Source organism: Eschscholzia californica, unplaced genomic scaffold (genome assembly GCF_041429995.1).
Source record: "Eschscholzia californica isolate CP2 unplaced genomic scaffold, dmEscCali1.0.p SCAF_6, whole genome shotgun sequence".
Classification (NCBI taxonomy): Eukaryota; Viridiplantae; Streptophyta; class Magnoliopsida; order Ranunculales; family Papaveraceae; genus Eschscholzia; species Eschscholzia californica.
In genome coordinates, this window is record NW_028238483.1 from 2059538 (window position 1) to 2131626 (window position 72089).

A 72089-nucleotide genomic window follows, 5' to 3' on the forward strand; every position below is an offset into this window, starting at 1 on the left:
GGAGTATTTATTAATAAAGACTCTCAAGAAAGACACTCTAAAATTAGAGTGTCTCTCTAAGACTCTATAAGTGTCACTTTAAAATTCTAACCAATGCAGACCCTAACTTTTTAACTACTTTTTATCTATTCAATTGAAGAGTGACATGTGCATTAAGTAGATGTATTTTAGAGATCTCCATTGAAGGCAAAAAAGTTTATAGTATCTCTACATTGACACTTAGGAAAGAGAATCTTCGTTGACAATTGACAACCAGATTTTTATAGTGTTTGTTTGAGTGCCCTATTGAAGGAAAAAGGAGGAGTGCATGTTTTGAGAGGGGAACCATTAACCATTTTCTAGAATACTGTGGGGCGCCTATAAGAGTTATTGTTTATGTGGACCTTTTGCTCATTGAAATGTTTTGAACTTATGTCTAGGCAGTTAGCTTCTAATCCGTGAGATTCAGACTGGAAGAATCGCGTCTGTCTTTGATCTTCGGTTATAGATCCAAGTACGGTCAACCTAACCATTTCTATTTTTCTAGAGAGAGAAAAGAGAGAGAGAGAGAGCTTTAATGGAGATCCAGATGAACAACCATGTTTCAGGTTCACCCTCATCATCCTCATCAGATCCAAACTCTTATCAAAACCCTAACCCTAATCAGATGCAGTCATGGTGGGAAGCCATTTCTAAAGCCAGATTAAGAATTCAACTTCTCTCATCAATCCTTCCTTCTACTCCTTCAATCTCTTCTTTAGCAGATTCTGATCGTCCAGCTCGATCTCTTCTTGAATCATCTGAAGCTTATATTTCTCTTTCTGATTCTCTCTCTCATCCTCATTCTGGTTCTGGTGATGATCCTTTATGTCAATGGCTTTACGAAACTTTCCAATCTTCCGATCCAGATCTACGTCTTGTTGTTCTTTCTTTCATTCCTCTTCTCTCTGGTCTTTATCTTTCTAGAATCATCTCTTTTGCTTCTGATAATCCTTCTCCTTCTCTTTCTGGTTTTGAAGCTGTTCTTCTTTCTATTTACGCTTCAGAAACAAAATCTAGGGCTGGAAAACCTATTCTCATCACTATTCCTGATCTTTCTCAACCATCTCTTTATCATTCTCCTCGAAACAAGTCAACAACAACAAATCGTGGTTCACTTCAACAATCTCAACCTTCTGTTGGTGTTTTATCTTCTCCACTTGAACCACAAGTTGCTGTCAAATCAACAAAACGTGCTTGTATTGTTGCTATTGCTCTTGATTGTTACTATAAACAGATATCACAGATGCCAAGTTGGTCTAAGCTTGAATTATGTCAATTTGCTTCTGATTGGGCTGGTAAGAATTGTCCTTGCAGGTATGAATTTGATGGAAATGAAAATGGGAATGAATATTTTTGTGGAAGTAGAAATGGGAGTATTAGGGATTCTGAAGAAGAGAATGAAATTGATGAAACTCTTGTACAAATCAGTAAATTAGGAATTGAGGAGAATGGTAATGAAAATATGGGTTCAAAAGGAGTGAGAATTCCACTTCCATGGGAACTTCTTCAACCAGTTTTAAGAATTTTAGGGCATTGTCTTTTAGCTCCATTGAATTCTCAAGAAGTTAGGGATTCTGCTTCAGTTGCAATTAGATGTTTATATGCTAGGGCATCACATGATATAATTCCACAAGCTATATTAGCAACTAGGAGTTTGATTCAGCTTGATAAAAGAGCAAGATTGGCAGCTAAAGAAGCTGTAATGGCAACTGCTGCATCAAATGCTAACACTCCCAGTAAAGCTAAGAAACCAGAGATTCTTTTAATGTCAAAGTGATTTTGGGTTGGTGGAAAAAGCTTGCTGTTTCTTGTGTTTTATCATCTCATCCTCAAAAAAAGAGTATGTAAGTTTTGCTTCTTGAATCTTGATTTCTATTTGGAACTAGGGTTTGCTTGTATTTTAGTTTGCATTTCAAGATATATGTAGAGTTTAGTGTTTTTGGATATAACTCGTATAGGATATCGTCTTCATATGTGCCTTTGATTGCTTCGTACTGTTTGATTATCTTCATTGTTCATTCTACATTTCATCTTTGTTTTATTTCTCTACTGTATCTTATTCAAAACTTTATTAGAAGAAAACAACACAATTGGAACTACGAGGCCTTACCTGCCCCCAAGAGACGAGACTTACCGTCACACTTACAAAAAGTCCGCCCCCCCTCCTCCCACAACCAATGTGTGACTAGACACCAACACTAGGGTCTTTGGAGATCTTGTTTACAATGTGAACTATGAAAAGAAATCTCCAAATTTATAGAACCTGATCATTTAAACTAGTAATTTTGTTGGTATGTAGTTGATATCATATCGGGATAATATATTCTTGATTTATCGTTTATCACCCCTTTGCTTATATGCCCATTTATTTTTTATATTGTCATATATTAATGATGTACTGTGTGTATGTGTGTGTGCGCGCCTCCTAGATGACATGCATCCTAATTCAGTATTTGATATAGGCTTAGTTCTGTTAATATAATCAAGGGTTTAGTATCCATTATGACCATTAGCAATTTCTTATTGTTCAATCTTCATAGGTTTGAAGTTCCTCCTTTAGGTTACCTTCATAGTCTCAACCAGTTTGCCGTGGGAATAAACAATCTCCCTTACACATGTAGAGTAAGCAGAAGAATTTTTTACCTTGCAAGTCCTCCATAATTTGAGTCCTTAGAACAATGATAAAAAACTTCTCCCCCACTCACATTTAATCCTGCCTGACATACATAGTAGGTTAGTTTTCGATCTAAAGCCCAAATCTGATCAGTGGGGAGGGGAGTTTAGTCACGCTCAGGAAGGTTTAAGTTCTCGAGTAGGCGTAGCGTGGAGCGAGCCAGTAGCAAGTTCAGATGAAGCCGTTCAGTTATACTGTTTTTTGCTCTGTTGCTCTCTCTCTCTTCTTTTCCCTTCTTTTTATCTGAAAACACTGACGGGTAAAACAAATATGACAAATTAAGAGATCCAATTAAAGTCGCATCAGGGTACTTGGTTGACTCCGAACCGGTTCAATTGGCAAATTACTAAACCCTTACTGAGTAGTTTTGAACTGGAATTGGTGTGGTTTACTGAGCCGATTCCTCGGTAACCTGTAAGTTTGGCAACCCAGACCTGAATTCTACAAGAGTTGCCATCCATGATCCATCTGAAACTAGCTAGTAGTTGGGACCAACCAGTCTACACGAGTAACTCGTGAATTTGGTAGAAAGATTCTGGGATCGAGATTGGGGTAGCTGGAGCTGATCCAGTCCCCAACTACTTGTATCTGAACATCATCTGTGGGATGGACAATTTTGTGAAGCATTTTGTAGAGACTTAGCATTTCATTACTCTATGTTGTTAGATCATTGGTGCCAAATCCATGAATGATGAGGACCAACCAACTGGTTATATGTCAGTCAAGATTAACAGGCTTAGTGAGAATGGGGAAATAATGGAACAGACGAGGGTAAGAATAGTTATTTGTTTCTATGTCTTGTTCATGTGTCCGGGTTTCTGTTGTTTTGTTGAGGACTTGATGTTCAATCGTTCTGCTATTCCCTTTTCAAGCTTGTAGCTCAAAAATATATTGGCATTAATGCATTTACAAGTAAAAAACACTCAGTGGTGGCTCTCGTCATACGCTCCTCTTGGTTTAGCACAGACCTTTATGTTGTGTTATATCTTGAAGGTCTCACACTCCCAGTCTCAGTGTCAGTCAGTCCAGGTTTCGTATTTTTAGTTTATTTTTTGTCATCTTATTTCCAGATTATGGAACAGCTAAAGTTTAGGCAGGTCATGTCTCAGTTAGCTTCGGTAGGTCATCAAATTGAAAGATCCTCTGATAACAAACTTTACCATAGCACGCTCTACCGGACTATTAACCATGGACCAAGAACCATTTCTTTTTGTTGCAAGAAGAACCACTTGAGAAAATGTCACAATTTAGGGTTTGAATTTGCTTTGGGGGTCCTTATGAAATTTTAATCCACTGTTAATTTTGAAAATGGGACAAATAAAAAGTGACTATCATAAAGTCTCCAAAATGAAGATAGTTTGTTTTCATGTCACATTGGACATCCTTTTCATGGACTTGTAGTTGAAAGCATATTTATTGGGTTTGCTTTTCTGTTTTTGGAACTCATTTTTGCTTTTCTGTTTTTGGAACTCATTTTTGCTTTCTTCCTCAATCACGGCCTAATTGAAGTGAGTAGACACTAGTACTGATGATAAGGGTAACAATGGGCTAAACTAATATTCAAAATTGATCGAAAAATAAAAATATTTTATAATAATTAACCGGGTCAAAATATTTATAAGAATTAGAATATCTTTTGTGTATAATATTTATTTTTTTCTTTCCACTTCAAGCATATGTACACTTTTTCATTAGATGTCGGGGAACGACAAAACTGATTAGAAATGATTTTTGAGTATCTTTCCAATAAAATCCACTTTCGACAACTTTATCTGAAAATAAATCCAAAAGAACGGCGTTGTATTTTCTTCGTTCTTTTGCAAACTAGTTTGCAAGTCTTGCAAACTCTAGTTTTTTTGTAACCTCCGTTTGCAGATCTTGTAACTTTGGTTTGCAGATTTTGTAAATTTGTTTGCTATTTTGCAATTCAATGCAATCCTGATTGTAAATTTTGCCACCCAAATTGCATTTGCAGAATAACATAGATGAACAAATGATGAAAACGAAGATCCACAAAAAAAAATTACTCTGACATGGTTAATAGGCTTTTAATTTTATCAAACAATTTAGCTTAAATACAATTGACATCTCCAGCCGCCTCTTCAGTTTTTCTATCTTCTTCATTTTTTCCCTTTTAATTATAGATTAGAAGATACTTTATCTCTTCCTAAACCCCACCACCAATACCTTCCGCCACCCGACAATCATCACCACAACTGTGAACAATCAACTCACAATCACCTACTAAAAACACTAGTCATGGAAGAAACTAACAATGAGGAAGGTACATTAATGGAGTAACTTGGTGGTCAAGAAACTTCATTAATGGAAGAGTTTGATATAGATGAACTCAACTACAACTCTTCATTGGACTCATATAACAACATTCTAAGTGAAAACATAACTTTAGAGGTAAGATAAACTAATTTGTGGTGATTATTCCAAAAAAAAACTTTGATTTTTAGGTCAACATTTTTTCCTAACTCTTATGAACGACCCGAATTTTCAGTGAAATAATGCTTATAACGATGAGCATTTCCGATGACGTTTTTATCAAAATATTTCGGTGAAAAACAACAACTATAAAAAAAATATGACAACAAAAAAAAGATGCATTTTCAGCAGGAACCACCGAATTTAAATCGAAATTTTTTGGCCAGGACCAACAAAAAATAAGGCAACAAAATCTCATCTTCTTCTATGACAAGATTTCTTTGAAAACTACCTAAAGAGCTAAAGAGAAATCTACTTTCATGAGTATATATGATTCAAGATAAATCTATAACAAGATTTCTTTGAAAACTACCTAAAGAAGTCTTGAAACCCTAACACATCAAGATAAAAGTTGAAAAAATGGTTTTAAGAATTTTTGGAGGGAAGAGATTAAGGGTTTTAGATGGAGGGAAGGACTTATCTGTAAAATAGGGGTCTAATTCTAAATACATAATAAGTTGTGATAAAGTCTCTGTAATAACAAAAGTTTATCTACAAATAACCACCTCTCTAAATAGCTCTTACTAGCTCTGTAAATAGCAGAGGCCCATGTGATATATATATATATATATATATATATAGAGAGAGAGAGAGAGAGTGATACAAAGAGTAACGACTGAGAGAGAAAAAGTAAGATAGAAAGAGAATTATGGGTCCGTCTAATACATAGCAAAATGAGGTTGGGAAAGTCACTTTATCGAGAAAGTTGAATTTTCATTGTTTGATAAGACCAAATAAGTGTGAAAGCCGTTTTACCATGGGAAAAAAAAGTGAGAAAAAACCCTTAAATATTTTACCACAAAAAGGTGGTAAAACCCTTTTCCCACTCTCACTCTAAATATGTTCTCTCTCCTCCATTATCTCCCTTTCGTAAAGGGAACATAGTAATTACAAATCCAACATTTTCTCTCTAGGAAAACCCTCATTCTCTCTACCTTACATCTTAATTTTAGCTTTCAAGAAATCAAGGAAATGCGTCGGAAATCTTTTGATCCATGATCAAATCGTTGGTTTATTTCTCTGTCTTGCCCTTAACCTATTTGCCCTAATGCTTGTGCAGCAATTCAAAAAAACGGTGATAATAAACCAAAAAAGCTTATGCTTGGTCAGGAATTTAATCGATTAAATTCTCCCACTTAACTCCGGAGGAAACCCTTGATCGATAAATCTTGATGATGTTATTAATTGGGTCACTGAAGTTGGAAAGCTAGATATCTCTCTAGGATGTTTTGTAGCCTTAAAACTGAAGAAGAATAAAGCCTAAAACTGTCGTGATGAATTTCGATCTCCATTCACTCTCTTCCTCTCTATAGAGTTGCTCTCTCTCTCTCTATCGATTTGCTATTTCTCTCTCTATTGAACAACTCTTTCTCTCTTTACAGGCCCATGGGTAGAGAAGATGAGATGAAGACAAAAACTATAAAGGCACCACCTGAAAGCCAACTTATAGTAACATTTTCTGAAGGCATCCATATTTTCTTATATTCCTATCAAACACTTATATTCTAATTTCACATGAGAAAAACTTTACTTTCTTTCCCATCAGAAAAAGTTGGTGTTCCCATCCAAATGTTTTCCCACGTATCAAGCGGACCCTATATTTCGTTTTTACCGCGAGAGAAATTTTTACTCTGGTATTAGGAGGGTCACAAATTCCCCATATTATGGAAAAAATTGAGAAATGTAGGTGACGTGACGGCAAAACTTTTTTCCCTATATTTGCTACCAAACGCTTGAAAAACTTTTTAAGTAAATTTTTTCACTTTCTCCGGGAAAAACACTTATCAAACACAACCTTAGATATAGCTCTTTGCATCAGTCTCCTCCACTTCAAAGAAACCCGCCTCGAGTTTACTAAACGATTTAAATTTATCTTGGCTGCTACTCCCTTGATATTGCATTTTCCAAAAATATGCATAGGAACCACCAAATATTCATATTTGAATAAACATTGAATTATATCATCATTTTTTCGTCTACACCTACGATGTGGTTTAATCTTTATTTTCTCCCCAAAAATAAATCTGTTGATTGAAGACCACAAGCTTTACTGAATTGTCTGATGAAATTACTAACCTTTCCATTAGAAATACTTTTGAATTCACAAAACACTAAAAATGGATCTTCATATGAAGAACAAACAGCTAGAATGAAATCCGACTGAAAAAGTTTCTCATCATCATTCGATTCAACTTTGTTAACAACTTCTTCAAGATTGGCAAGCCCCTCATCTTGAGATCTGGTAATATGAAGCTCCTTCTTGATCTTAGAATGTCAGATTTATTTCTTGGATAATTGGCTTATCATCACATTCCATGGGGATTTCTATGTCTAAAATAGTATCACTAATTTCATCAACAACTAAATACAAACCACAATTAGATATTACCTCAAAATTTGCAGTAATACTAGTTGTGTTTTCTACCTATTTATTAACAACTTGATTATAGATGAATCTCTTAACATGATCCCTGTTAATAGTTGATTGACCAGGGTTTGTATTGACATACTAATGGTATTTAAACATCTCCACGGGTTGCTCTACTCGTTGATCCATCTTCTTAAGTGGTAAAATTATCGCATCGTTTCTCCCAGTCACCATGATAGTATTTCATCATATTGATTGATAACAAAACTGATAAAGGAAAAAATAATGTGAATGGTTATTTTTTTAAACCAACTTTAGATGCATCTTTGGCAAATCCATCGATGTGTTCTAAAGTGATGTTCGCGTAGATGATATCGAATCAAATGGAATCCTCACTCTTCATGCCAATTGGCACAGGGGAAAACTCCGCAAAGATTTAGATCTGTGTCTAAAACTTATAAAACTCAGAAAAAGCTTTCAGATTTTCGCCTTAGACTTATAGTATTCAAATCTCACAAGAGTAAAAGAAATACTTAATTTTATTGATGAAAACTTGATGAATTAAACAACAGGATCCCCTTTATATAGTAATACGATTTCCAAAACCTAATCAAACTAGAATTAACAACTTCTAAATAAATAAAATACTAAAATCTAAAACTTAGAAGGTTTATGCTAAAAATAATAATTCTCTACTAACCTAAAACATAGTACTAAAATAACTAGATTTAAAGATATCTAAGATTCTTGAATTATTTTTTGAACATCTCTTCGCATCACTTCATCAAAATTTTCACTTCGATAGAGCAAAGGAAGAGAGAGAGAGAAAAAAAAGCCTAATGAGACAAAAAAAATTATCAATCAGTGGTGGTTCTGCCCAACGACTGGTTGTACAAGATTAAAAGGGGGATAGGAATAAGGTAAAGTGGGGAGAGAGAAAAAACCAAATAATTAAAGTACTTTTTTTTGTTGAAACAATTAATTAAAGTACTTTAGGAAAGTGAAATGTTGACATTTTTGTCAATGTATTAAAAACACAAATAGATGGTCATCTGGCTATTTAGCACAAATCAGGGGATCTGGCGCGAAGATAGTCACGAGCGAGTAGGCTAAACAAGAAATAACATTAAAAGTAAATTGAAGAAAAGGAAAATCACATTATGCACGTATAAAATATGAATGCAATACATAAAAGTAAAAAAAGTAAAGAGATGGAAACATGATTTTAGAGATAGACGTAAACTAAAAATATATAATGTTGTATTTAGTTAAAAAAAAATGAAAGAGAAACAAAATAAGCATATTGCCCGATTCGAGTTGATATCACGTCCCATTATATTACAAAAAGTAACACCAAAAAAGAATAAGGATCTGTGGGAGATAAATCAAAATAAAATAAAACAAACTAATGAATTTAAAGTCCAAACTTAATAAAAAAAAAGGTAATAAGTTCATTTTCTTTGAATTTTAAATTTTGGTCGGGTGAAAAATGCAAAAATACATCGCTAATGTATTTATTATTTACAAGAGGTGTAGATATGTGTAGGAATATGTTTGTTTAACGCACAAATCAAGTTGCATAAAAATTTGGGTTCATGGGTTTTAGGCTCAAAATAATATTCAAAAAGGGATTAGGGTCTAATCTTCGCAAAAAAAAGGGTTTTTAGTCCTTTTCCATTTTGGACCCTAACACCTATTTTAGATAAACAATTTCCATCCAGATCCCAAAGTAATTCCCGTCTAATTTCGTGGCACCCGCACGCCAAATCCAAACAACACCTTATAAACGGTGATTCAGGCTATGAAAAAGGAAAAATCTTTTTACTTTCTCTCTCAAACTTTCAAAAACCAGAAACAAAATATCTCTTTCTCTCTCTTCGAAAATCGATCGATCGAAACTCTAAAAACTCTACAAATCAGTTAGTGTTCAAGATTTTCAAAGTTATTTTGGGTTTTTTTTTCGATTTTTTGGGTTTAGGATTTATGTTCTTCAACCAATTTTGTGTTTTTTGTAAACAAAAACGTGTTATGTATAATGGAATTTTTGTAGGGTTTTCAAATTTAGTTTTTTTTTGTTCTTATTTTTGATATGTTGTTTGTAAGAATGAAAGTTTATAAAGAACAAATGGGTTTCTGATTTGCATACAGTGTATCTAATACTGAAATACTGGTAATTTATATAAAATTTCGAATAATCTATATAACAAAACACAAAAGTTGTGACTAGGATAAGCTGACTAGGACAAAAAAGGAAGAAAATTGCCAACTAGATTGGAAAATGACAACTTGTCCGTATAATCTACCCTAAATTAATTAGGAACCGTCAATGAAATCTATGGTCCTTATTCCTTAAAACCCTTCGTCTTCCTCTATGGGCGGTTTTGCGCCCCTTCCTTTCCTCACCGACGATTTTAAGTCCTGAATTGCACTTTAGCTTTTTTATCTTCTCCATTAAAAGGAATTCTTCTAAATATAACAAAACACAAAAGTTGTGACTAGGATAAGCTGACTAGGACAAAAAAAGAAGAAAATTGCCAACTAGATTGGAAAATGACAACTTGTCCGTATAATCTACCCTAAATTAATTAGGAACCGTCAATGAAATCTATGGTCCTTATTCCTTAAAACCCTTCGTCTTCCTCTATGGGCGGTTTTGCGCCCCTTCCTTTCCTCACCGACGATTTTAAGTCCTGAATTGCACTTTAGCTTTTTTATCTTCTCCATTAAAAGGAATTCTTCTAAATACAAGAGGAATTTTGTCGATGCAGTAGTAAATCAACATTCCTTTCTCTCTCTATTGGGAGAAAATTTGGTCATGATGTTCCATGTTCCTCTTTGCCTAATGAACCATATTCTTCTTTTCATTTCTATTATTTTCTCTCCCTATTTAAGACGGCAGCAATTTGGAAAACAAGGTACCATCTTCTAATTTCTCTCAAAATGTAATCAAATTATCATAAAATCAAGTTTCTAAAATTCTTAATTTATTGTTTTATAACTTTTATAATCATACTCATTTGTGCATCAACTTTTTTTTGGGCAGTGGTATTGATTTAGGGTTTAAATTACTAATTTTGTGATTGAAATTGGTTGGTAAAAGGGGTTTTAGACTTTTAGTTTGTAATGAACACATTTTTGTTTTAAAAAACTGGATTGAGTCAATCAATTGAACTTGTTGCAGGAAATGGGTTATATGATTCTCTGGGGCCTTACATATTCTACTTCATTTTCAATGTTTTCGTTTGCTAGAAAAATCATCAAGTTATCATACTTGTACTAAAACTCCATGGAAGATTTTGTTTATGTTGTGCTCGGAAAACTGCAAAATATTACATCTTCATGTATGTATTCTTATTGTTCAGTGTTCTTCTTTTTGCGAGTTTTTTTTTTTTGTCACCAAATCTCCAGTGGAGTAGAGAAATGTATATCGTATTGTCTTGGTATAATTCATTCAGATTTTTAAGTTTATTAATTAAACATTTTCAGGGCGCGTCAAAGTACATTTGTTAGTAAAACCGGTATTGGTATTGAGCTGCTCCCGCTGCCAAGTCTCCAGGTTTTTCTTATATACATTTTCAGGTTATTGTTAATTTATTAATCAATGGAGATGGAAACACTCTTATAAGAGACAATAAGAATCAATATTCCATCGAAACAATGTTCTGCCATACTCTTTTATAAGAGACAATAAGAACCAAAATCCTTGTGTCGCTTTACTGTATAATTCTAGAATTGGTGATGCTGACATAGGTCTTTATTTTCAGCTTGTGGGTTGGCTCTCCCCAGAAGAACTAATGTCTCCTACTCTTTTTGGTGCATTTGAGAACAAGAGTGCTTATGTTACTAAGGTAATAGTCTTTTATGTTCAACATCATCATCCTCTTTCTTATTCCTAAGAAATGACATGCTTGACTGGAACATTTTTTTGAACATGTTTATCCCAATTTGTCGCTAATGTTCTAATCTGTTTTATCTTTATTGATTACGAGGGACTGTCATCTCATGAACTAATTCAATTTATCAGAATATCTTGTGGCATTGGTGGACTCAGAGTTCTAGGATAACATAATCTTGAAGTATATATTACAGGCTTAGGTAGTGATGGAAAGCCGATAATAAATCTTATATTTTACAACACAATTGTTGGAACCTTAATGGCAAAATCTGTGGAACAAATGATCCCGAGGACATTCTAAACCGTGGAGGATGTTAACTTCTTAGTGGGAGTTTTTGAGCTCGGAATACTAAGTTCATGGATTTCAAATCTCTTAGAAGATCCAAGATTTAGCCGCTCATGAACATAGCAATTCAGACTAACTTCTACGTTTGAGTGATTGAAATAAAAACTCAATCTGATGCTTTTATGGGGTAATGGTGATTAGTGTATTGTTCTGAATTTTTTTTACTTTCATTAATTTAATAAATGGGACGAAAATGTTTCTCATTCTTTGAATATTTTGACACTTCTATATATACAGTAGTTTCTACTTTCAAATTGATTAAGTTTGTTAATTATTACGGACTCAACCACTATTAGTTTTGGGATAAATTGACTTCTATTTTAATGTTTATCGAGGTATTTGATTTGGTTTCTCTATTGAAAGAGGTTATCAAGTGCGTAATAACAGAAAACCTATTGTTTTACGAGTTGGTCAATAATAACAAATCCACCACTTTATAACATTTAAATTGTTTAAAAAAAATTTCTGTGTATAACAAACTGCAATTATTGTGAATAAACTTACATTTCTTCTAGAGATATATTTATTCCTCTTAAATTATTTCATAAATGTTCTCGAATAACTTATGAATATCACATCACGCAGCTTAGAAAATTTGTAAGTGTGACATTTGTTCTACAATTATTAGTGTTCTTTGAGGCCGATTTTTCTATTTTTTTTTATTCCAACCTCTTATTTTATTCATTATGATATGGTGTTTTCGCAATGTTCTACGCATGCAAATTAATTCTTATAGATTACCTCCCGCCACAACTGAAGGATCGAAACTATGGGGCGATGGTGTTTTCTTAATCTCATAATACTATTATTTTATACTATTTTTGTACTCTCAAATTGCAGTAGTTTTAAGTAAGTCAAATGGTTTGTCATATAAAGTTATATAAATATGGTCGCCACATACACGTAATAATAATAATAACTGACATCGTAAAATGTAGTAAGTTATTCAATACTTTCACGATTTTGTGACACATACGAATTTGTTCGTGCCGAAGGCACGGGTCATGCCTAGTGTAAAACAAGTTAACTTGTTTATGTATGTGCATGAGATTGATGAAACCGAGAAAAATCTGACTGGTCTTGACCTAGAAAATGTATATTTTGATGGAATCAGTACATGATTTTTATTAAAAATAACACATATTGATTGAAATTTTTTCACCTAAATATATAGTCCATTGTAAATAATGTATATTGTTTGACACACAACACATTATAGTAATGTTTTTGTTTAAAACAGTATGTAAATAATATGTTATTTATTAGATATTTCACATCTTACACAGAAAATTCGTAATAATGAAATCATGAAGATGTTTAAAGATGAAGCCGATTAAAAAGTTAACACGAAGTTGATGAAACCGATTGCAATGAAAATCATGAGATGATGATGAAGAACAATAAACAAAAAAATGAATATTAGGATTTAACCATTACAAGCAGCTGGTGTTCTTCTAATGAAAACAAACCTGACAATTTCATGATGGATTTCCAACTATGGATAAACGACGGTGGTTTCAGTTGATGAAATAGATTGAAAGAAGATTCAGAGCTTCAGAAATGGAGAAAGAATAATGGTTCTGACGTTATGAAGAAGAGTTTCGATTTTAGAGAGAAAATAAATGATTTACGTTATTGTGAGGAGATTAGAGAGAGAAAATGAGAGATAAAAAAGAAAATAGAATTTTGAAAATTTATATTCAAAATAGGATATTGTCTTATATATAAGGTCATTATTGGTATTCTGATTATATATGAAACCTAGAGATTTGTGTTTTTTTATAAAGATGGAACCATTTGAATTAGATTTCCATTTAAATTAATATTTTGGCTTAATATTCCATATTAGGGTTAGGGTGGACTAAAAGTGGTTTTCGGTGTAGGTTTTTGGACTACAAACCCAAAATTTCTAAAATATATCTACACCTCCACTAAATAAAAACACATTACTGGTGCATTTTGTATTTGAATTAGAAAAATAATTAAGAATTCTAAAAATGGATATTTGTTATAAATATTAAATTTAAGGTGGATGACCACCACCAATTGTAACTCCCACCACCATAGGTTCTCCACCATTACTTTGTATTCAAGCTCCATTATTGTGTGCCTATTGGATATGTAACTCGTCTAGCTAAATGCCTATATAGAGAGGTTACTTGATAATGAAGAAGATGTACCAAACCAATGTACCAAAGTGTCTTTATATCAAAGTAGAGAAATACTCTACAAACATAAGAATACAAGTTTAGCTTATTCCTTTCTACGATCTCTTTGTCTACATTTTCATTAGCTTTCTTCTTCCCTCTTTTATTTTTCACAACACGTTATCAGCACGATTCGCTTTACTATGATGTGGTCTTGGGAGGGTGTGTTGTAAAGCAATCCCACATTGGTGGGAGACGGGAGTGTGGTACTCCTCTTAAGAGGTTAAGCACCCTTCCCTATTGAGGCCTTTTAAAACCGTGAGGCCCAGGTGTGCCAAAGCGGACAGTATCACTAGCAGCCCGGAAGGCTGGTCCGCACCATCCTATAACACGTTATCAGCACGAATTGCTCTATGATCGAAGGGAAGAAGAAATTTTCCACTTATTGATCAAGATACAAACAAATGAAACATGGGTAAGTTTGGTCAATTGTAATTGGTAAGTTAAAAGGTATATAAGCTCTCTTTGTTAAATTTCCAAATTTCTTATTCTTATTTATCTCTAACCATTGATTTTGTGATTGTTGAGGCATAGTGAATTATATCAAAAGAATATTAAAATTAAGTAGATGATAATGATGAAAAAGTTGGTATTGCAAACTAATATGAATAGCAATGCAATTTATTCAATGGTAAGGTCAATGTAAGTTATGCCTAAAATAAATAAATTAATATTACTCTCATAACTAATGTTTAATTTTGTATGCATATATCATGAGTGCATATTTTGATCTGTTAATGAAGATTTTTCCAAAAGAGGAAATTTAACCATCAAAATTTGGTTAAGATAAAATTGAAACATCTATTTGTGTATGAGATTACCAAACCTGAAGTTTGGTGTATATACTTCTTCAAATCTAGACAATTCTAAAATAATTGCTAGAGTAAGAAAAAAAATCTCAAATGATGAAAAGATATTTCCCTTATGAGTTGGTAAATTGTCAGAAAAAAGATAAACCCTTGAGAAAACAAATTTGTCTGTGCATTCCTCAAAAATGACAAATGCTAATTTTCTAGTATTGAAATTATTTTCCATTAATTATTAAAGGATTATAATTAAACGGTGGTAAGAAAAATCCTACACCGAGTTCATATTGGAAATAGAGTGACAAAATTGAGAATCTCATTTTACTATACCAAAATATAATTTGATTAAATTTGGCAAAGTTCTTCATAATGGAAGACAACCAAATTTTGTGAAATTCTTTTAAAGAGAATACGGTATCAAAGTTCTGGTTGCACTTGCATTGCAAGTGGTGATAATATTTTGTTCGCATCTTTGGACGTTAGGACGCTAGGATATCCGCTTTCCAATTACACCTGAAGTTGTATACCCAAAGAAAACGTGATGATGAATCTTAATAAAAAAATAAAAAATCACATGGAGATGATATATCTCGCATGCAATCAATCACACCTAAAGTAGTGATATTTGAACAAATTGCTCACACCTGAAGTTGTGATTAGATAACAATTTTGGTCCTGCAGACCATATGATATGAAAATAGAAATCATAATTTGCCTGAAGCAATTGAATTTTTTTTTTCTTGTCACATCCTTGAAGTATGTGCGCCCAAGTAAAACGAAAATCTATCGAGATTAGGAGGAGGAAGTTGTATACTCAATGTCGTAAAATACTTGAAAAGTATCAAGTTTCTCTCATTTGGAATTAATATAAGGAGAATTTACTTCCTCGAAATATTGATATTTTCCTAAGCGTAATATGCTCATATATATAAAAAGGTCAAGGAAAATGATCAGGGTTGACCAAAGTGGCATATACTACTGGACACTAAAGGAACAATTTTATATAGGAATTCTCCTGAAGAGTCTATCAAATTAGAAACAAATGTGGTTCATGTTCCTAAATATAAATCACCCGAAGATGATATGTCTGAAAAGAGACAATGACCCTTAACGAGGGACACATACCCAAACCAGAAAACTCATTGAAAGATATGCACTTTGCCGAAATTTAAGAAATTAAGTAAATGATTTCAAACGATGTATTTCTGAAAATAATAGCTACTGGGAGCATATTGATCCTAAATTACTTAAAGTAATTGGACAAATTTTGACGAAATAATTCGTTCTATATGGCTTTTTCTTACAAAATAATCAAGTCTTAAGACATGAAGTCGAAGCACCAACCAAGAATTACCCTGAAGGTAATAAAGTAGGCATATGTAAGAAATGTCATTTATTCTATAAAGAGTCCGACATCTATTTATAAATTTTTCATATGAATTACAAATCTTCGATTTATATTATGAAGTACTGATAAATCCTATCGTGACTCCTGAAAAGTTTATCAAAACTTCAAAGTAGAGTATTAAAAAAGATTATTCGAGTAAAGAAAATTTTGAAATACTAAAAGGCTCCAAGCTTCAAAACAACTCATGTTGTCTGGAGTTGTAATTTGTCAAAGAAAATTAAGGTCCAGAAGTACCTAATGTGGTATAAACAATATATTACATATGTTGTCATATTGTTTCAGAAAACAACCATCATTCATGTATAAAATGTCAATCACGTCGTACTTTTTTTCCTTCGTGAAGGTTTTATCCCATAGGATTTTCCTTGTCAAAGTTTTAATGAGACAACTATGCGTACATGAAAATAATTTTAATTTTCTTAAGGTTGTAGTCTTTTTTCCTTCGTTCAGGTTTTGTCCCATTGGATTTTCCTGACAAAGTTTTGGCGAGACAACTAGTCATCGAAAGGTGAGTTTAACACTTATTACGTGTGTAAGGTGGATTGTGCATAAAATTTTTAATTCACATTGAAGTGTGACTAGTATATTGATTTCACAAAGTATTATAATTATTTTATCGATGTATATGACAAATATGAATCACTAGAAAGTGAGTTCAATTGGAATCCCTGAAGGATTCAACAAGCTTCAATCTAAAGTATGCATAAACTTTAAAGCATTATAAGGATGCAACTTGAAATGTCAAATGCTACTTATTGTATATTTCTGTATATACCAAGAGGAAGCCGACAGTACAAAGTTGAACAATGCCCTAAACCTTCATGAGGGGGAGCAAGTTTATGAAGACAATGTATACTGCATTTTCGAACTATATTTTTTTTTCCTTCGTTAAGATTTTTTCCCACTAGATTTTTCTTAAGAAGATTTGAATGAGGCAGGTTATGTGTTCATCGAGGCGGCTGACTATCTACGGTCACGTTTTTTAGTAAAAAGCATATATTTTATTTTGATAGAATTTAATACACTTTTATTTAAATAAACAGTCAAGCTACGTAATTAGTGTAACATTCTAAATACATTAAAAAAAATGTAATGTTATGCAAAAAATATCAACGTTATTCAATGAGATGATTAAAAAAAATTGTGTTACTCAACATATTAAGTTTACCAAGAAATTAAATTACCAAAACAAAACACACAGCTATATATCATTTCACGTGTGAAGAATGAGGTTATAGCAATAAGAGAAGTGGATTTCTCTTGAGTACCTAAAGGTGGGTTTTTAGAAAGAAACACTTACATAAGCAAAAAAAACTAAAAAGAAAATAGTGACTTTTATTTTGGAGTAATACTAAGGGGAAGTCTTTAAAGCATGTGGGGGCGTACCCCCACACACCCCTTACTAGCCCTACCCCTGCCGTCCTCATCTAGATTCAAATGGCATGAGCCTAGCGCGTTACCGTTGTGATTCTAAGACAAAGCGTGAAATGGACAATCCATTAATTCCTTGGGTAGCCCAACTATTACCAGCTCCCTATCTCATGCGTCTATTACGTACAACAAGTGTACATGCGGGCAATGGCGAACTTAGAGATATGTTTTGCCCGCCAGGACCACCCAAGTATCTTGATTGTTATCGGTTACCCATACCAGCCCAACATGACTTGTATTGCCCGCAGACTGCTCACCTGTCCCAAATCCCAACTCTACTTGAGCCCCATTTATTTGTATGAGCAGGTGTTTCCTTCTTTGAGCAATAGATTACGGTGTTATTTTTTTTAATAACAATTACAAAGCATTGTGGGCGATAAATCTCAAGTGCATGTAGATAGTGACAATTTTAATTTTATTTCATTTCTGAAAGATCAAACTTTCATCATGCAATGACAATCCATGAAATATTTGTACGAAATATTACAACTGAAGGACAAATTCACCGAGTTAAAATTCTCCTACATTCCTAGAGCTTACAACTTGATAGCGGATGCATTGGCTAAATGGAGGAGGAAGGATCGCCAGAGGAAAATTTGGGATGCCATTTCTCTTTTTATTTCCAGTTCTGTTTAGTTTTATTGTTTTATCTTAACAAAAAAAAAAGTTACAGAGCATTTTAGTCATGGTATATTTTTTGACCTTGGTATTAATTATAAAACATTACTCGATATCTTTTTATACTTTATTTTTGTTAAGGACCGTATCTTTTTTACTTTTAATATAATGGTGTGTTTAGTTGCAGAATTCCTACGTAGGATTCCTATCAAAAGTTGGATTTGGTAGGAATCATGAATCCTTGGTCTGTTTGGCTACCAAAAATCCTAGGACTCTTGAATCCTAAGGATTCCTAATTCCAAAATTTGTATTGGACTAAAATGTCACCCTACACCCTAGGATTTTGGATTAATAAATCTAAATTTCAAACTTAAAATTAACGAAAAAATATTTCTTTTTACAAAATAATTATTTTAAATTTCAAAAATATTTTTTCCCCCAAAAATCATTTTTTTCTTCAAAAAATCGTTTTTACCCCATATATTTGATTTTTCCGACAACCACTTTTCCCCCAAAAATTGATTCTTCCCAAATAAGTTTTTTTTTTCGAGTATCCAAATTTTTTTTCCCAGAAAACCGATTTTCCCTTAAAAACTGTTATTCCTACAAATCCGTGTTTTTGCTGAAAAATTGTTTTTTTCTTGAAAAATATTTTTTCGAAAACTGAAATTTTATAAAAATTTTTTTGCTTGATAGGGATCGTGTTTTTCCCAAAAAAAAAAACGGTGCTAAAAAAAAAGATTTCCGGAAAAAAAAATTTCGTGAAAAAGGCCAACGCTTTGGGGAAGCTAAATATTTTCCGGGGTTTGAAATTTTAAAAGGAATATGTAGAATTTTTGAGAATTTCCGGAGAAATAAATTTTAAGGAGAAATAAAAAAAACCCTCCACCTCACCTCACCTCACTCTCCCTCCACCTCACCTCACCTCACTCTCCCTCCACCTCACCTCACCTCACTCTCCCTCCACCTCACCTCTTTATCTCTCCACCTTATCTCTCTATCTCTCCACCTTACTTCTCTGTCTTCTCCGATAGGTTGCCGGTTTGAAAATTTTCCGGACGACGATCTGTCGGAGAAGAGAGAGAGAGAGTGGTGGAGAGAGAAGATGAGGTGGAAAGAGAGAAGTGAGGTGGAGATAGAGAGAGGTGAGGTGGAGAAACTATTTTACTTTCCCCAAAATAAAATTGCCAAATAAAATTGACCAAATTTTCATACTCCGAAAATTATTTTGCTTTCCTCAAAGCGTCGGTCGTGAAAAAATACTGAAAAAATGAGTGAAAAACCCAAAAATCTAGACCCCAATAAGAAAAAAACCCACTCAAAAATAATAATGTCAAAAAAACCCATTTTTTTAACATTTTTCAAAATGTTCACAACATATGTAATTATGTTGTTAACAAGGCAACATATTTTTTTCATAATTCCATTTTTACCCTTATATGTTGACAACATATATCATTGTGTTGTTATAAAATGTTGACAATATCTATAATAATGTCCCGACTTATTATAAAATGTTAGCGTCATATATAATTATGTTCTTAACAACATATATAATGTATTAGTCAAAATATTATTTGTTCGTTAACGGATTTGTTAAATACAAAGGATAATATGCATAACATTTTAATTTTTGTAAAGGACGAATAAAAAATGTTTTAGTCTTTATATTTATGTCGAAAGCAAAACAGAAAATGCGAAAACCATTTATTTTTTCACAAGACAAATCGAAAAATGTTGTAGCCAAAATGTTTGTGTTTGTTTGTCTATGTAAAATGCAAAAGAAAAAAATGCGAAATATTTTGGCAAAACAATGTCTAAGCAAAAACGAATTTGTTCAAAAATTTACAAATTGTTGAGACAAACTAAGATTTGTTCAGAAATTTACAAAATTGTCGAGAGCAAACCAAGAATTGTTCAGAAATGTTCAGAACGCTGATTTGGGCGGAAAATTTCATTTTGGAGGGTAAAATTGTATTTTTACCTACTGGATTTTTTCCTCATTATTATTTAGTATTGGGCCTGATTCTCTTTAACTTCCCCATTTTGGCCCTTATAATTACCGGCCCAAAAATACTCATATTTTTTTTTTTGTTAAAGAAAAAATACTCGTATTTGGTTAAAATCTTGTAGATTGTGGTGTTAATGTTGGAGCGAGCCAGTCACGGGAACTTAAAGAAGGCGTTAGAATAAAGTTAGGGCCCCACCCATGTGATCACCGACAGATATCCTTACCTCCACTTATTCTCTCTCTTCAATCTCTCACTACACTCTTCACTTTCTCTCTCTCTCTACTCAAACAACCTCCCTAGTTCTATATCACTCCATTCCACAACATCCACCCACATTACTTTACTCTTCTCTCTCTCTCTCTTGTCATTGACTCATTGGTGTTTGCTGTTCTTCATCAGAAATGGCGATCACAACCCGAGTTTTGATCTTCTTTGTTCTCTGTGTCTTTCCTGTGTTTGCTTCTCGTCTCGTTCGAGATCCCTTCATCGTCTCTGGCAAGGTCTTCTGTGATACCTGTCAGGCTGGTTTTGAAACCTCCGCCTCCACTTACGTTCATGGTAACCTAACTCCTCTCTCTCTTTCTCTCTCTAGGGTTTCTTTGTTTTCTTTTTTAAATCGATCCATTTATGTGCTTCAACATGTTTGATGCCTACTTATTTTCTCATTTTATCTCAAATCTAAAACCCTAAATTAAAATAATATTATATATAATTAATTCTTGGTGAATCTTTGTTCTTATACAAATGATTTAAAATATTATTCTTTTCCGCATCAAGTGGGTTGTGTTTGATCTAGGATTCAACAATGAACCCAATCGAGCTGTTAGATCCGAATCAAATTTCTTGTAACAAATTAAGATCATTTGGATTAGGTTTATGGTGTTTGGATTTAAGTGGCTACAAGTACTAAAGATCTCTAATGGTTGTGGGTGGTGTAGATATTGGTTTCGGATCTTGAGATGTAAAATTAATAAGAACATTAGATCTACTTGGAGATTTGTTAATGGCTGATTGCTTATAAGTGTATTCTTGAAAGTATGAAGATAGTCTTGTGGCCTTTAGGGTCCTCAAGTCTACTGTTGTCGGTATTAATGCTTCTAACACCATCCCCCGAGGTACCATTTCTATGGGGTAAAAGTAGTAAATCAATTCAAAAGATGCTATTGTGAGGATAGTCCCACATGGAAGAAGGGTGATCTCTTAACCAAGAACATAATTTCTAGGTTTTCTATTCATTCCTTTGCTTTCCTTTTCGTGTTCCTTTAGATCCTACTTTGAGTTTTAACATGTAAGTAGGTCTCTTGTGTGGGAGAAATATTTTGATTGTTTGTATATTTTTCTTCTTTCTCTATATAGCTTTCAAAAAACCAATATAAAAATAGAAATAAACAACACATAATTTGTTACCCTGGGGTGCAATTTTACCCTGGGGTGCTTCACAAGCGTCTGCAAATAAGTGAGCACAAAAATAGTTATGGTTCAGTAAGAAAAGGTGCAATTTTACCCTGGGGTGCGACACCTCAAGTCGAACTCGTTGACTGTATTTAAAATTTGGTAGAAGGAATTCTTTCTATTCCAATAGGCCTCTTTGATGTAGGTAGTAAGAGAATTCCTCGCTTCATAAAATTGGTGTTAGACGCTCCCTTATCTAATGTAGAATTATTCCTTCGATCTCGATTTACATAAGGCTAATATGTTTTGTTACGTAATGCAGGTGCCATGGTCAAGTTGGAGTGCAAAGATAGGAAGACATTGAACTTGCACTACAGCCAAACTGCCGTGACAGACAAAACTGGATCATATGAGATGAAAGTTGCATATGATCACGGAGACGATCTTTGTGAAACTGCCCTAGTTAGCAGCCCAGATATGCGATGTGCTAATTTTGCACCAGGGCGTGAGAGAGCTCGTGTTATTCTCACAAACAACAATGGGATTGCATCTAATGTTCGTTACGCAAACAGTATGGGATTTATGGCAGATCAACCCATGTCCGGTTGCACTCAAGTTCTTGCGCAATACCAGGACCTCGAAGAAGGTCTCTAAATAAATTCTATTATTCTAGATTCACTGTATTGTGTTCCTTAATCCATGTCTTTATATGTTCTTCATGAACTTGAACTTATATTTATATTGCTTTCAGATGTCAGTCACTAATGTTGTGGCTTGATTATCAGTTGTTTCTGAGGATTTTTAATGTAATGAAGAAATTAATGAATTGCAAAAGTTGAATAGATGTTATATATTTGGGAGCAACTACTGGTGAAGGAGGAGAGGGTAGAGAATTCTAGTAGTATGGCCACGACCATGGAGAATTGTATTCCTATTTTGAAGCAACGGGTGAAAGTGGGGGTGGGTATTTGTAGTAGGATGCCGGTGGAGATGGAGATTTGTCTGATTGCAGAAACACCTCTAAAATCTGAACCTATTGCATATCTTATCCCCAATTTAACCAACCACATTGAAAATGAGGCCATAAGCTAACTCAAACTCTTGAAATCCTTTAACAAACAGTTGGGATGTTACACAATCTCTAGCGAATCTACTATAGGGGGTGCTGCCTATCCAAATTTGGTTAGCAGGGTGCGAATTGGGACTTTTAACTTCTTACATTGTCAATTGATCATTCTCTATCTTTATGTTTCTCCATTGGTCATTTGTTCCTCCCAAGCCAAATGTATCCGACAACCGCTGGAATTATGCATAAGTTGATTATGCTCCTTCTGGTTTTTACCTTCCTGACTTCCCTGTATCCGACAACCGCTGGAATTATGCATAAGTTGATTATGCTCCTGGTTTTTACCTTCCTGACTTCCCAATCTTGGATAGCTCGAGTAATGGATCAGAAGTCTGCAATGGTCGACCCGTGGGGGTAGATTGCCTGCCAGACTTGAGTGGAAAAGGGGCAAGACAAGAAAATGTTCTGCCGATTCACAGTAAACATTTGTACGGGCAAGTGGAGTCTGTATCATGAGTCTATTCATGGTAGGAGTAGCTTCTTGAATGGTCCGGATAGAACCTTCTTCGACGACCAACCAAACAACAGAGTTGTCTCAATAACATAATATCTTGTAAAGCGAGACCAAACCCAACTATTTATAAATGGAACCCATGGTGATCTCGAAACCAGCAAGGAGCTTTAGAAAATTAAGGTGTTTGTTAAACATATATACAACTAAATGAACTAATCATATTTTGTAGGAACAACTCTGTATTGTACAACACCTAGTATACCACATTTTTCGATCTGAAATTGCAATCATAAAAGATGCAGTATAATGTTTGGTGTCAAGAGGGGCCCAAAGATGAAAATGGCATGAATTAGCAGTAAGGAGCAGATTGAAATCAAAGATGGTATATTAGTTTCTTTATCTAGAAATTTATAGTTGATCACCTTTAAAACTCATAAAAGCTATGTCTTTTAGGTACTACATCGTCATATTCCGTTCGACCTGTTTGAACAGAGTATCTCTTCTGAAATTTGTTGATAGTAGTATTACTATTGTTTATCGACATCATTTCCACTTGCATTGAGAATACGGCACATACTGGTCTATGATCTGAGAATCTTGATTCACCTCGTATATATGATAATTGTTCGATTCCATTGCCATACCATAATATCCTATCACACCTGAAACAATTCATTAGGACCCAATGATGAACTTAACAAGATCAAATATTCATTAGTTCTGGCTACATTGGTGAATGAATCAAAAGTAGCATACCATGCAGGAGTTCTACGTTTCTTTTTCGATTTAACTGTCTCTCCTGCGTATGAATCTGAATTTTGAGAATACTTGTATGTAGGAGCAAAGAAGATTTTTCCTTCATTCCACCCTGCAAATACTCTGCCAGCTTCCCTCTCAATATTGAGCTGCACTCAACAATGCCCGAAAATAAACAAGGATAATACTCAACATTGTCCAAAGACAGAATTCACACCCTAATACAGGTAATATCGTCAAATGCGTTATAAATATCATATCAGTGTTAGACCTTGTCATTTACTTCTTCTGTGAAACTTTATATCTAGTCCTTTCTACCCTTGGATTCTCCTATTTCGGTCGTTAACCATGAAGTGATGCTTGGGAATAAGAAAAACTAGACAGACCCTGGGCAAAATTCGTATGTGGCTTGTCGTGATTCGCAGTTTAGTGGATCAGAATCATTGGAAGCACGATTTAGAAAGTCTTGGGTTGGGCTGGAATAAACACAAGTCACCAGCATACTTACATAAACGAAAAATAGAATATAGTAAACGGTATGCAAACCTGATCCTTCTGTAGGAGTGTATCCCAGTCATTATCCTCCAAAAGAATCCTTGTTTCTTCGTAGCTTAGAGACACTCTATAATTCAAATCTCCAAGCCAAATTATCCGGCTGTTTTATATTAATAACAATTAACATATCACAATATAAGAGATGTTTCCACTTATTGAAAAAGATGATGAACTTTAACATACTCATGATCGATAATCTTTTCAGGTATTCGACGTTCCGAGTTCTTGCAAATTTTTGGAAATTGTGTGCTTTTAAGGATCTCAGCGACATCAGAGTTCCGTCTAAGCTCATCTCCTTCTTTCTCTCCTGAAGCTAAGTGACTGCACACAAAGCAAAAGGTGGTCTGGTGCAATGACATGCTTATTGATATACAACCCTGCACCAATACACAATTTCAATATTTGTTTATTAAATTTCTCGCAAGGACTCATCTACAAATCAATCAACTTCTGTCACATGGTGTGTGTTAAGTTTGTGGTCATCCGACTCAAAACCAATTGGAAATGAGTTGAGAGGACTTAGACATTATATTATTGTTTGCTAGATCTCCTCTCTCCCATGTGGGACAATTCTCAACGCCCCCTCACGTACGAATTTCGTTGAGCCCAACACGTGTTTTCTTTCTTTTCAGGTGACGTGGAGTAAATGTAGCGTTTAAGTCTAACACATGTAGGCTTAGCTCTGATACCATGTTAAGTTTGTGGTCAACAAATTTAAAACTAATTTTCAATGAGTGGAGAGAACTTAGACATTATATTCTTCGTTGCTAGATCGTCTTTCTCCCATGTGAGACTATTCTCACAGTGCATTTATAAATAAAACTGATAACATATATAGCCGTAAAACCATTATGATGTACTATTATATTATATTATGAATCTAACTCAGAGAGTTAAAATGAAGGAATCACCTTGTTACCCAAGCAACCCATGATCCCCCTCCCTACAGAGGAAACCCTAAGATGAGCAATGTATTGCACCAACTCTTTCCTTGCCCAAACCGAGATGAACAGACCCACCATCTGCTTGCTTGTTATGAGTCGATAATTAAGGTCGGACGTCGTCGGAGAATGTGGGATCCCTGACAATATGTCATTTTCTTCAGCTGAACCATTACGAATACATAAAGACCCAGCCTCGATTCTATGCATCAAGTTATTGAGATCTCTTGGTCGGTGCGTCTCCATTGGTGATGATTCTAATGGACAATTACAACTCTTAAGCTGCTGGTTATCAGCTCTTAGGGTTCTACTAAGAACTTTAAGAGAAGGTTTGTGAAAGAAGAGACCACCCTGAGATGACTTTGAATTCAGTTGTGATTCGGCATAAGAAGAAGAAGTTGAAGAAGAACAGTTTGAGTAGTGGTCTTGTTGATTATGATGATCAATCGGTCTATTAAGTGCTTGACTTATAATTGCAAGCCATTTAGCTGCTGGTTCATTGTCTTCAAGAACAAGAACATTTCCTGCATTTAAAGGAACTATTTCCTGAAACCTGAATGAAAAAAAAATACAACATGACACAAAACACTACATAAATCCATCTTTAAGAAAGGGGAAATGCCAAGCGTTGAGAGGATTTTGACAAAATTCTTAACTTGCCGAGGTAAAAGAATAATCCAAATCATAGTAGATCGTTGTCCAAATTCAAAAAGGGAGATGCTAAGTGTACAAAGAATCTTTGCCAGAATCCTTGACTCGATGAGTCACACAGTTAAAAGAACAGTCAAAATCAAAGTCAAAGTCAAACTTTAAAAATCTTTTGTCTTTTAGTCAAAACCAGTCATTAAATCAAGAATTTTGTTATTGTAGCATTCCCAAAAAAAAAAAAAAATTTGGCTTCAAATGAAAGTGAGTGAGCAAGTAAAAGATTTCGTCAAAATCCTTCATACCTAGAGCACTGCCAGAAATAAAGAAAGAGAGATAGAGAGGGTTCTTACCCTAATACATAAATGTCAGAAGAGCCCTCAACCTGCAAAAAATCTTCAAGGTTGAGGCTACTAGTAGGTGGCTTGCCTCCCACATTCCATGTTGCAACAAATATTCTGCGCACATAAATTTGAGAAAAGATTACATATTTTATTAGTACAGATTAAAAGATAATATACATTCACGAACAAATATTTTTGTTCAAAAAATTGATTGAATTATATATAAAATACCGAAAATCTTGAACTTCAGATCCTGGAGACATTTGTCGATCAAAAGCTGAAAGATTTAATCCTTCAATAGCCGAATTTTTCCCTTGCCTTTCTGAATAAAAAAGAGAAATTAAAATCATTTTTTTTTATCTACAACCACTGATCAAATTAGATGAGATTGAAAGAAATAGGACTAGGTTATTTCTCTACTTACGATGTACCCGTTTAACGGATTGACTCAAATTATCACTGGTGATCTAGTTCTTACTTTGATTTATTAGTAAGTCAACCGAAAGACACTTTCGTTCCGAATAAACAAATAGAGACTAAACAAGAGAACAATTCAATATCATTCGAATCTCTAATTAATAATGTCCATTAACTATCAAGAACATATGATTCATATTCGAATCTCACTATCGATTTAAGATTGGAAAGAGGAATTGCATTCCTTCTGTGTTTCTGATTTATAACTTTAAAACCAATACATTTCTTGATTCTAAAATACAATCAAATAGATGAAAAAGAAAAAAGGAAAACCAAAGGATTAGAAAAAGAAGGCCGCGGTTTTGGGAAATAAAGAAAAATCTCGGCGGAATAAAATTTCTCTAGAAAATTGGTCAACTGAAATTCATTTTTTTATATCTATTAGTTGCTATAGGGCTTCCAATTTTAGAGTTAAACAAAAATAAAATTTTAGAAGATCCTATAAACGAATTTAGAAAGAACTTTTATAAACTTAAGCAAAATCTTTCTCGGGTTCTAAATCCTAAACTCCTTCCAAGTGTTTCTTTTTTTCTTCATCTTATTTTCCAAAGCTTTGTTTTCATCTAATCACTAAACCCTAAAAACATGGAGAACAAACCTAATATGTTTAGAAGTGAATATGTTTTAGAGTTCAAAATTAACTGATTTCCAGGGTTTAGAATGTTTTTATCTGGGGAGGATTAATGGATGAAAAAACTTGTTTTGGACATCCCATGGAAGACGTATTAAGAACTTCAAGATATTTTGTTTGATAATTTTTAGGGTTTAGAATGTTTTTTTCCTCTTTATGTCTTTAACTTTATTGTTGATTTTAGAAAAATAAGATTAGTAAGTGTTGGAGATCTGGGGAAGATAAGTGAAAAAAGTGATGGGAGAAGGAAAAAGATGAGATGAATGAGTTTTTCTGTAGAGAAGAAGAAGAAGAAAGAGGAGGGGAAGAAGAAAGAGCAGAAAATGACCAAAAAGCTAAAGTTAATTCTGTAAGATGTAAATTTTTTTTGTATTCCGCATAGGAAAATATTCCATAGAGATTTCACAAAGAAACATGAATTCCCCAGAGAATTTATTCCTAATAGATTTTTCTTTATTCCCCAAAGCCGCGGCCAAAAAGATTATCATAGTTGAGGGGAGAATAAATTGTCTCTCCTTCAGACATTTTACACTCTTGTAACTGTAGCAATAGTTAGGGTGTATGCCTTCGAGATACATCGACTATCCTTTTAGGCTTGTGATGGTACTTCACAGTTTTGAAAGAGGGTGAACCTTCAGAATTAATAGGAGCTCCTTAATTTATGCAACTTGATCTTCTAGACAATTAAATGTTTATGTATTCACTTGGGTACTTATTTATTCGAACTCTAGACACATTAAGATATTTCTGAAATCAGAATTTTATTCTAGACACACTTGGAATTACTGAACTCAGAAGAGAAGAAAAGAAGAGAATGAACGGAATGTACTTTTCGAGTGGACTTGAGTTCTTTATATAGGAATCAAATAGTCACGTGACCTTTTTATTCTAGGATACCTTTCTTAGAAAAGGACTTAACTTGAAGTTGTTGTCCAAGTTAGAGTAGATTGTACTCTGGGCAAATGGATTTCTCTTAAGATCTCGGTGGGAACACCCAGCTTTAGATCTATCCCAAATTTCGCCCAACAGATTAGCAATTGATCGTTGAATGAAGGGAAAAAGATATTCCACCCCAACATGGGTGGGATGTGAGTCGTTGAACCATCGCAAATCCATTATCCTTGAAGCGTTCCACCAAAATTCCAAAGGAATCAACATGCAACTGTTAAATTTCAGTCTTTCACGAGTGTTGAGCACCAGCAACCCGGTCTAGGCATGCTCACTTTTCCCAAATTACCCGCACTTTCCTTTTGTTGTTTAGTGCATAGCTTAACCGAACTTCGTCCAAACATTAAAATCGAATTCCTCATTCATTCAGAATCATATTCAAGTGGTTTTTTTCCCACATTTATGAACACGACGAGACGATTGCAATGACGTGTTTCGTTTTCGAGTTTGAAGAGTCCGTTAAAGCTAAAATCAGTCCCAATTCCAACAATATCCCATATGAATGAACATTCGAGGTTGACTATGATACATGATGACATACTATACTGACACACTAACACTAGTAGAGCAAATACATGGAACTTTGCTGCATCAGAAGAAGGTTGTCTTTCTACTTTGAATATTTCCTAGTGAGTAACTATAGGGTCTACAACGAAGGCAGTAAATATAAGAACACGGCGAGACGAACGCAATGACATGCTTCATTTTCGAGTTTGAAGATTCTGTTAGAGCTAAAATCATCCCCAATTCCAACAATCCCCCACATGAATGAACATTCGAGGTTGACTATGATACATGATGACATACTATACTGGCAGACTAACACTAGCAGAGCAAATATGTGGAACTGATTTTGACTCATTCATGTGGGGGATTGTTGGAATTAGAACTGATTTTGACTCAATCCGACTCGTCAAACTCAGAAACGAAGTATTTCATTTTGTTTGTCTGGTTCAACCCTAAAATTTAGTGCCAAGAATCTTCTAATCCGATTCCAAATGAATAAGAAATTTAGGTAAGTTTGGACGAAGTTAGATTAAGCTAAGGACTAAACTACAATAGGAAAACGTTCATTTGAGGGTCATTTGGGGAAAGTGAGGATGATTAGATCAGACGAATCACATTCGACCTGCACGACCGACCAAAATCTAACAGTCGCGCGTTGATCCCAATTGGGTTTTGGTGGAACATTTGAAGGAGCATTTGATTTGTGAGGATCCAATGTCTCGCGTCCTACATGTGTTGGGCACAATGGGTGAAATGGAGGACATATTTAATGGTAGGTGTCCCCTCCGTGATTTCAAGAGAAATCCAACGACCCAGAGTGCAACCAACTCCAACTTAGACAAAACCTCCAAGTCAAGTCTTCCTTTTCCAAGAGATGTATCCCTCACAAGGTGGATGTGACTATTTCATTCCTACATAAAGAGCTCAAATCCACTCTTAAAATACAGTCTATTTATTCTCTTATTCTTTTCTCTTCTGAATTCGGTAACCAAGTGTGTCAGGAACAAAATTATTTCTTAAACAATATTATAGTGTGTCTGAAATTTGAAAAAAGAAGCATCCGAGTGAAATCATAAACACTTGAGTGTCTAGAAGATCAAATTACATCAATCGAATTGCTCATATTACTTCCGAAGGTTCGCCCGCTTTCAGAACTGTGAAGTTCCATCACAACCTTAAAAGAATAGTTATGATATTCAGGAGGTATACACTGTAAGTGTTGGTAATGTCACAGAGGCATAAAACGTCTTAAGGAAAAAGAATTTATTCTCGCTTCGACCACGACATTCCTTTTCTAATTCTTTGATTTTTTTTCCTTTATTCACTTTCGTTTATCTGATTCCCAAATAAAAAATATTTTGATTTTACAATCAAGAAGTATATTTATTTCAGAGTAAAAATAAGAAAACACAGACAGAATACAATTAATCCTTCCGTTATTAAATCGATAGTGAGATTCGATTACGAATGATCTGTTGTGGGTAATAGATACTATTGGTTAGAAATACGAAAGACATTGAATTGTTTTCTTCCTCAGTCTTTCTCCGTTAATTCGGAACAGAAGTGTTTTCAATTCATTTACTAATAAATTAAACTAAGAACCAGCCCACCCGTTAAATCGGTACTGCGAAACCATACATTTTCAAGGTACCAATTCTATGTATATTTTCTTTTGTACTTTTTTCGACCGGTTAAGTGACTCAATCAACTGAGCAAGAATATTTTCTTTTGTACTTTTTTTTTCTTCTATTGCCTTATCAAGTTAGAAGCCAAGTAACATGTTTCAATTTAGTTGATATACAACCACAATGTAATTTCAGTAATTAATTAATATGAAAGGAAATTAACAATAAAATATAATAAACACTGTTAAGAATAATGGTCATTAAACTAAATTGTGATTAAAGCTCACCTGAGAAGCTTTTTCTCATAAAAGGTGATGCATCCATAAAAGCAGCCCTCCTTGATGTTATCCTCTTCTCTAGATCTATTTCTCATGGCAAAAGAAAATAATAACAAGTATTATAACTTGAAAAATGGTAGGGAATAAGAAAAACTAGGTAGACTATAGACAGAAATCTTATGTGTCTAGCCGTGATTCATGTTTTCGATCAATCTAATCCAGTGAGGTGCGAATCACGACAAACCACGTAAGATTCTGTTTTGTTTTGTTTTTCTTCTTCCCTGTCATTACTCTTATGATTATTTCCATTCCTATATATACTTTTGAATTAGATTTAAAATCAAGATTTACTACAAAAAGCAACTCAAAGAAAAGGTTTTAGCAAGATATATAAATCAAGAAGAAATTAATGAAAATTGGAATACCAAGAACAACTTTGTTGGCTGCCAAAATATCTTCGTCCGAATCTCTTTCGTTGCGCGGTTTAGAACTAAAAATCTTTGGAAGGATTGACTATACACATAAAATTACCAACAAAAATGAAAATGGTTACTTGAACAACAATAAATTATTACTTGGATAAAAAAAAAATGTGCATTAAAATCTAGATCATCTAATTAGTTAAAGAAAAATAGATAAAATCAAGTGGGGTATAGGAGAGAAATTAAGTAAGTATATACCCTCTTCTTTTTATCATTCTTAAGAGAATTATCAGGAGTATTAATTGTGAGAGGATTATTATCAGGAGTACTACTAGCTCTCATTATTTCATCAATTTGATCGTCTGGGTCCAACCAACTTCTCCCAGCAAATGACATTCGTTCCATCCTCATCAACGAATGCGATATTCTCCAATACCATCTAATAATATTTGACCCATAGGATAAAAAGAGATACTATATTTTAGAGAGAGAGAGAGAGAAACACAATAAATGATGATCTCCTCTGTGCCTGCCGGAAAATCTTTGTTTTTCTGTCTAGGGTTGTTTACCTTCTCTTGTCTCTCTCTATGGATCAGTTCCTTTCTCTCTCTATTTTTTTCTGGTTTTAACAGAAATAGATAAAATCACGCCATTGCCTTCGGAGATGTGGATGGGTGATAGGAGAACCCTTCAACCTAAATCATCCCACCTCAGCCAATTACCCTGCACTTTATGTGATTTACATTAATGCCCTTTAACTAGTTTCTTAAACTTTTTAACCAATGATAACTACCATAACGCAGAAAAGTCGTCTATATTGAGACTAGGGGTGGAAAACGAACCACGAACTCGAGACCCGGTCCAATCCGCCCGTACCGTTGGAACCCACTGACTGATGTAAGCCGAACCGGGCTTACCCGGCCCGTTATTTCGGGTTATAGTGGGCGGGACTCGGACAAGGCCCTCTACCCGAGTCCCGACCCAATATGCCTGCCCGTTTAAGACCGCCCACCCGCCCGTCTACCCGCTACTCGAAACTTTTAGACCACCCGGTTGTAGTCCACCTGATCCGTCCTACGTGAACCCGACACTAAATTGAAGATCTGTGGAATGAAGAGATACCTCAGTCGTTGTTCAGAAGGGGGCGTCAGGTAAAACCCTAGGACGCCCCTTAAACCTATAAATCCCCTCATTACTCACCTCTTTCTCTTTTACACCTCCTCTCTCTGAGTCTCTCTCTCCCTTCTCTTCTGTCTTCTCGCTCTAATCTTTACCAGTAACTACACAAGAACCCTAATCTTTAGTAACCGAAGCTTACCTTTCAGACTTTCTCTTCGTCTCGCGGCTCGCATTTCCTTCAACCTTGTTGTTTTGATAGTTAATGACGAGTAACCGACACCTTCTAAAGCTCTAAAGTGTAAGATCTTCAACCTTGTTGTATTGATCAAATGAAGTGGTTGAAGCCTCCGAAATTCATACGTAATCACTTGTTTTCTATTTATTTTATGATTTAAAGTTGTAAACTTTCTAAAACAGATCTTTTACTCGCTTGAGTCAGATCTGTTTGATCAGACAGATCTAACCTTTGATCCGTCTGATCAAACATATCTATGATCTATTTCAGTAAGGTGAAACAAATGTGTATTTTTTTGTTGATGATGTTTATAGAATGTAGTTTATTGATATCGTTTAGAGACTTTAGTTATCTTTATTTTGGACCATGTAATTTTCTGTGATATAAATTTTAGTTATCTTTAGTTTGTAGATATGTTTCAGAAAGATAAGAGATATCATGTAATTTTTTATTTTTTTGTGCTGATGATGTATTGAGGGATGAGATGATAAAGTAGTTTGAATAGTTTTTATTATTATGTAACTTTCATTATTACTAATGATATAATTTTGTTAAAAACATAATTATAAATGAAATTAAGTTGATTAATGGTTATTTTATTTTATTTTTTTAAAATAAACCCGAGCCCGTCCGGCTTGCGACCGTCGAAGCCCGATTGGACTGGCGGGCGGGCTACGGGCAACTGGAATGACCAAAGTGACCGGCCCGATCTGCCCAACGGTCTATAGTGGGCTTCGAGTTCCCGTGCCCGATCCGCCCGAGTCCGTCTTAAATTTACCCGCGGGCGTCCAAGCCCGACCGAATCCCACCCCTAATTGAGACATTTAGGCCTTGTTTGAGAAGTTCCTTTGTATCTTAAATTTTTTTGGGTGATTTTGGGAAATAACAAAATTATCCGGAGTGAATTTTAAACGGAAGATGTAGATTTCGACGAATTTTCCAGGGTGCAAAATTTTAATGGGAAACAAGTCATCTTCTTCTTCCTCGTCTCTTACCACCAACGCGGGCTACCACCACCAACTCCGGTCACCACCTCTAACTCCGACCACCACCATTTTTTCCTTTTCTTCTTCTTCTTCCTCTTCTCTCCTTCCTATAAAACTACAACCAGTGCGATTTTTTTGGCATAAAACTGCAAGATAGTAAGAGTGAGAAGAAAAAAAGAGAGGGAAGAGAAAAAGAGGAAAAATGGAGAAAAACACTTCACTCAAAATGGGATCCCTCTAACAATTGAAAAAAAAGAGTCAACTAAAGTTGACTAATTTTTTGGAAAGTCTTTGCACCCCGGATACTTTCTTATTTCCCCAAATCACCCAGCTAATTTTTTTAGATTGGACTCCATTAGTCATTATATTTCAACGACATCGATACATCATGAATATAATATGCAATACATCATGTATTTCGAATTTGGTTTTAGGATGAGTTGGCCCAAGTATTTTCGGTGTCTTCCATCATGGATGCCTGTAGTTGGTTGATAAAGAGTTCCCTGCCTTCTAAAGGCACCCAAGAACTGAAAAAGAGTGATGATTTGATAAAGTTTGCCGCATGTCCATAAAAACCCGCATATGTTTCAATGATCATCCGTAGTGCTTGTAAATTTTAGAGTGAATCATGGCCCATGACAACTAAATCATTGGCAAATAGAAGATGTGATACCCTTGGGGCTCGACAATTCACTTTATAACCCTCAAATATTGTTTCTCTTTCGAATTTATCAAAAAACAAATACAGGGACTGAGAGCTTAATATGAATAGATAGGGGGATAGTGGGCAACCTTGATGTAATCCCGTATTAGAAATGAAGTGACCATACCTTTTTTTGTTCGTTAGTACACTAATGTTAGACACACAACTCATAATTAAGTTAAGTAGTGTACTAGGGAGATCGATACTGACCAACGCCAACATCAGAAAACCCTAGTCTAGTTTGAGCATAAAAGCTCCTGCCTTAGCTTTAGATAACTTCATGGAGTGCATAGACTCCTGTATAACCACTATATTATCAACTATTTGCCGATTTGGGATAAAGGCATTTTGATGTCAACTGATACAAGAGTCCAAGAGGGGCCTCAATCTATTAACGATGGTCTTACTGATGAACTTATAGATTGTATTTCCCAGAGCTACCGGTTGATAGTCGACAACCGTTGATGAATGCTTTGATTTGGGGATGAGGACCAGATTGGTATCATTTAGTTCACATGGGAAATGGCCTCGGTTGAAACATTCCTGCATAAAGTTGATGATTTCCGACCCAATAATGTTCCACCCATTTTAATAGAATAAACAAGGGAGCCTATCAGGCCTAGGACTTTTAACGACTCCCATTTTGAATACCACTTTTGTGATCTCCCCCGCTGTTGGCGTCCTCAATAAGGCTTTTAGACTATCCGCTGGTAGTGAATGATAATGTGCTAATACATTAGGAGGGATGGTATGAACCTGTTCTCCCGTTCATAAGTTCTAAAAGTGAGCTTCTAAGACCTCTGCAATACCTTCCTCAGCGGTAATCCGTTCACCCTCTCGATTCACCAACCACTGTATGTGGTTTTTCCGTGTTCTAGTCGAGGCTGCTACGTGAAACGCCTTAGTGTTTCCATCACCATTAAGTGCCCAATGTTGTCTGGTACGCTGCTCCATTCTAGTTCGTTGTATCTCCTCGAGATGGATCAATTATTCTTGAAAGTTGGATTCTTGTTGTATGTTACAGTCTGTAATTGGTTTGGATTGGACAACTGTCAACCGAGACCTGAGACACGCCAGTCGTCTGTCTATGTGCCCAAATCATGGTAAAGACTCGACGGTCTGTAAAATATCAAGATGACACGCACACGTTGTTGTATGAAGGTTAGACAATAATGGGAACGCAAATTGCGTAGCCCATAATACACCTTATTAATAACCACCGTAAAGTATAAGGATGGCTCAAAAAGATTAATGGTACTAGCATTGAGACCATAAAATGACCTCTGCATAAAAAATGAATGTATTGTGTCTTCATGATCCGATATTATTGTTATATTCTTTAATTTGAGTGAAGGTTATCAAGAATGATCACAATAAACACTATACATCAAATTCTTTTTTACTTTAGGGTGCCCACGCTTTTTAAAACATGGAAAATCTCAGATTATTACTTTTATAAAATACAACTATGTATTTGTATTCACCAAGTGGGAGAATGCAAATTATTTTATTTAAATGCTTGATAAAATTTGTCTTATTCTTTTACCCTTAAACAAAACTATTATGGTCAAATACAACACTACTTTTGATTGAGATTTTTGGTTGCTGCAAAAGTGGAAAGAGATAAGCTATTTGACTAAGTCTAATATTGCTTCCTGATTTAACAAAACTGCGTTGGCGGTTCCCTATCGGTTGGTGTACCCCTTATTCCCCTACTTCCCTTAATGGGTAGGATAATTGGAAGATGTTTTTGGCTTTATAAAAGAAGGAAAGTCCCACCTCTCAACCGTACAAGCAATTCTCAGAACCCATTCCTAAAAGAGGTGAAGACTCTTTTACTACTTACTTTTGGTTTTGACTAGAAAAGATAGGCATTTGGATTATTCTGTTGGACTATCTTTCAAACAAAAGGTATCTAACTTATTTATATATTTCTAATGAGATTCGATTTGTTGTTTCATTGTATCATGATGATTAATTTAAGGAAAGATCATATGTTTATGTATTTAGGTTGATGTTAAAATTGAGCCGCTCAACGGTTCGAACTTTACCAAATGGAAATCCATGCTCGAAAATGTTTTAGGTGTGATGGAGTATGACATTGCTTTCACTCAAGAGATGCCTGATGTTCCCACTGATGGGCCTTCAGACTCCGATAAGTTGAAGTATTCAAAGTGGGCAAAGGCTAATAGGATGTCAAATATGATTATCAAGTCTTCTCTAGGTGATGACATTCGGGGAGGTATCCCGAATAAGAACACTGCAAAAGAATTAATGAGTGAAATTGAAAAATAGTTTGTTGGGTCAACCAAGGCTTTACAATACAGTTACTTGAGTAAGTTGACTTCTTTCAAATATGATGGGCAAGGAAATATCCGTAAATATATTTTGAAATTTTTCAAATCTGGTTTTACCTCTTGAAGAGAGATGCCTCTTCGAGATAATTTTCTTGTGCATTTGGATGTCGCTTCTCTTCCTCGTTCATTTGATACTCTTAAGGTGCACAAGATCTTAAATCGGATGTGAGTGAATTAATTACCCATTGTATTATGAAAGAAGAACATCTTAAGCAGGGAAAGGCTAAATATGCACACTTGGCTATACATAGCAAGGGTAAAAAACCATCTAAGAAAAGGGTTGCCAAGAAGATAAGTAACAAAAACTAGAAATATGTCTGAGTTCTACTTCTGCACCAAAGGCTAAAAATGATAATCCAAAACCAGAGGAGATAGAATGTTTTTCCTGTCACAAAAAGGGTCATCTGAAAAGAAAAATTGCTACAAATACAAGTTTTTGTTGAAAAATGGAAGGTAATAATAACTTAGCACTTGTTTGTCTTATAGCTAATTTAATTCATGTTCCTTCAAATACTTGGTGCTTTGACTCTGGTTCTTCTGTTCATATCTCGAATTCATTACAGAGGTTCATCAGCAAAAGGGAAGTCAGGGAGGAGGAAAACGTGTGGGTGGCGGACTCGGATGCTGAACCAGCTAAAGTAGAAGTTGTTGGAACTTATAAATTAGTTTTAGAAGGAGGTTTTGTTTTAGATCTAGAAGGAGTATTTTTTTTGCCTACAATAAGACACAATTTAATTTCTTTTTCAAAGTTGGATTCCATTGGTTTTGGTTTTCTTTTTGAGGATGCTTCAGTTTCGATTAGATTGAATAAGAAAAGTATTGGTTTTGGTACTCTGATTGATTGGATGTATAAAATGTCATTAGATGTTTGATTTGCTTCATCGTTATGCTTATCAGTCAATTCTATTGCATCTTCGTCTTCTGGTGTTAAATGACCTTTGCATAAGAAAAAAATTTCTATGTTGTATGCCTAGGACATATATCTAAAGAACGCCTCCAAAAGCTAGTTGTTGAAGGTGGGCTTGCTGTCTTGGACTTTGGTGATTTTCGTACTTGTATTGATTGTATCAAAGGAAAATTCACAAAACGTAGGAAACTCACTACTATTACAAGTTCTGGTCCTTTGGAATTAATTCACACATATATGTGTGGACTGATGGTCCTAAAAGGTTACCCTAAAAGGTCTATACCCGCAAGTGCACGGGCGTCAAGTAGTAAAACCCGGTAAGACCGGGGTCGATCCGCAGAGACTAGTCAAACCTATTCTAAAACTTAGAATTAGTACGGTTTTGTTTTTGAAAATTGGTTTTGGTGATTGAAGATATTAAAATATTAAAACGAATAATAACGGTAAACAGAGCAATGGGGGAGAGGACCTAGGGTTTCGAATCCGCCTTATCATGATAAATTCATAACCTAATCATCAATGACATTAGAAAGCTTGATTTCTCGAATGATAATAAGTCAACTAATGAATTACAACTAATAAGCATCGACCATAAAAGAATTTAATCTAATGATGGTGGATCAAATCGGAGGAATAACCATGAAAACTATATTATCAACATCGAACTCATTCACCAAATTACAGATACTAACTATTGCCTATCAATTAACGAGAATCAATCATAAAAGAATTTAACCTAATAATGATGGATCAAGTCTAGAAGCATAAACAATGAAAGAAAATCACTAAAATTATGATACGAGTCTAAACAACAACATTATGATGAAAAGGTTAAATATGTTAAACATGATCCAGGTTTCATCTAAACCTAGATAGGAATTCTAGCTGTACATGATTATCAAAAACATCATCTCCATTAAAGATAAATATAAAGAGATTCACCAAAGGAGATGCTTCTTGATAGTGCTCCCTTGTCCCTCAATGAGATGATGTTGATAGAAAAAGGTTGATGGACTGTGATGAGAATAACTAATGGAGAAGGCTGAAAAGGAAGATGATGGGTGATTTTCTCACAAAATCACTCTATATTTCCTCTAATAATCCAAACAGAGAAGTGACACAAACTTGGGGTCTATCTCCTTTCTGTTTTCTTCTTTAAACTATCTCAACTAAGAGAATAATGAAGAAAAGAAAGATACAAATTTCAAATAACTCTTTATAGATTTCTTTTCTCTTTCTCTCTACAAATACCCTCTTCTCTCTCTCACAAAGATAAGAAGACAATGAAGAACAAGTTGAAGATGCTAAAATACTGTCTCTATCCTTTTCTTCTCTCTAAAAAAATAATTCTTTAAAGCCCAGGAAGAGGAGAAGAACAGAGAGAAAGTTCTGTTAAGCCGAGTTCCTCTATTGCTTGATGTCCTCAAAGATCAGGTCCTCCCTATTGCTCTCTGTTTTTGATATATAGGAGAAAATAAGGAGAAGAAGATCAGTCCTCTGTTTCGGCTATCTCTGTCTTCATAAGATTTTCCAATAAAAAATTGAGTTGAACATCTCACTGTTAATGGAAGAAATCTCCATCAATCACTGCCAAAACCTTCTTTGAATCAATCGATTTCTAATTCTCTCTCTATCTTTCTGAATATAGAGAAAGCTTCCTTTTCTCTCTGTAAAAATATATCATCATAGAGAGATACTGATCCGATTCTCTGTGTTTCGATCCCTCCTTCCTTCTTCAGCTCACGAATCTGCTATCAAAATCTTCTATCATCTCCATCAATCTTTCATTCTTCTTGGCCTTATCTCTTTCCTTCTCACGGTTCACCCTTTCCAACCTGTCCATTTGAAAATAGATATATATCCTCCCTCTTCTGTAAAAATCTCTATCAATCTCCATCTCTTTCCCTTTGAAAATCTCTTAATCAAATCTCTCGATCTCATCTCTTTCCCTATCTATGAAAACTCTCTTTCTCTCTATTTGTATTACAGATTCTGTTTGTAATAAACTAGGTTTCATTTTCGTCCTACGGACGGGGAAGATCCCTCTTGGGTAACGCCTTCGAGGAGAAGAAAATAAATTTAAATTACAACATAAATCAGATAAAATTGCAGGGGAGAGTGATAACCATGTGTAGATAAAATTGCAGGGGAGAGTGATAACCATGTGTTTGAAGAGCAGAGAGGGAGAACCGTATTTATAGAATTTTGAACTGACTTAGAAGTCTAACCGAATCACTAAAATTAAGAGGAAAGTGGATGTGCAATCCTGAGCGACAAGATGCCTGAGATATAGTTATTTTAGGGAGATTGTAACCGCATATTCAAAAATAATTAATTGTTTACACTAATACCCTTATGTTTTAAGTCAAATTACACTAAAAGGATTTTATATCTGTCGTTCGATTTAATGAAAGGTAAATCACATAGAGAAAATGAAATCCCCTGGATAACCGACTGAGCTGTTTTAATATAATAGATCTTTCCAAAATAATATGAGATTGAGAAGATGAGGGAGAAAGAGGAAAGACCGTATAGTACTGGGTCCACGCGTGAGTATGTATTGCCGCCAGGATGTACTTAGAACTTTAAGTATGCTGGAACAAGGACTATTGTCAGAGGAGTAGGATAGTCATTCGACTGTTTACCAAAAACACAGGTCTCCGCAAAGTCGTAAGACCATGTATGGGGGCTGACGCCTGCCCAGTGCCGGAAGGTCAAGGAAGTTGGTGACCTGATGACAGGGAAGCCGGCGACCGAAGCCCCGGTGAACGGAGGCCGTAACTATAACGGTCCTAAGGTAGCGAAATTCCTTGTCGGGTAAGTTCCGACCCGCACGAAAGGCGTAACGATCTGGGCACTGTCTCGGAGAGAGGCTCGGTGAAATAGACATGTCTGTGAAGATGCGGACTACCTGCACCTGGACAGAAAGACCCTCCACCTAAGCTGCGCAGGAAAGGCCCAAAGCCAATCCCAGGGAACAGTAAAGCTTCATAGGGTCAGGACGGTTCTGATCGCCTTGCGTGTACCATAGTTTGTTAGATCGCGCAGGGAGCACTGAAACTTGCACGCGCAGTACACTGAATCATGCCTCCTCAGAAGCCCAGAAATACAAACACGGCTGAGTGAATATAGCCCACTCCAAATCTGAGCCGCCTGATCTGTCTCCCTTCAACGTGCCACGTGTATCAGTGAATTTCATGCTGATATTGGTCAACCGACTTGCCTCCAAATTTGAATTGATATAATTTTTTCATTCGAACCCCAATTTGACTTCCGTTTTCACCTTTGGGTTCGTCTTAGACTTCACTTTATATCAGAGTATCAACTTGGCCACAACTACTAGAATACTCTCACCACCAGATGACTGAAATGCCCCTCGGGTGTCTTTCTCTCGTTTTTATCCGTTTTTCGCGCTTAATTCCGTAGAAGACACCTGGACAAGAGAAACAAGTAATTCATGAGAGTAACTGCTCAAAATAGACTAACTAGCCCAAGTTAAGAGATCTAGATGGGACATTTTCATGTCTTATCAAACATCCCCAAACCTAGATTTTGCTAATCCTCGAGCAAAACAGAAAAATAAAACTAAACCTAATTCACCACTTTCGTAGGGAATCACGATTGCACTTAGCCTGTGCAACAAGCCGTTAAACCTCTAGGTTGCCCTAGAGGACGAGTTTTGTCTCGTGAGGGTTTGCTGTGAATATACCCACAAAATTCAGAAATTTCAAAAATCCAGAAGGGCCTAAATATGATATGGACTAAAAATGTTTATCCGGTAGATTTTCGAAAGTTAATAGAAAGGAAATCCAAGTCGACCAAACCATACAAATGCAAAAAATCCCTTCACTAGTAATCAAGACCCGAAGTGCACGTGACCAGCCAATATGAATATCATTTTGGTTATGAAAAGAAAAGACCTTGATTACCTTCTCAATACATTTCGCCTCGACTACTGCCTCACGGTCATACACTCAAAATTTAAGTCACTCAGAAATGTTTCACATAATGTGCGAGTATGAATATGAAGGAAAACTCAATACATTTACAAAAGACAGACTATAATTTTTGTGAACAAATGATCTCATAGGAAGGAAACAACTACTAATACGGAATGGGGAAGCTTACCAACTCTTCTCACCTGATCTACTATCTAACAGTGCTTCCTAGAGGTCGATAGACACTAATGATGATGTGACTAGAACTCCTGAGAACTCGACATCTTCAAATCTTCAAAAACTACTTCAAGGGATAAACAAAAACAACTAAACAAACATTTTTCCTTTCTTTTTTTTTCGATTTTTTTCATAGGACTCTTAATACAAAAGTCACTTTCTTGATACTATTCTTGCCTTGGGTAAAATTCTCTATACTTTGCTTTATGCCTTATTCTCCGGGTTCTAAGTAATGCAGAGGTTCCTATCTTCCTCTAATTGATACTGTTTTCAAGTTTCCAGACTACAAGAGAAAGGTTTGCTTCCTGATGACATCCCTTGTGGTTGTAAAATTTGAACTCAAGAGATCAAATGAGTTCTTCTTTCAATATCGCGAGGTTAAGTAGCTCTTCACTCTACTCGGAGTTAGCGCAGAAGAGGTCACTCAAAGGACAAAAAGAAAGGCTCAGAATCTCACATGGGTTAAGTCTCCACTAATGACCAATCAAATTCTCTTAGAAATGCCTACTCTTCACCTATCTAACACTCACAAGGCTAGTGCACAAAGAACTTCAAGACTCGAAATTCATGGAAAAACGTTTAGCAAAAGGATAGTCCGACCAACTAGACTCTATAACTATTAAGAAACAAAAACAACTAAACTCACCTTTTCAGTCCAAAATTTCTTTAAAATTTTGAACCCTTTATGAATTTTTGAAATAAGGACTTAGCAAAAATTCAATCCCCTATCCCCAAACTTAAATGAACATTGTCCTCAATGTGTCTGAAGACATTGCAAAAATAAGAGGATGAGGGAAAAGATATTACCTGATTCCAATGTCCTAATCGTGGGTTGCCTCCCAAAAAGCGCTAAGTTTAACGTCTTCAGCCAGACAAAACCGATGACTCGAAAATATAGAAAAAATTATACCTACTGGATTATAGAAGTGTAACTAACTAACTGTAAACCAACAATCAATACATCTGTGGGTCCACCCAAAATACAAAGTTTTCAGTGAACGATAGTCTCACACTTAAACAATTTGGTGATAGTGTAGGTGAGACTATCAAGAAAGAAGGGCAATCCCCAAACTTAGACGACAATAAGGTCGTTAAGTTTGGTACTGCACCAGAGATATCACAAACCGGATAGAATGGGTCATTATATTGATGATGGACAGAGGGAGAGAGTGTTTCAAAATCTACACATGGTTCTGAGGGACAAAATGCAAAGTAGTCTAGAGGACTATCAACGACACCTGGACTTAAATTAGAGGTCTCTAAAACAGGTACTTCGGGTTCCTTCAATGGAGAAACCCTAATATCAGACTCACACTCCCTAGAAGTATGTCTAGATAAACCTTCTATTCTCTCTTTTATCGCTATGTAATCAGAGTCCTTGATGAACTCTAGATCTTCACCAAAGTCAAGTGAGTCGATGGTCTCATTTAACACTTTGATTAACCATGATTCATCGTCCTTAAGCGAATCAGACGACTTCAAATCAACAACCACTTCATGTTGGGACCACGATCTATCCATCTCTCTTTCAAATTTTTTTTATTCTTTTTTTTTTTTCAAAACCAAGGAATCACTACGAAGATCCTATAGAAAAACAAGCACAAAAGTACCCACTTATAGGGGATTCGTGGGTGATCAAGAAAAGTTACCTCCCGTTCAAGACGGGCGACGACTTTTGCAGGCGACCCGGGCCACTCTTCCCTCAAGTGTTCGAACCCGATGCTTTTTTGGTTTCGATTACAATTATGTCCTTTAAATTAGGGTCAAAACTTAAAACAAAAGAAATTACTAAAAAGTCTAAGTCTCTCTCTCACCAAAAATAAAATAAAGTAAAAATGTAAATTTCTTCTTTTCGACTCCTCCTTCTTGTTGCGCCTCCTCTTCAACTCCTTAGTGTTCCACACACCAAAAACAGAAAAGCAAGTCAAAGTATCCAAAAATTCAAAACTTACCAAAAATAAAAACTTTCCGAGATTAGAACAAATTTAAAACATAGTCCCTGACAGCGGCACCAAAAACTTGATGGTTCTAAAAGGTTACCCTGAAAGGTCTATACCCGCAAGTGCACGGGCGTCAAGTAGTAAAACCCGGTAAGACCGGGGTCGATCCGCAGAGACTAGTCAAACCTATTCTAAAACTTAAAATTACTACGGTTTTGTTTTTGACAATTGGTTTTGGTGATCAAAGATATTAAAATATTAAAACGAATAATAACGGTAAACAGATCAATGCGGGAGAGGACCTAGGGTTTCGAATCCGCCTTATCATGATAAATTCATAACCTAATCATCAATGACATTAGAAAGCTTGATTTCTCGTATGATAATAAGTCAATTAATGAATTACAACTAATAAACATTGACCACAAAATAATTGAATCTAATGATGGTGGATCAAATGAGAGGAATAACCATGAAAACTATATTATCAACATCGAACTCATTCACCACATTACGGATACTAACTATTGCCTATCAACTAACAAGTATCAATCTTAAAAGAATTCAACTCATTCAATACCTTCGGGAAAATGGAATTGTTCCTCAGTATACAACTCCTCGTACACTAGAGCAAAATGGAGTTGCAGAAAGGAGGAATAAAACATATCAGAATATATTTTTTTAGAAGTAGGATGAGTCACTCCAATTTATCGGTAAGTTTTTGCGGTGAGGTATTGAAACTTGTTGTTTCCATACTTAATAGAATTCCTAGTAAATCTGTGTCGAAACCCCATTTGAACTTCGGACTGGAAGAAAACCAAGTTTGAACCATTTACGAGTTTGTGGTTGTCCAGCAGAGGCAAAGCTTTATAATCCAGATATTCGAAAATTAGATCCACGAAATGTAACATGTCGTTTTATTACATACCCAGAGAAATCCAAGGGTTTCAGGTTTTATTGCCCTACAAGGACAACACATATTGCAGAGACGCATAATGCTAAGATGTTGGAGCTTGAGCAAAACAGTTGTAGTTCGGATCATGGGAATTCAAATTTTGAAGAAGTTATAGATACTCAATTAGTGTTTTACCAGGTATCTTAGTTGATCTTCCACGGGTCGATGAAGTTATACCAATGGAAGTTGTCGTACCTGAACCTAATGAGCTGGACCAAGTGGCACCTGAACCTAATGAGCTGGAACAAGTAGCAAGTCCTGTTGATGATCCTGTACCATCGAGTAGAGCAAGAAGATCAGTAATATCTGATGATTATCAGACCTATTTGGCTATAGGAGATATTATTCATATAGATGACCCATCAAGTTTTTTCACAAGCTATGAATGTTAACCATTCGAAAGAATGGAAGGAAGCTATGAAAGCAGAACTTCAATCCATGAGAATAAATGATGTTTGGGAACTTAAACCATTACCAGAGGGCGTTAAGATGGTTGTGTGCAAATGAGTATTTAATACAAAACGAGATGTAGAAGGAAATATAGAAAGGTACAAAGTTAGGCTAGTGGCCAAGGGATACAATCAAAGGAAGGGAATTGATTATTCAGAAACATTCTCTCCAGTCTCAAAGAAAGATTTTCGGAGTAATAATGACATTGGTAGCATATTTTAATCTGGAATGAAATGGACGTCAAAACAACTTTTCTTAATGGAGATCTAAATGAAGATATTTACATACAGCAGACAAATGGATTTATAGAAAAGGGCAAAGACCACTTGGCATGTAAACTGAAAAGATCGATCTACAAATTGAAGCAAGCCTCAAGGCAGTGGTACTTGAAGTTTGATCAAGTAATTACATATTTTGGATTTAAGAAAAATCCAATTGATAGATGTATATACCTCAAAATCAGTGGGAGTCGATTCATCTTACTAGTACTTTATGGGGATGATATTCTTTTAGCCATGAATGACATCCATTTGTTGCATGAAACCAAATATTTTTTATCGAAAAGCTTTGACATGAAGGATTTGGGGGATGCTTCATATGTTCTTGGAATTAAAATTGAAAGGGATAGAGATGTTGGAGTATTGTGTTTATCTTAAAGAGCTTATATTGATAAAATTCTTAAGAGATTTGGAATGGAGGATTGTGCACCAGAAGATGTGTCGGTTCTAAAGGGAGATGTTTCAGCCAACAACAATGCCTGTAAGATGAGATTGAAAAGCGACAGGTCAATCCTATCAAATATGCATTAGCAGTTGGCAGTTTGATGTATGTGATGATTTGTACCAGACCTGGCATTGGTTTTATAGTCGGAATGTTTGGAAGATTTCAAAAGAATCTTAGAGTAATTCACTAGAAGGCAGTTAAGAAGGTTTTTAGATACCTTCAAAGAACAAAAGATTACGTGCTCGTGTATAGAAATTATGGTGTCTTAGAAGCTTGTGGATATACTAATTCAGATTTTGCTGGTTGTCGAGATAGTCTGAAATCTACTTCAAGATATATTTTTATGCTTTCGGGAGGTCCAATATCTTAGAGGAGTGCAAGGCAATCACTAATTACGTCATCAACCATAGAAGCAGAATATGTTGCTTGTTTCGAGGCTACTCAACATGTTGTTTGGTTGAATAACTCTATTAGCGAGTTGTCTATAGTAGATTCTATTCATCAACCGATGAAAATATATTATGATAACGCTGCTCTCGTAAGATTTGTGGAGACTGATAATCTGTCTAAGAGAAGAAAATATATCATGATCAAGTATCTCTATGGTAGAGATAAGGTTCGAGAAGATCTCATTGTCATCTCTCATTTCAACTAAACTCATGATTACAGATCCATTAACTAAAGGATTTCCGCCAAAGGTTTATAAAGAATTTGTATCAATTATGGGAGTTGTAGAGTCCTTTGTTTGAGTTTATTAGTGGGAGAAATTGTAAAAAAATTTATGATTGAAATAAATGTTATTTTTCTGCATTTCAAATAAATTGGCACGTGCAGAGCATAACTAATTAGTAGCCTAATGAGTTTTATGTAAGCTCTAGAAGTAACTTGGGTTGAAAAATGGCAAGGCATTATGTTTTTTTAAAAAGCCTCCATCTTGGATATCAGGTGATGGTTATTCACATAACGGATGTTGTAAAATATCAAGATGACATGCGCATGTTGTTGCATGAAGTTTGGACAATAATGGAAACGAAAATTGCATAGCCCATTATACACCATATTAATAACCACCGTAAAGTATAAGGATGACTCAAAAGATTAATGGTACTAGAAACCAGGGAACGACCTTTGCAAAAAAATGAATGTATTGTGTCTTCATGATATGATATTAGTGGTATTCTTTAGCATCATTGTCTTGGATTTTTGGTTGCTGCAAAAGAGGAAAAAGATAAGTTATTTGACTAAGTCTAATATTGCTTCCTGATTTAATAAAAGTGTTAGGGTGTGTTGGAAGTTCCCTATTGGTTGGTGTACTCTCTATTCCTCCACTTCCCTTAATGGGTGGGATTGTTGGAAGATTCTTTTTGGCTTTATAAAAGAAGGGGAGTCTCACCTCTCAACCGTACAAGCATTTCTCAAAAATCCATTTTCTTTTGCTAAAAGAGGCGAGAGAGGTGAAGATTCTTTTACTACTTAGTTTTGGTTTTGACAAGAAAGGGAAGGCATTTGGATTATTTTATTGGACTATCTTCCAAACAAAAGGTATGTAACTTATTTATATTTTTCTAATGAGATTTGGTTTGTTGTTTCATTTTATCATGATAATTAATTTATGGCAAGAAAAATGCACTTCCAACCGTGGGAGCTCATTCAAAAACCTAAAGAATTTGGGGGACTAGGCATCAGACATCTATCCAAGGCAAATCTGTCTCTCGTGGCAAAGCTTGCCTAGAGACTGCTGGTCCATCCTAGGGCTACCTAAACTAGAATGATCATTGCAAAATATTATGATATAGATGCATTTTGGGAGGCAAGGAAAAAATCTAATGCTGCCCCTCTCTGGAATGCCTTGATTGAGGTGAAGGATCAACTCAAACGCTAATGTTGTTGGCAGATATGCGATGGTTCGGCCTTGAGAATCGCTTCCGACCCTTGGATCCCGAATCTCCCTAGCTTCACCCTTGATCTTCTTGAGCCTCTACCTGAAAATGTTTACAGGGTATCAGATTTAATAGATCAAATAATAAGATTGTGGAAAATAGATACACTTCATAGACACTTTGCACAATCAACAGTTGATGCCATTTTGGAAATACAATCCAGATACATTATTCTAGACAGGTTAATTTGGCTACCTACTGGGAATGGTATCTTTATTTCCAAATCCTTCTTCAAGGAAATATACCCATCCACCCCAACCCTAGAACATCCCCAGATTTCCTTTGATGCCATTTTAGAAATACAACTATCCAGATACATTGTTTTAGACAGGGTAATTTGGCTACCCACATGGAATGGTATCTTTATTTCCAAATCCTTCTTCAAGGAAATATCCCCCATCCACCCTAACCCTAAAGCAGCCCCAGATTTCCCTTGGTCTAAACTATGGAAGATGAACTTTATAGATCCTAAAGTTCTACAGTTCATATGGAAATTGGTAAACCAGGGATTACCTGTACTTTGTAATATTACAAGAGGGAATAGGCAAATCTCTACGATGTGTAAATTATGTAACCAAGAATAAGCGACCACCACCCACTTGTTTAGTGTCTGTCCCAAGTTTATTAAGTGTGGAACTTTCCCAGGAGCATGAACAACAATCACATACATCAGGTCAAGATCTTATCAGAAAGCTAATCTTAGGTAGTAAAGAAAATAGGAGGAGATCGAAGTTCTTTATGTATCTTCTCTGGATATTCTGGGAAGCAAAAAATGATCAGATCTTTTACCATAAGCAGCTCCATCCCACCCGCATCAGTTGTAAAGCCTTGAATGCAAGTAATAAAGACCCTCAATCTCACTCAGATGCTCCACCGATCCCAGATCTACATTCATCTCAGTGGATGCCTATTTATCTTACTTCGAAGGTGTGTTCGGCTTTCATGGAGCATCAGTGGGTATAATTATTCAAGAAGGCAAAACCATAAACCCTAGCTCGCCCTTAGAGAGTAAGGCCCAACCTCAAAAGTTCGTTGGTCAAAAGATAAGAGAACTAGGGTTTCAAAAAGTCTTATTTATAAGGGGGACTCTAAAATCATCATTGAGGCAACATCAAACGGTGGAGAATACATTCCTTGGAAGGTCAGATCTATCATGATGGAGATCCTAGCTCAGGTGGAAACCCTAAAATGGGTCGGATTCAAGGCGGCGCCCCGAACCGAGAACACGCCTGCCCAATTGAAGAGGCAAGTGCTTTATCTTTTGGAACTTAACTTTTATGTCTGATGTTACCTTACTTGGTTAGGGTCTCGTTTGCTTTCCTTCATTTAGACAATGTAAACACTTGCTTTATTAATGGAGGTTATTTCCAAAAACATACACACCATGTATTTGGATAAACACTATAACGGCCAATTAAGACATCTTGAGACCTAAAGGTCATATAAAGACCTTTAGGGCCATCCTACGGGACCTGAAAGCCCATTTACTTCTACACCTTTTGGCACAAAATATTGTTTTGAGGTTGTATTAAAATATTATACTTATTCAATAATATCAATAAGAAACATATAAAATAAAGAGAACCAAATATAAAATATCAAAACATAGGAAGACCCTTGTAGCCCGTTACATGACTTTTTAAAGTCAAATAGCTACATCCATCATCCCAAACTGTGACCGATGGTTTGTTTAAGATTTATTGTAGCAATTATTTATTTATATTGTTAAATGTTAAAAACGAATGATGGAGAGATGCAACATACTCTTAAAGTTTGTTTAAGTAGAGTTATTCATTTACGAACTTTTTGGTATTGAACTGTTACTAACTTCTTGTTGTTTTTGTCCGGGCCGGCCTTACTTTTTGGTGGCCGTAAGGGAATAGAAAAAAAATGTGGCCCTACATCATACATGTAGTTGAGGTATGTATTGCTTGTACCTAAGATACATTGATGGTTTGATTTCAAATATGTAACTGATTTTATTAAAATTTTGAGTGGAAAAAACTTTATTTCCCTAAGCTCGCACCACCTCTTCTCATCTTCACTCTGGCAAAAGTAAGTCTCTGGCATACTACCTTCGCTTGCAACGAGTGTAACCCTTCAAAAAAAAAGAGAACATGAGGGAGGAGGATAGAGGAAAATGATGGTGGTGGTCAGAGGTGGTGATAATGGTCAGTGGTGGTCATGATGATCAGTGGTGAGAGGAGAAGAAGATCTAGATTTTCTGAAGGTTCATCGACAATTGTACTCTACTTGCGATCTTTGTGGACGTGAAGAGAGGAAGTGTGTTTCCCAGAAACAAAAAAAAAGTTCACCTATAAATTTTGAAATCTCCCGATTTTATATCCTAAAACATTGACCTTGACTTTTAGTGATAACCGTGTTGCAAAACAAAGCAAATTAAAGTTCCGATATTCTTGTTAAGCAATCCCATTAAAAGTTTTTGAAAGATATTTATAGCATTTGTTTGGAATTTGTTTAGTTTTGTGAAAGGATTTGAGAAATAATTTATATTTTTCAAGTTAGAAAGGAAAGTTATTTTTTTTGGTTAAAACCCCATGTTGTACTTTTTTGGTTAAAAACTTAAATATATGTATTCTGTTTGGTTAAAAACCCAATATTGTTTGCGAAGCTGTTGCAAAGTTGTCACAAAGTTGTTGGAAAGGTGTTGCAAAGTTATCGCAAGGTGTTGCAAAGCTGTCGCAAGATGTTGCAAAGCAGTTGCAAAGTTGTCCCAAGGTGTCGCAAATTAAAAAAGTACCGAGGGAGCTAAAGACTAAAAAAATTGACTGATCATTTTTAACGAAAATAATATATAGGGAGTTTTGACCATATTTATGTATGGTGAGATATATAAAGAGAGTTGTGCATAGTATGTAGTGAAAGAAAGAGTGAAGGATGGAAAGAAAATAGACAAAAAAGATGGACTTGTTATAGTGAAATAATTTATATGGCGGCCACCTGTTATTAAAGATTGAAGAAATATGTCCAGCGAGTTATATATTTAGTAGCCCAGTTTTGCTCAATTTTTTGTGGGCACCCATCAAGATTTCTACAGAATTCTTTCTACGAGAGGCCTCTAAGTCCAAAGCGAGGCTTTGCTCGCTTAGGGCCAGGGTCGACCTTGATTTTTGTATATGTCTTGGTTGAACACAGTTGCTTTTTGTTTGTAATGTTCGTTATATGTCCATAATTTTTGGTTATTTTATTCTCTGGATCAATATAGTGTCTTTAATTGCAGGTTCCATATTGTTTTTGATGTAATGTTGAGTGTATTATTGTAGTTTATGTGATATATAATTGATAAGCCCAAAAAGGGTTTATATCCGTAAGTATACGAGGTTAAGTAATAATGAATGCGGTAAGACTGGAGTCGGTCCTCAAGGACAAGTAAATTTGCTTTAAATCTAGAATTTAACCCCCTTTCATTAAATTGATTTTGTTTTTGAAAATGATAAAGCAATAACAAACTAAAGAGGAAGGGAGCAAGATGAGAGAAGATCTAGGATTTTAGAATCCACCATATTAATTCACTAACACATGCAATTAATCAACTAAACCTCTTTCAATATAACTCGAAATTTAATATAATGAACTATTTAAATTCCGGAAGATATTCTTGATAAACTATTTTATAATCATGTATAAGATAATTAATAGACAATAAAACACAATTAAAAGATTTAAGCAATCAACACAGTCTCAATAAGATAATAGGTTTCATCTGCAACCCTAGATGATGAATTAGCTATACATGGAATTTAAGGAAATATTCATTGAAATTACAAATTAAATTGAATTACATAAGAGAAATAAGAAGACATCACCAAATGGGATTTAGATCCATAGCTCCATATGCCTCCATGTTGATGTCAATATTAGCACCAATTATTTTCAAGAATAATCCCAAAAATCAAAATCATAGCTTCTTTTTATTGCTTGAGAATATGTGAGAGAAGATAAAGATTTAGAAGAGAAATGAAATAAGAGATTTTAGAGAAGAAATTAGAGAAAAATAGGTTGTAGAGGAGAAATTAGATAAATAAGAGGTTTAGATGAAGAAATTGAGATAAGAACAGATGAAATTTAGGGTTAGAAGAGAGGATATGAGAGAGAATGAGAATTTTCTCAAGAATGTTGGAGAAGAAAAGAGAGGGGAAGAGAAAGTGGCAAAGAATGAGAAGATATGGATAAGAATGAGAGGGATTTCAAGTCTAATATCGAAAATAGAAATAAGAGGTTTGTTTATTTCGGTTAGTTAGGGTTTAGGGAGAAAAGGAGAATTTTGGGTTGTTTTCTATCCAAGAAAGGAAACTTGTTGGCTAAATAATGAGTGGGGACCAAATGGGAGAAATTCCGTAATTTCACGAAACCTTAATAACCTTTACTAGAGTTTTGGCGGCTTGTGAGAAATTCGGATGTCATGGTGTGACAGTTCTAAGGTATTAAGTTGCAAGACGCATATAAAACTATTAGATCAAGAGAAACCGAGGATCTGGCGCTAGGTGGTATGCTTCGACACGAGAACAAACTTGCCACGCGTTACACCAAATCATGCACCCTTGAATTGTGCTCAGCTACTTCACGTTGCATAGAAACATGCCCGAGAGTTTGCCACTGGTCAACTTTGACTTTGGTTTATTTGTTTGTCTGGATTCCGATGTGACTTCCGTTTTCGCCTACGGTTTCGTCTTGGATTCAACTTTTGACCCATATACTGATCTAGGTCCAATTTCTCAGGATACCCTTGACACCAAAAGACCAAAATGTTCTTTGTGTACTTTTCGCTCATTTTTATCCGTTTTTCGTTCTTAACTCCACAAAAGACATCTAATCAAACAAACCAATCTTTTTATTACAATAAAGCCTCGAAATAGGCTAATTTTTCTAAATTAAACGACTCAGATGAGACATTTTCATGACCCATCAGCAATAGCGAAAATAGAAAATAGATTATAAAAAAAAATCCGACGACATACTATTTCCTTCGAAATAGGGGTTATTGGAGAAAGTGAGTGTTGTCTCAGTAATATCGACAGATCAATTAAAAAATGTTGCCAGAAATAGTAACATGCTATTTATTTAGTGTTTCAATTTTTTATCGCTACGATGGCATAAAGGATTAGAATTAACGAACAATTTGTATATACAAGAATTGAAAAAATCAATAATATAACCTCAACTTAATCTTAGTTTTCATTTTGAAAATTTTTTAAACGCCACAAACTCTACCAAAGAAGTCACCAACGCTCAGCTCTACAATAAACACACACTAGAATTGTAATGACGGAAGCCTTAACAAATATCTATATCGCCCACATTAGACACCAATCCAAAGGGCCAGAGCCTGCCCAAACATTTGGGAAGGTCCTAAGCAAAGTTTAAACTTGGGGCTCCTAAGAGGACTTGAACGGTTAAACCTTTGACCTCTTTCACGTGGTCTAAACTCTAAACCACTAAGCTAGAACTCAAATCTTATTTTTCGTTTTGAGAGAAATTGACTATGATCTACGTTAGTCGTTACAAGGCATTGATACGTCATGAACGCCTAATTTAAACCATAATGAAAGAGGCCTAAAGTCGGACAACATGAAAGAAGCCTAAAGCCCGACAAATTATTATATTATTTACTATATATATATTCCCTAAATTACATAGGATAAATCTTGATTGCAAACTGCTTCCACCGAGACTTCATCCCACGACCTCATAGGCTTAAGAGGGGTGTCCAACCGCTGCACCAAAGGATAGTGAACGAACTCAAATCTTGTTAAAAGCTTGTTTAAAATATAATTATTATTTGAAAAGTGACACAGAAAATCTAAAATATGAGGCCCTTCGTGACGTTGGGGCCAAAGCGTCCGCTTTGGACCCGGCTTGTCTCTTCAAAGGGCCTCAGCACTCACAAAAGATGTGATAGTCCCACATCGCTCACGAAAGTGTCCGGAGCCTGAATTATAGGTGTATGTTTAAGTTTGGTAAGTGCCGAGGCTTTTTGGGGGAGCTGGGAGTGCTCTTGCCACAAACAAAACCTCCTACCATCCGTGCGAGGGTGGTGGCGAAATGGAGGACAATATCGGTAACTGCTGGGCTTGGGGCGTCACAAAAGAAGTTTGGAATAAGATTATTTCGCCTTGTGAAGTAAGAGTTGATGATTATTTTCGACAACATGGTTTCGTTAAGGAGTGTAAATACAACTAGAAAAAGGAATAAGAACTTTTTTGTTAACTTGTTTCTTTTATTGATAAAAATACAATAAGGTAAAATACAAATACAACTTGGTGTTCTCTCAAGTTCTTCCTTGAGTGGTAACAAATAATGAATTAATTTATCTCAATCAATGTAATAAACTAGAACAAATTGATCTTAGATCTAAAATCGAAGTTCTAGTTAATGGCAGAACAAACACGTCGAATTTCTCCTTGGGTACCAGTCTTGACTTCTACATTGCTCATCTTTACCATGGACTTGGCAAACTCGACGTAAAATATCAACTTGCTCAACCCTCTAAAAGGGCCGGCAAATCGTTGAGCAACAGTCTGTGTAGATGCATCATTCCATAGCCTCTGATCTGATTCTAGTATTCCTCTTCCATTTTTCAAGTTTGTAAAGTAAGAAGAGTCAAATTTATTTGCATTAAAGCCAGTATCTAGTGCAACACGCTTTGTTCCATCACCGTTCTCCGGACAAAGATTCCTTAGAATAGCGAGAAATGAAGGCTCGATTGTTGGATCGCCACCGCCTGAGGAAGTGAAGTTATAGAGTCTGTATCTGAAGAACTGGCATGCTGAGGTTCCGATGGTATGACCCCCTAGTCATAATAAAATGAATATAAAATGATGGTTAGTATACATATCAATTACTTATAATCTAAGCAAATTATATGAAATAATGTGAGTGATGCTTACCAACTAGAGCAACTAGATCCTTAGTATCAAGTCCTTTATCAGAAAACTTCTTCTTTTGAACTTCAACAGAATCGGTAAAAGAGGGAAGGTTATTAGTATCAGAAGCTAACGATACACGACCGTCACGACGACCAGTTGGTACGGGCCAAGTTGGTCCACCAGTCTGCAAGAATCATATGGAAAAAAAAAATGTTTATTATGCTAACTCCTACTTCTACAAACTCATTGAAGAGGAATTTTAATATGTTCTGATGTATTACCAGATAAACCGAGTCTCTCGCAGCAACAGCAAGAATATCAGCACATGAGACAACACCAGGGCAAGCAACTTCAAGTTGTTTCTTTGCATCTTCAATAACTTCATAACCTCTTAATAGAAGATTTGGTGGTGCAGTTTTCTCAGTGGAAGATCCATCAACAAGTATAGAAGCATCACAACCATTTACAAAACAGTCATGAAAATGCATTCTTAGGATTCCAGGAGCAATGCTAGGGTTATTTCTAAAATGGGTTTGTACTGCTGATCGAATTATCGATTCGGCTCGTGGGCAAGTCCTCCAGTAGAAGCTTATTCTAGTACCTTGGCCTTGAACTAACGACATGGTACTTGTCATGGTAAGCAAGACAAAGAATGAAAGATAAACATTGAATGGTCTCCCCATTGATTGATATTACTCTATAGAAGAGAGAGAGAGAGAGAGAGAGAGATTTGATAAGGATGTGATGAAGTTTGACATGGGAATCAAGAACAATTTATAGGTTTCAAAATGAAGTTGAGTCAAAGCCCATAAAATAGTCAAAGCCCAAAAATAGTCAAAGCCTAAAATGGGTAAGGTAAAAGAAAGACGGCTACTAGAGAAAAGATCAAAGCAATAAATGACTTGGTGGGTATTCAACTACGGTGATATATTATTGAAAATTATCTGTTTATTTTTGCATGGAATACGCGGTTATCAAAATAAATGCATGAAACCGTAAAACTCACCAACGTGTCTTTGTTTCTTGCTCTTTCAAAAAATGTGCTGCTATGAACTTCAGCGCACCGCCGCATGGACTCTCTTTATGAATCCTTGGATGTTAAAAGGTCAATCGCAGAGAGGATGACGGCAATCTAAGTCATGGTCAACGTTTGTATACACGTTTTTGTTTGATTTCTAAGAGCATCGTCAAAGGTTGTGATTGATTTATGTATTTTACCGTTTGATGCGAATTGTATTTCATAAAGGGTGCTTCTAAAGGCACCTGGCCAAACAGCTGTTAGCATCCATTTCTGTTAGCACCAGACCCAACCGCTCTATTCTCTGTTAGCACCAATCAACTATGTAGGCACCGGTCCTTTATCTGTTGACCCTAACCCCTCCATCTATCTATCACAAAATCCATCCAAATTTGGGAATTTGAAACTCTCTCTCTAAGCTCTTAACAAACCGAATTCTACCCTCACCAAATCGCTCATAATCTCACGAATCACCCTGAAATTTTGCTGAGAATAAGTCATTCGACTCTCTAATTCTTAGAATCAAGCATCATTTGGTGGAGACGAAGTTGAAATCAAGCTACAATTGCTCCTTCAAAGTTGGTTCAAAAATCCTAATTTTTTTAATTTTTTTGAATAAATTTGTTGTTTGATTGATTGGGGATGTTAATAGTGTGTTGTAACATGTTTAGATTGTTGTATTATACCATTTGTATGATTGTTTGATGCCCAAAGAAACAGGCCTAGATTTATACCTAAGCTGCTGGAACGACTCGGACGGACTGGTCCAGTCCGTCCGTGTCTTCCTAGTCACGGATCAGCTAATCCGTGAGTTAGTACAAAGAAACGGATTACCTGATCCGGGACCTGGGGTTATTTTTTTAAAAACCCAAATTCTTGGTGAAATCAAGTTGCAGAAAGTTTTAAAAACCCTAGAATTAAATTGATTTCTTCCCCTCCTCTGTGTAATATCTACAATGTCTACCCTAGAAATTGAGGCGCGAGAGTAAGTTTCTTACTCTATTTACATGTTTCTGTGACTTGGTTTTAGGGTTATGATAGCTTTAGTTTGTATTTTGAGCTTCCATGGAAGAAGGTATAAGAGATGGCACAAGTTGCATATCCCACTCTCTCTCTCTCTCTCTCTCTCTACAAAAGGAAATCTCCTTATGAACTTCAAACACAATTCATAAGTTGGAGCTGTACCAATTAACGAGGGTATCTTATGATGAAGCAATTTCTTTAATTTGGGTAACCATAAAATTCCGATTATCAACCGAGTTGTGATCAATGAAACACCCTTCAAAACTCCATATTTAACCACAATTTCAGGACCTGAAGAAGTCTGTATCAACTTAATCTGATCACTCCGCAGACTATAACCTTTCAATAAACTTTCAATTTCCATTAATGAACTCCCTCATCTCACTTTCAATGGAAGTAAAATCAATCTAGAGATCTCATGAGGTCGTGGGATCAAGTCGCGGTGAAACTGTCAAGATTTATCATAAGTAATTTATACTCTAGCCTCCCTTAATGGAGCTATTTTGGCCGAATTGTGGCACGAGATGGAATATTTTTCTGTTACTTTCTCTTGGTTGTTTAATCTTTCTAGGTTTTGTTTTGGAAGAAAGTTGATTAGGATTCATTTTTTGTTGGAAGAAGAAGATGGAAGAAGCAAACGGAGGTGAACGTCACCCGCATTAAAACCTAGTGCTTATAGAGACCTCGGGTCAAAAACCATTGACCCGAGTCAACAAGATTTCTGGATGCTAACAGCTGTTTGGCCAGGTGCCTTTAGAAGCACCCTTTCATAAATATAAGGGTTATTTCCCTAATAGCCCCCTACTTTGTGACCAGTTTCCCGCCTAGCCCCCTACTTTACGAGAAATACTCATATGGCCCCCTTCCGTTATAACACCGTCACTCTCTCTCCTCCATCATGTTTTCTCTCTCTGCCAAGTCATGCCACATCATCTGTTACGCCACCTCATCACCTTCTCCGGCGAGAGTCGCCGACCGGCGACTTCAAACATAAAAAAAAAAAATTTCTCTCTTCCTCTCTCTCTCTCTCTCTCAAAAAAAAATTTTTTTTTTTCTTTCTTCTCTCTCTCTCTAGAACTGAGTTCTAGAGAGAGCGAAGGGACCTTCAACAGAGCTGTTGAAGGTCCGGTCGACCTTCAACAGAGCTGTTGAAGGTCCGGTCGACCTTCAACAGATCTGTTGAAGGTCCGGTCGACCTTCAACAGAGTTGTTGAAGGTCCGGTCGGGACCTTCAACAGTCTGTTGAAGGTCCCCTCTCTCTCTCTAGAACTAGAGAGAGAGAGAAGAAAGAAAAAAAAAAAATTTTTTTTAGAGAGAGAGAGAGGAAGAGAGAAATATTTTTTATTTTTTTTTATGTTTGAAGTCGCTGGCCGGAAATTGGCCGGCCGGCGACTCTCGCCGGAGAAGGTGATGAGGTGGCGTAACAGATGATGTGGCATGACTTGGCAGAGAGAGAAAACATGATGGAAGAGAGAGAGTGACGGTGTTATAACGGAAGGGGGCCATATGGGTATTTCTCGTAAAGTAGGGGGCTAGGCAGGAAGCTGGTCACAAAGTAGGGGGCCATTAGGGAAATAACCCTAAATTTAATTCACTAGAGAATGTATTTCTATGAAATATTATACTTCTACTTCATTGTACTACTTAATGCTGGAAGTTAAGAGTACTTAATTTCGAATTATAAAGAAAACATAATTTGCACAAACAAAGAAAAATGAAGCATACTAATACTTAAATTTGATTGCTTCACTTGCATAACATTCATATCTTTAGAAAGAGAGGGAGACAAAGTTTTCTTTTTCGGCACATACGTTATAACATCCTAATTATGTTTTCTCTGAAATGAGGTCATTGTTCACTTGCATAACATTCATATCTTTTAATTTGATTAATATTTAACTTGATCATTTATAAATAAAGTTGCAATTAAAGCACAATAAAAAAATAAAATGTGAATTTTTTTAGTAAAACAAGCGTGATTGTGGATAACCAATCGCCTTAAAACTTAAACCAGGAAAAATCTTATACAATGGACTTCAATAATGATCGAGTCAAGTCAACCAATCTCAATGAGGTCGAACACTTTCTACTAAATACAACTCAAATTCAGTAGATACGAGCCAAATTTTAATACAAAATTCGGCTCATGTGTTCCTATTCCAACTCCAGCATATTGAAGTTGAACTTGAGCTGAATTTTGAACTAAAATTTGGTCTGAGTCCACTGAATTGGGGGTCTCTACTGAAATAAAATTCAGTAGAGACAGTTAAACTAAATTTACCAAGTAAAAGAGAGTGCGTAACAAAAATGTGAAGCACTTTCAAAACTTGTATAAGATCAAACAACAATATGTAAATTGAAAAAAAAAATTGAAAGTTATCATTTCCCAAATATGATAAACTGTTGTTCTGCACCAAACTTTTTCTATAGAGGTGATCCAGAAGGTATTTGATACATTAAATTAAGACATTATGATTAATAAATAAACGCTTTATTTACTTTTGATAAAAAAAATTATAATGAAAAAGTGCCCCCATAAAAGAAATTTCCTAGAGTCGCCACTGTCTACAACTGAAGTTTACAAAGAGGTTTCTAGCAAGATGATAGCAAGGGTTCAAGCACCTTCCTGCGATGGTGGTCGTGTGCAATGGTGGTCTTCGTGGTGTTTATGTGGTGTGGCAGTTCGGTTTGTGGTGTTGTTGTTTGTTGTGGCGGCGGTTAGGTTTGTAGCGGTGGTGGTTAGGTTTGTGGTGGTGTTGGTTCGTTGTGGTTGTGGCGATCTGGTTCTTTCTGGTCTCGGTGGGATGTGGTGGTGGTGGTTCTTTGTGGTGGTGGCGATCTGGTTCTTTGTGGACTCGGTGGTGATGTGGTGGTCCTATTGGTGGTGCTCCGTAGTGGTGGTCCTATTGGTGGTGTTTCGTAGTGGTGGTGGAGGTGCTCCTATTGGTGGAGTTTTGTGGTGGTAGTGATGCTGTGGTGGTCCTGTTGGTGGTGACGGTTTGGTGTTCTATGGTAGTGGTGTAATGTGACAATGGTGGTATTCTATGGTGGTGGTGGTGGTGGTGTTCTGTGGTGGTGGTTTTGTGATGGTGATTTTGTGGTGACCTAATGTGAAAATGAGACATAATTTTTTTTATATCACAGGGGTATAAAGGTCCTTTAAGACATTTCAGAAATTTGGTGTTTATATAAGACTTAATTAAAGTCTGAAATAAGTAACCTCATTTTCAGCCCAATTCATACATGAACCAAATTCATCAAAATTTTCAGATTTTCTTAAATTAAAAAACGACCATCTGAAAAATATAAAAACAAACAACACCTTATTAAGTAACTCTATTAAATGTTCAACAAAAAAAAAAAAAGTAACTCTATTAAAGAAAATAACTTACCACTAAATTGACCTATTAATTAAATAAATAATTAATCCACCTCGTCATTTACTAATTTAGTGGATAAATAAATTTGAATTTATAATTTTATGATGCGGGGGCACCCGGCGTGGAGGTTTTTTCCATGGCCAAACTGGGCCATGGGCCGTCCGGCCATGAGGAAGAGTTTTTAGGAAGTCCAAATTTTAGTATGATTCTTAGAGAATCTAGGTTTAGAAAATTATGTTATTTTAGTATTTCCAATAATTGGAAAGGTCCAGATTTGAGTCTAGCTATTTAGGAAGTTGCAGTCTTTTGATTATCTAGGAAAGTCTAATTCTTGTCTATCTGGAAAAGTCCAAAATCCTATAAAAGGATATCTAGTTTGTCCATTATTCTCAGATTGAAGAAAAACCCCTTTCAAGTTTAATAAAGTTTAGTATTTCCGAGTTATTTCAGCTTTACTTTATCGTTCTTGCTAAGTTTATTCGTCTTCTTTAATTCCGCTGCGTTTCTACATCAAGTGGTATTCAGAGCCATAAATTTTTATTTTAATCACTCACAATGGTTAACACTACTACTTCCGCTACACCGGCTAAGGAGAAAACTCCAACCTTTTCATCCGAATGGGACAACATTAAAGAAAGAATGTCTTCGGTAAAGAAATTAGAAGAAGGATTCAGTGATTACAAAAAGGAAAACGCAGAAAAATTCGACCGTATAGATCAGCGTTTCGATCAAATCACCGATTCCATCGACAATCTTCCAAAACAACTCGAAGGTATGTGTATCAATCAATCACCTTCTCACACTTCAAACCCATTACCCATTGTATCCAATACCTCACCAATCATCACCACCACTTCACACCCTAACCGATTTTCACCTCTAGGCTTCCATACCGATACCCATATACCCCTATTCGGCCGCACCATTAGCAACCCTTGCCCGGTTACACCTCCACCCTTCATCACAAACCACCCAACGACCCCAACAGTAAAACCAATAACATACCCCTCCTACACCATTACAAACTCAACCACTCCCAACACCCCAACACCATCATCATTCTCCTTCACCAATTCAGCCATCAACCAACACCAACCACAATCCGAAACCTACCTCCTAACCGAACAGCACCACCATTCGACGTCACCCGAACATCGTATCCCAACCAACAACCAAGACACCAACATCCACCGAAACAGTGCAAACCAACAACAAACCCTACCTGTCGGTCCTTCACGATCTTCCTCAGCTTACCTCGACCCTCATCCACAATACCCGTACACCCGATACACCCAAACCGACACCCAATCTCTTTACCAGCCACACCCCAACTACCAAAACCAGCAACCCGAGAACCACCAATACTCCCAAGCCCGCGAAACAGCACCATCGCCTACCAGCCCTATCGCCCCCGAGAACACATAAACCCCGCTCGAAACCAAGTAACCGAACCAACCTTCTCCTATCATCTCCAAACCGAACACAACCCAATCCCACATCCCCGTGATACATACCAACCCATTACCCGAATACACAACCGAGAAACCAACCTCTCCCTAAACAATACCCGAGAAACCAACCCACAATATACCCGAGCCATCACTCAACCACGAAGAACACCCATCGGACAACACAATCCACAAATAGAACTACAACATCACCCTCACCCAACCGAAACCGAGTCTCACCATCCAAATTCGTCTTACCGTATTCGAATGGAAGTACCATCATATGATGGTTCGATCAATATAGAGGATTTCTTGGATTTCGTCTAGCGACTCGAGATCTTCTTTGATGTTATGCAAGTGGAAGGTCCTGAACAGGTACGTTGTGTTACTGGTTACTTATCTAAAACTGCTCTTACTTGGTGGAAACAGGAATCCGAACATCGACGTCTATTACACCTACTACCTATTTCTTCTTGGTTAGAGCTTAAACCACTAATGTTATCACGATTCCTCCCTCCGGACTATGAAAACCAATTGTGTGTTGATTATTTACGTTGCCGCCAAGGAAGACGTTCAGTTGAGGAGTATGCTTCGGAATTCCAACGCCTAATTACAAGGCTTAATCTCCCCGATTCGGAATCAATGAAAGTGGAAAAGTTCAAAGACGGACTTCGGAATGAAATTAAAGATTTGGTTAATTTACGGTCTTTCAATTCCGTATCTGAATGTATCAGTGTAGCTCGATCTTTCGAATCAGATTCACGCTCCATCTTCTGAGGGCACAATACTCGAAGTCAATCAGTTAGAACTTTACCGGATGAATTGGATCAAACAAAACAATCGAATGAGGGATCTAAAACGGTAGCCGAAAATCCTTATAAAAAACCTCCACCAGTAAAGTGTTATCGTTGTTATGAAACGGGACACTATTCTAATGCTTGCCCCTCTCACGGTAAAGCAAATATTGTAGAGAAGAAATCAGATTCCGATTCAGAGGAAGAACAGGTGGAACGTGTTAGCCTTACTCCAGACAACGGTGATCGAGTTATGTTACTTACTCGAAGAGTTCTTTTTACACCTTTCGAGAGGACTATGTCTCAACGAAAGAACTTGTTCGTTACACGGGGAATAGTACTGAATAAAGTTTGTACTATTGTGATTGACAATGGTTGCGTAGAGAATCTAATTTCTACCAAGCTTGTCAACTTTTTGGGTATTACTACAATGACTAAGTCCAATCCGTATAAAACCGCTTGGATTCAGTCGGGTACTACTACGCGGGTTGATCGCATGTGTACTATTAATCTTTCTATTGGTTCTTCTTATTTGTCTGCAGTTACTTGTGATGTCACAGATATGGATTTATGCCACATCATATTGGGACGACCATGGCAATCAGATGTAGATGCCACTTACCGTGGTCGTTTGAATGTCTATGAGTTTCCGTGGAAAAAGAATATTGTGACGTTATTACCAATTGAAGATGGATCTAAAGAACTACATTCTCTTCAAAAGCGGTTCGGGACGAACCTCGTGGGAGAAGGGGATGCTGATGCAGGGGCACCCGGCATGGAGGCTTTTTCCATGGCCAAACCGGGCCATGGGCCGTCCGACCATGAGGAGTAGTTTTTAGGAAGTCCCAATTTTAGTATGATTCTTAGAGAATCTAGGTTTAGGAAATTATGTTATTTTAGTATTTCCAATAATTGGAAAGGTCCAGATTTGAGTCTAGCTATTTAGGAAGTTGCAGTCTTTTGATTATTTAGGAAAGTATAATTCAAGTCTATCTGAGAAAGTCCAAAATCCTATAAAAGGATATCTAGTTTGTTCATTATTCTCAGATTGAAGAAAAACCCCTTTCAAGTTTAATAAAGTTTAGTATTTTCGAGTTATTTCAGCTTTATTTTATCGTTCTTGTTCAGTTTATTCGTCTTCTTTAATTCCGCTGCGTTTCTACATCATTTTAACATCCTCTTTAAACTCAACCGATATAACTTTCATCATTATCGTCAACTTGAGAAATGAATCGACCTTTAATGGTTCAATTATCAACCGTTCATTCTTCCACTTAAAAACTTCATATCAATATTTCACAACTAATTTGTCGACTTCACCGTCTAGTTTGTACTTGGTTGTTAAAAACTCATTCCATCTCGATGAACTTCTTTTCCCGTAGAAAAAAAATATAGGGGTAAATAAATATACTCTCAGGTATAATTTTTTTTAATTAAATGAATTTCATCATTCATGGGTTAAATCCGCCCCAAATTTTAAAATAGATCTTAAAATTTTTTAGACTTCAAACTCTTTAGGTAAAATATGCACTAAGTGAAGATTGTACAGATTAATACAAAATTTAAATTTAGTATTCACATCTACATAATAAAAGAGAGGATATATTTTTTTTTTTATAAATATACCCTCTTCTTTAATGGATAAAATTAAAATCCTTAAATTTATTTGAACTGGTTAAGATTATATTCTCAAGTTTGTCTTCAAATTTATACAAAAACATCTCCATTTTTAGTCGTACGAAATCTCACCTATATTTAATTATCTCATTTTTCTTTTGAAAATCAAAATTTGATAGAACTGTCTGTTTCTTGCAAGCACAAGTTATACCCTCATGTTTGTATATTTTACACGAATTTGCAGGAGTAATTTAAGTCTTAAAAATATCCCAAGTGGGGCTGCACACAAGGCACGAACTTTCGGTGGTAGGGAAAGCATCTCCCTTTGAACTATTCTAGGGTTTCCTGTAAAGAGCTACCGAAAAGCAAAAAGGAAAGAAAGATTAGGTCAATTAAAGAATAATATACTTATTCATCTTTGGTACCTAGAAAAAGGTTCCAATAATTTCTCTTACGCGCTTTCGTGTATTTGACTTTGCATAAAAGAGACAAGCACTGCAGATGACTGACGAACGCTAAGACCATAGTTTGAGCAGTGCTTTTGAGACTGAAACCAAGTACAAATTTGAAATAATCAATAATCTGTGCTCCAGTTCTTCATTTAAAAAAGTTATAATTTAAGTGGCGAGACAAAAAAAAATGTTAAATTTATTTGGAGATGAAAAGAAAGTTCATAGAAGTGAGTGAAAACTTTGTTATTATTTTATTACCCTTTCAAGGAGAGATTACATACTTCCTTAACAAAAAAAAAAAAAAAAAAAAAGGAGAGATTACATACTCGGTTGAGTTATCAGTGAGAGAGTACACATAAATTCTGTTATTTTATTGGGTTATTTTCCTAATAGCCCCCAACTTTGTGACCGGTTTCCTGCCTAGACTCCTACTTTATCAAAAATACCTAGATGGTCCCCTTTTTTAGATTCCGTTATAACACCGTTAACTAGTAATCACCTCTCTCATCCAACTCATTGCCTCTCTCTGCCACTTCATCATCTTCACTCGTCGGCCGATCAATTTTCCGGCAAGCGACCTTTAAACATAAAAAAAATATATTCATCATTCCTCACTCTCTCTCTCTAAAAAAAATAATTTTTTTTTTATAAATCTGTCCTCTCTCTCTAAAAACTCCGGCGAAGGGAAAGCCCTTCGCCGGAGGTGGGTCTGTTCACGAACAGATCTGTTCGTGAACAGATTCTCCGGCGAAGGGCTTTCCCTTTGCCGGAGTTTTTAGAGAGAGAGGACAGATATTTTAAATTTTTTTTTTAGAGAGAGAGAGAGTGAGAGAGGAATGCTGATTTTTTTTTTTAATGTTTAAAGGTCGCCGACCGGCGACCTTCGCCGGTGAAGATGATGAGGTGGCAGAGAGAGGCGATGAGTTGGATGAGAGAGAGGTGATGACTAGTTAACGGAAAGTTAACAGTAACTGAAAAAAAGGGCCATATGAGTATTTTTGCTAAAGTATGGGGCTAGGCAGGAAACCGGTCACAAAGTTGGGGGCTATTTGAGAAATAAACCTATTTTATTATAGGCAACTAACAATTTCTTCTTTATCTCCTCCGCAACTATTCTTACACCTCTAATGCACTCATTACTAATATTTCTGATATCTTTCAAAAGCTTAAATCTTGTTACACCAAGCGTACACCTTAATCTTTTGTTTCATGTCTTCAACTTGTCTTACCTCATCTGATTCTTTTGCATCTTCTCTCAAACTGATGGTACCACTTTTAGGGGCCCTAGGCGAACCTATCGACCGGGAGTGGTAGTGGTTCAGGATATTGGGATACATTTTCCCCAATGCCTGCATTGTTGGTTGGAATGTCCCCAAATGTCCGTGTTATTGGTTGGAGACATTTCAAATGTCCCCAAATGTTTGTATTATTCGTTTGGGGCACTTCAAATGTCTCGAAATGTCTCTGTTATTTGTTTGAGACATGAAATTATGGACATTTCTAGACAAATTAATTATATGAACATTTGGGGACGTTTCAGTGTAAATTTGCGGAGCTTTTGGAGGGAGTGTTTCTAAAAATATGGAAGACACTTGATGACGCTTGGAGACATTTCAGTGAGAAAGATAACAAAAATAATTATTATTATCGAATTAGATTAATAGTATTTAATAAATGATATATAACAATATTAATTATTATTATGTTATTATAATAATAATTATAGTAATAATAATAATATTATTATCAAATCAGATTAATAATATATAATAAACAATTTATAACAATATTAATCATTATAATACTATATTACATTATATTATACTATTACTATAATATTATCTTATTGTTATACTACTATGTTATTGTATTATTATTATATTATATAATTATTATTATTGTTGTATACAAAAGTTTGTATTGGTTGGAATTAGATATATATTTCGATAGAAGAGATTATATCAATAAATGCTAAGGCTCGAAGATTTACAGTATGGGAGAATAAAAAATATAGTTACACAGACAATACCATCCCCTAATAGCCAATCTTCATTACTTTTTTTCTTTATGTTTGGTTGATAAATTTCATTTTAGTACGACGTGGTACAGTTATTGTAGGGTAGTGATAGTCTGTTACATTGGACAAAACTAAACGATTTGATCAAGTTCGTGATATTTAATGTTACTAATTATTCTCTAGACCAAGGAGGATGCTTTAGAGCATCTGTAATAGGACACTCAATCTCTAACACTTAGAGTGTCAAATATGACTTTTTTGAGTTTTTGTAAAAGACCATCTCCAATGGAACACTTTGTTAGACACTCTATTATGAGGTGGACACATTTATTATAGAGTGTCTAGAGAGAGAAACACTAAAACTAGAGTGTCTCTTTGAGACTCTCTAAGTGTCACTTTAATATTTAAACCAATAGAAACCTTTTCTTTTCAACTACTTTTTCATATCCAATTTAAAAGTGACATGTGTATTAAGTAAGAGATTTTAGAGATCTCCATTGGAGACAAAAAAAATTTAGAGTGTCTCTACATTGACACTAGGAAAGAGAATCTTTATTTGACACTTGACAACTAGACTTTCAAAGTATTTATTAGAGTGTCCCATTGGAGATGCTCTTACTAGTTAATATTCTAGTAGTAATTTTATTTAACAATTATTGTATTTAACCGTATTAGTGTTTTAGAAGTTTCTGTTTTAGAAGTTATATTTGCTTGAGTTATATTTGATTTAGTTATATTTATGTAAATCTATGAAAAACACAAGCTGCATGTTTCAATATTTAGATGAAAATAATAGATAATTTCGTGTATTCATCACCATCTTGGTGATTTTTCGTTATAAGAGAGGCTAGGGTAGTTGACGATCATTCATCTATCATAGTATATCTGTTTAATTGACTTAAAGAAGAATTGGTGAAAAATAAACACGAGAGTATTATTTAGTGTGGCACAACAAAACACTGAATGGAAAAAAAATAAAAACGTAAACGAGGACGAGAACATGACATCTTGCATGCCCAGTTCAATTACCCTAATCAAGCTCTTAAAAGTGCATTGAACCATCTTGAATCTATGCTCAAGGTACTAGTTAATGGCAGAACAAACGCGTCTGATTTCTCCTTCGGTACCAGTCTTCACTTGGGCATTGCTCATTTTAACCATGGACCGTGCAAACTCCACATAAAATACCAACTTGCTCAAGCCTCTAAATGGACCTGCGAACCGTTGAGCAACAGTTTGTGTCGTTGCATCGTTCCATAATCTTTGATCAGACTCAAGTATTCCTCTCCCATTTTTCAAGTTTGTAAAGTAAGAAGAATCGAACTTGTTTGCATCAAAACCGGTATCTAGTGCTACACGCTTTGTGCCATCACCGTTTGCCGGACAAAGGTTTCTTAGAGTTGCAAGAAATGAAGGCTCGATCGTTGGGTCAGCACCACCGGAGGAAGTGAAGTTGTAGAGCCTGTATCTGAAGAACTGGCAAGCTGAAGTTCCAATAGTGTGACCCCCTATAGTCATAATAACAAGAAAGGTATAATTAGAATTTTTTTATTATTACAATAGGTTGCAAGACCTAGGTTATTTTGTTGGCTGCTAGATATCTTAATTCTCACACAACCCTTCACATGTGACGTTCTTTGATCCTAACACGTTATTTTTTTTCTTTTTTTTGAGTTACGTGGAGCAGGGGTGACTTTTAAGCCTATCATGTGTGGGCGTACCTCTGGTACTAGGTTAAGTTTATGGTCATCCAACTCAAAATCAATTGGCAATGAGTGGAGAGGACCTAGAGATATATATTCTGCTAGATAACCTTCTCCCATATGAAACTATTCTCACCGAGACGGCATGTTAGAATTAAGATATAAGAAATCATGTGATTCAATGCTCACCAACTAGGGCAACTAGATCCTTAGTATCAAGTCCTACATCAGAAAATTTCTTCTTCTGAACTTCGACTGAATCGGTAAAAGAAGGAAGATTATTAGTATCAGAAGCTAACGATACACGCCCGTCGCGACGACCAGTTGGTACGGGCCAAGTTGGTCCACCAGTCTGCAAAAATCGAACCGAAAAATGATTAGTTATCTACAACTTATTGAAATTATATTGTAATTAAATCCTCCTTGTTAATAATAAGTTACCAGAACAACTGAGTCCCTGGCAGCAAGGGCAAGAATATCAGCACATGAGACAACACCAGGGCAAGCAACTTCAAGTTGTTTCTTTGCATCTTCAAGAACCTCATAACCTCTTAATAGAAGATTCGGTGGTGCAGTTTTCTCAGTGGAAGATCCATCAACAAGTATAGAAGCATCACAGCCATGTACAAAACAGTCATGAAAATGCATTCTTAGGATTCCAGGAGCAATGCTAGGGTTTTTGTCAAAATGGGTTTTAACAGTTGATCGAATTATCGATTCAGCTCGAAAACACCTTGTCAGATAGAACCCTATTCGAGTACCTTGTCCATTGACTTGTAATATTGTACTTGTCATGGTAAGCAAGAGAAAGAATGAAAGGTAAACATTAAATGGTCTCCCCATTGATTGATATTACTCTATAGAGAGAGAGAGAGTTTTAGAGAGAGAGAGAGAGAGAGAGAGAGAGAGAGAGTATTAGTGTTGTGAAGTTGAAGGAGGAAATGAAGAGTTATTTATAGGATGGAAGGGGTGAAGATTTTAATGATATTTTGATAAATTAAAGTGAAAAGACTGCATGGAAATTGAAGTCCAATAAGCCGGCTACATGGATGGATGATAATTATTATACGGTTGAAGTGGATTAGCACTAATACTAGCCGTTGGATGATAATTATACGGTTGATTTGATTGTGGGATTATTATTTTGACTTAAAATGAGAGACCCGTGAAACAACAACTCCACCACAATCACAGTCACCCTTCCAATAACTAGTGACATTTTATTGAGTTGGTGAAAACAATGACACTTTCTCCCAACACTTGGACGACTTTGTCATCTCTCCTAACACTTACTTGCTCTAGCGGTCAAAGTTGAAGATTTTATCTTAACTATGTTTATTAGTATAATAATTTTGAGGTTAGTGTAACAAAATGTCACTACAAAACTGTGGATTTTTTGTGACGGCACTTTCCAACGGAATATATGTTTATACCGTCGTAAAAGTTTGACAGAATCTAAGAATTCCGTTGAAAATAGTGTGCAATGACAACAGCTTTCCGACTAAACATGGGGAAAAACATTCACTAATGGGGCGGCTAAAGTGTTGGGAGGAAATGTATTTCGATGGCGACAATATCTTTCTCCGTCGAAAATACTCTTCTCCAACGGTAAGAAATTATTTTCGGTCGAAAAGAGAAAATATATTCCTTTTGCAAAGAATATCTGCCAAATTTTTGCAGAAATTTTACGCAAAAAGTTTTGTCGACGGATTTGTTCTTCCGTTGAAAATATTATGCCCCAAATTTTCACTCTCTAGATCTCTCCCACATGCATTTCTGAATTTTTCTCTCCTAATTTCTTTCGTAAATAAGTTTTTCTCTCAGACACTCTTCGTGCCCTAATTAATGATCATTTGCCCATTTGCCCATTTGCCCTAATTATTGTACTAACAAATTAATGATATGTTCTCTATGGTTTAAGAACCCATTTGCCCTAATTATTGTACTAACACCAATTTGGTCTCCACCTTCGGGGAAGAAAGCATTCGAGTCTGACTTGTTGCTCTACTTAAGTAACTGAAAAACCAGACATCTACTTAAGATAGATATTTTCTCCATGAAAAGTAGTTAATGTGATGAGGTTTCGAGTGGTGTCCGGCCGGGTACAAGTTAATGTTCCAAGTGATATCTTCAAACCCAAATTTACCCCGTGGTAACTTTTTCATACCACCCTACTATGACTCTTTAATCAGAGCAGGTCTCAGGGACAGAGCTAGCTCAAACCTACTACCTCTTGACTTGCCTTTAGGCTAGAGCAGAGATCTAGGTGTTCAGAAAATCCGTGCCGCTCTCCACACATCTCTCCGGTTAGAGTTGGGTTGAGGTGGTAGAGTTCTTTGGGGCCATTCCTGTAATATCTCTAATGAACGCTAGCTTAGTTGTACGCGTGCGAGGCTCAACAGTTAGCACGTGCGGCGTAAGTCAATCTACTGACTTCTGTGGACTTGGTCAAACCGGATGTATATTTACCTCAACAACCTATAATCCTCTTTAAAGTCTATATTTCTCGTGCTAACCATACCATTGTTTAAGATATATTTTTAAACAACTTTATATCTATGAAATATTGATAATCCACAGATGAGACAGATTTCTAAAAGTCAAGTAGGGGGTGTAGCACTTATGTTTCTTTTTAGTTATATAGTCTAGGCTGTCAACTACTCAAAATACAAAATGAACTGGCCACAGTTTTTATTTGAACAGTCATTAAATTTTAATCACATAAAAGAACAAAATAAGGACAACGTATTTGAATTTACTTTTAATATGTTGACTTTTCATAATTTAAAACATTTTACTTCCCCGGAAAATTCTGATTATATTTTTTTTTTTTGTTGAAAATTCTGATTATATTTCTTATGACTTTTTATATATGAGTATAATAATATGTAGTTGGATGTAGTACTTTATATGTGGACAATAATGCAGTCTAACACTCAAAAAGAAATTGAATTAAAACTTCTAGATGAAATTGTGGCAAATGGATAAAACAGGTTTAAGGTAATATAATCAAGATTAACTTTCTCCTTTTTTATCATTGTTTTCCACAATTCTTAAGATTCCAACTTGGAAAAGCAATCTTACCTTTTTTTTGTTAAAAGAAAAGCAATCTTACCTTGGTGAGGATGATTTTCCTCTTTATGAATAATAATATTAGTTTGGGCTCTTAGCCTTAGGTCTAACCAGCCCAAATAAAACCTAGATCCACCCATGATTCGAAAAACAAATCCAAATTTAAAATAATTTTCATAACCCACATCAAGTCCAATACAAGAGTTCTATGCTCCACAATAGATATCTAGGCATCTAATATTTTTTTCAAGTGTAGTCCATGCCTTTAGAAATCTAAAAAAATTCTTATTCTGTTATAAGGAATTTGGATGCACATCATTGTTGGATTCCAGGATTACGGGTTCGATTTTTGACAGTTTAATAATATTACGCTATAAAAATATATACATATGATATCAAAAAACTTATCTTATTTGATCAAGACAAGGGATAATTCTTTCTTTAAGACAATTATGTCCCGTGAAGTACCTGATTCTATAACCCAGGGGGTGTCATGAGGAATCTTACCTGTTAGATTCACGTGTGGGTCAGAGGAGGAGGGCCCAGGAGAGTTCGTTGTAGTCTGGACAGAGGGGTGCCTATAGACGCTCGCTGCTGGGTCAGAATGTTGCACAAGTTTACATATTGTTCTTGAGACATGGAGGTGGCTAGAGGCACCTCGTTGTTATTAGGAACCGAATGAACATTGGCAGTAGTGACGTATTGGCGAGGACGTGATGGATAACCGTGTATTTTGTAACATGTGGTGATCAAATTGCCATGCATGCGACAATTATCACAAAATGGACGTGGACGCTTTGGTCGTGGT

General features: G+C 35.7%; 5 protein-coding genes, 1 long non-coding RNA gene and 1 pseudogene across 9 annotated transcripts; 4 read left to right on the forward strand and 3 right to left on the reverse strand.

Moving 5' to 3' along the window:
* Positions 1–394: 394 nt before the first annotated feature.
* Positions 395–2063, forward strand: LOC147530777 (hyccin). The gene has a single exon (XM_086649021.1). It carries the CDS (start codon positions 557–559, stop codon positions 1796–1798), a length of 1242 nt encoding a protein of 413 aa, XP_086505147.1. The 5' UTR covers positions 395–556; the 3' UTR covers positions 1799–2063.
* Positions 2064–10393: 8330 nt separating this feature from the next.
* LOC147530778 (uncharacterized) lies at positions 10394–11668 on the forward strand. The gene is made up of 5 exons (XR_015228405.1): positions 10394–10471; positions 10738–10897; positions 11043–11112; positions 11321–11404; positions 11546–11668. It is a non-coding gene; the product is annotated as an uncharacterized LOC147530778 (long non-coding RNA).
* An 8735-nt stretch (positions 11669–20403) lies between these two features.
* On the forward strand, positions 20404–22498 carry LOC147530779 (protein DOWNSTREAM OF FLC-like). Its single transcript, XM_086647182.1, has 2 exons — positions 20404–20837; positions 21994–22498. The coding sequence occupies exons 1-2, from the start codon at positions 20681–20683 to the stop codon at positions 22323–22325; spliced, it is 489 nt and encodes a 162-aa protein (XP_086503308.1). The 5' UTR covers positions 20404–20680; the 3' UTR covers positions 22326–22498.
* Positions 22499–22760: 262 nt separating this feature from the next.
* On the reverse strand, positions 22761–32077 carry BST1 (DNAse I-like superfamily protein). Of its 4 annotated transcripts, none has more exons than XR_015227501.1 (12): positions 31639–31991; positions 31384–31471; positions 30968–31042; positions 26724–26814; positions 26502–26606; positions 25474–26056; positions 24746–24939; positions 24554–24662; positions 24008–24156; positions 23674–23913; positions 23083–23298; positions 22761–23013 (listed from the first exon to the last, which is right to left on the reverse strand). XR_015227501.1 is itself a non-coding variant. In XM_086647181.1 (10 exons), the coding sequence occupies exons 1-10, from the start codon at positions 31789–31791 to the stop codon at positions 23676–23678; spliced, it is 1785 nt and encodes a 594-aa protein (XP_086503307.1). In that variant the 5' UTR covers positions 31792–32077; the 3' UTR covers positions 23433–23675. The 4 variants fall into 4 exon arrangements, 1 of the variants encoding a protein (XP_086503307.1); XR_015227500.1 differs by having other exon boundaries at positions 23083–23301; XR_015227499.1 differs by having other exon boundaries at positions 23083–23416.
* Positions 32078–35717: 3640 nt separating this feature from the next.
* Positions 35718–37089, forward strand: LOC147530781 (uncharacterized; annotated as a pseudogene).
* Positions 37090–54121: 17032 nt separating this feature from the next.
* Positions 54122–55486, reverse strand: LOC147530782 (peroxidase N1-like). Its single transcript, XM_086647184.1, has 3 exons — positions 55039–55486; positions 54779–54941; positions 54122–54681 (listed from the first exon to the last, which is right to left on the reverse strand). Exons 1-3 carry the CDS (start codon positions 55438–55440, stop codon positions 54257–54259), a joined length of 990 nt encoding a protein of 329 aa, XP_086503310.1. The 5' UTR covers positions 55441–55486; the 3' UTR covers positions 54122–54256.
* Positions 55487–67415: 11929 nt separating this feature from the next.
* On the reverse strand, positions 67416–69134 carry LOC147530783 (peroxidase N1-like). The gene is made up of 3 exons (XM_086647183.1): positions 68651–69134; positions 68399–68561; positions 67416–68014 (listed from the first exon to the last, which is right to left on the reverse strand). Exons 1-3 carry the CDS (start codon positions 69050–69052, stop codon positions 67590–67592), a joined length of 990 nt encoding a protein of 329 aa, XP_086503309.1. The 5' UTR covers positions 69053–69134; the 3' UTR covers positions 67416–67589.
* Between the last annotated feature and the right edge of the window lie 2955 nt (positions 69135–72089).

Coding starts and splice junctions, on each gene's coding strand:
- LOC147530779 (XM_086647182.1), top strand. CDS start 20,681: ATGGCGATCACAACCCGAGTTTTGATCTTCTTTGTTCTCTGTGTCTTT. Junction 20,838..21,993: donor CGCCTCCACTTACGTTCATG/GTAACCTAACTC, acceptor TACGTAATGCAG/GTGCCATGGTCAAGTTGGAG.
- LOC147530783 (XM_086647183.1), bottom strand. CDS start 69,052: ATGGGGAGACCATTTAATGTTTACCTTTCATTCTTTCTCTTGCTTACC. Junction 68,562..68,650: donor CCAGGGACTCAGTTGTTCTG/GTAACTTATTAT, acceptor CGATTTTTGCAG/ACTGGTGGACCAACTTGGCC. Junction 68,015..68,398: donor GGATCTAGTTGCCCTAGTTG/GTGAGCATTGAA, acceptor TTATGACTATAG/GGGGTCACACTATTGGAACT.
- BST1 (XM_086647181.1), bottom strand. CDS start 31,791: ATGAGGATGGAACGAATGTCATTTGCTGGGAGAAGTTGGTTGGACCCA. Junction 31,043..31,383: donor AGCCAACAAAGTTGTTCTTG/GTATTCCAATTT, acceptor CATGAGAAATAG/ATCTAGAGAAGAGGATAACA. Junction 26,607..26,723: donor TCTGAAGTTCAAGATTTTCG/GTATTTTATATA, acceptor TTATGTGCGCAG/AATATTTGTTGCAACATGGA.
- LOC147530782 (XM_086647184.1), bottom strand. CDS start 55,440: ATGGGGAGACCATTCAATGTTTATCTTTCATTCTTTGTCTTGCTTACC. Junction 54,942..55,038: donor CGAGAGACTCGGTTTATCTG/GTAATACATCAG, acceptor TGATTCTTGCAG/ACTGGTGGACCAACTTGGCC. Junction 54,682..54,778: donor GGATCTAGTTGCTCTAGTTG/GTAAGCATCACT, acceptor TATTATGACTAG/GGGGTCATACCATCGGAACC.
- LOC147530777 (XM_086649021.1), top strand. CDS start 557: ATGGAGATCCAGATGAACAACCATGTTTCAGGTTCACCCTCATCATCC.